The sequence below is a fragment of the Convolutriloba macropyga genome, chromosome 12, assembly GCF_964194025.1.
Source record: "Convolutriloba macropyga chromosome 12, txConMacr16.3, whole genome shotgun sequence".
NCBI lineage: Eukaryota > Metazoa > Xenacoelomorpha > Acoela > Convolutidae > Convolutriloba > Convolutriloba macropyga.
This window is the reverse complement of record NC_134479.1, coordinates 53,743,811-53,815,899: the sequence shown is the minus strand read 5'-3', so window position 1 is coordinate 53,815,899 and position 72,089 is coordinate 53,743,811. Positions and strand designations below refer to the sequence as shown.

General features: G+C 35.7%; 1 protein-coding gene across 1 annotated transcript; it reads left to right on the top strand.

The window, feature by feature from the left end:
• The first annotated feature begins 39,561 nt into the window (after positions 1–39,561).
• LOC142351204 (telomere length regulation protein TEL2 homolog) lies at positions 39,562–71,372 on the top strand. Its single transcript, XM_075403327.1, has 12 exons — positions 39,562–40,058; positions 41,779–41,882; positions 43,012–43,189; positions 45,131–45,290; positions 45,703–45,823; positions 49,383–49,596; positions 53,967–54,303; positions 55,264–55,445; positions 60,640–60,802; positions 64,988–65,146; positions 65,638–65,829; positions 71,049–71,372. The coding sequence occupies exons 1-12, from the start codon at positions 39,607–39,609 to the stop codon at positions 71,196–71,198; spliced, it is 2,412 nt and encodes an 803-aa protein (XP_075259442.1). The 5' UTR covers positions 39,562–39,606; the 3' UTR covers positions 71,199–71,372.
• Positions 71,373–72,089: the final 717 nt, after the last annotated feature.

The window sequence follows — 72,089 nt, the reverse complement described above, 5'->3', positions numbered from 1 at the left end:
AATGTCTTCATGATAAAATAAGCAAATGCCGCCACCTGGTCTAGCCAGACGGGGACAACTACAGTACAGGTACTTTGGAGGACAGCATTGTTGTAATAGAAAGCAATCAGAACTGTTATCAATAATCCAAGTTTCAGTGACTAACATTGCCTGACAGTCCTTCGCAAGAATGGAAGAATGTAATTGACTTGTTTTGTTACGGATTGATCGCGAATTAACTAGAGAGAGAGTGAGAAAGCTTTTAACAGAGACATGGGCAGCTTTCACGATGGTCGTAGATAGTCGATGTATTCTTAAGGATCGCAGCCAGGATCTAGCTTCTTCATTTAGACGGTACCGATCAACAATCACATTTTCTGGCCAGAAATCAGGAGAGTCGACGGCTGATTATTGGAAATCAAAAACGCAGTGATACGATCTAGTTTTGGCTTCGTGACCACTTAGCTCTCGAATATGCAGTAGTGGAGTATTATTTTCATTGCAGAATGCTCTAATCCGTTCAGCATCAACTTCTTTGTTGAGTCGACCAATGTATACATGTCGCCTCGGAGGAGGCTTCGGGGGTGCAAAAGCAGTTCCGCCAGACCTGTTAGTGCCAAAAACAGGTTTCTTCTTTCTCGGAATAACAACTTGAAACTCGGATGGTTCAGGCTGAGTGCCTGGGTCCACATGAGCAGCATTGCTAGCTTGCAAATCTTCAGAATCAGTACGCGATCGCTTGACTCGACTCGACGATTCAGATGAGGTACTTTCCGATCGTTTGTCATCAACCAACTGGGGAGGCCCACCTCCAGTTCTCGTTTTTCTAGAAACGTTTGCAAAATTTCGCGGTTTAATGGTTTTCTTGACAACCGACTTCAAATCTGCCACATCCGCGCATAGTGTGTCCAGTCTCTTCAGCCTTTCCAAGATATTGGCAAGCATATCAGTAACAGACAGAGAAGCATACGATTTGCATTTCCAATGGATGCCGCACGAAATGGGGTCGCCATCAATCTTTACGGTGAGACAGTCATAGTGAACAGATTTGACGCCACAAATGTCACAGTCAAAGTATTTTCTATCGTCTATCACAATAGTGCATAAGTCACAAGATTTGGACATCGCAATCCCAAATAAAACTGCTCAATATGAATTGGGTGAAGGTCAATTGGAAAATAATTGCCTCAATCTAATCGTACACCTATGAATCCGTTTACCACTGTAAACGGTAGCTTATTAACTCTGACAATGACAAATGAGAGCTGTAGACGATATTCCAAGTTTGTTCGTCTTAGATACCAATTTATTATCATAAACCAGATCACGAAAATCCCCTCGTAGACAAGGGCTACCCAAGAATAAAATCTGGTTCGTCGATCAAATTAACTGAAACACTACTTATTAAATAGCAGAGAATGCTATTTAATAAGTTTATCACAACAATTAGGCTAAGACTTGTATTTTTTTGTGAATTTGGTGTTGTGAGAGTGGTGGAACTTGTAAAATTTCTGGAAAAAATTTGGTGTGGCGAATGAGTGAAACTTGTAAAATTTTCTGAAAAATTTTCGATTTTTTTTAAAATTCTGAGTCGTTTTTCTAGTCTAATGAAGGACTGAAAATCGAAAGTGACTAACCTGATGGAATACTGAGGTAAGGGAAGAAAAAGATAGTTTAAATTTGATAAATTTTTGTTCCAATATAAGAAATTTAATAGTTTTGCCGAGTCTGAGACCGCACAAGTGGTATTAATTCTATGGGTTTTATTGCCCATATGTTTGAATTAACAAGCATGTGCGAAGTAATGAAATTGGAAGTTTATTGAATTTCAAGCTTGGAGAGAAGTTTCAAGTAGAGTTTCGAACTGAAAGTAGCGCATGAGAATGAATGGAGGACAAAATATCGTGAAAATTGACTGAAAAGTTGAAGAAATTGGGGTTTAAAATATGTCTAAAAATTGGCTAAAAAATGACTTTTTGGCTTCATTACTGTGTCGGGAAATGCTTGATTTGAGGACCAATTGAGTTTTGGTAAAAATATGGGTTGAAAAACGTTTTGAATGGACCGCTTAAGGCGTATTTCTGAAGTCATTTTGTGCAAAACAGACAAAATTTTGAAAAAAGTTGCAAAAATTGTTGTTTTTTAGTGGTAAAATGTTTTAAAAAATGTTTTTCGCCGCCAATAAGCATTTTTATACATTTTAAAAAATGTTAATATATGGTAGGAGAAATACTGTTAAGGAATAGGGTTTGTATTAAATATTATTCAGTGATAACTTGCACCTACATTTTTTGTATTTTTTGATGAAAAAAGGTCAAAAATGTGCAAAAATTAGTAGTTTTTGAGGTAAGAATGTAGAATAAAATGTTCTATGCTAGTTATAATAGAGTGGGCAACAAAGTTTCATAAGGTGAAAGTTTGCTCGAACAATTAATAATGAGTAATTGGGTGTTGTTGGCAGGTTACTACTTGTTAATTTTTTTCCATTTTTCTTCGTTTTTTTGACAAAAAAGTGAAAAAATTGACATTTCTTGGGCGAAGAAGGTAGAATAAAGTGTTGTTTCTTAGTTGAAACGCAATTTACGATAATTTTATTTAACAGCCTGGTGTAAGCATTAATAGTGGTAAACTGGGTGCTGAATATATGTTTTTTTGTTACTTTTAATGTTTTTCGTTAAAACTATCACTATTTTGCAAAGCAAATGTTATAAAAGAACAGTCGGCTAAAATAACTGACGTCCAATTGTACAGCTTTCAGTGTACAAGGTCATTTTCATTATTTGTTTTGAAGTTGTGGATAAAAAAGAGTGAGAGATTAAGAACAAAAAAAGTCATGATTTTAACAATTTTGCCTGCGATTAACTCTGAAGACTTCTTTGAAGTGTTCATGTATGATTTCACTACATGGTAGACAGAGTTTGGCTCGGCAAACATAAAAGTAGGCTGAGTTTAAGTTCTATATTTAGCATATCTGTGCAATCGACCATGTAGAGCCAAAGTGAGGAAAAATGAACTTAAATGGTTTTATTGGTATTGCATTTTCTTTACGATTCAATTCAAAGCAAGCCGCATTTCCTAAATTCCTCTTAAAGCGTGTTGATACAATTTAGATTGTATTTCTAGTCCACAACGGAAACAAATTTATGACTGAAAAATTTTTCTTTCAAGACAATAGTGACTTTCACCACGAAATTTCGTGATCTAGCAAACGAATTGTTGCTTCAGTGAAAACATACGACAAAACGGCAACATATATTACTCTACGACTCTTCAAAACCGATTCCGAGGAATTTCATTTTAACCAAAGAATAACTCTCTCAGCTGCTGAATTCGATCTTTTCGGCCAGAAAATAAAAACGATTCAAGATCTATCGTCTCGAGGAACTACAAAGAAAGTTAAACGAAGACAACGATCTGGTTGTGAAAGTGATCACGAAGAAATACCTCAGTAGGAAGGTGGAAAGGCAAAAAATCATGACAAAAAATTACAAATAAAGCAATTGAAAGTGAGAAAGAAAATTAATTTGCAAAATGGTGGAGGCAATGGTTGAGCGCACACCGGAATATTTTCGTCAGTTTGCCAAACAATATCGTTACTTTATATGTCAAAGTGAGCCTATATTTGACCATACAGTAAGAAAGAACTTTGCCTACAGCTTGCATATGAATGACGATTTTTGTAAAGTACCTGGATTTCGTTATCATTTTATTGCCTCCAATGGTCAACTTCCTGATTCTTTCAAGTCTACAGCATCCAAAACATTCATTATACCTTGTCTCTTCACCTGTTTCAAACTACTTATTAAAACTAACTTAACAAATCCAATTTTTGGTGGAGAAATATTGAAAAAAATTGACGAAGTGGTGAACTACAACGAGCAACAACAATTGAACTTTGCAAACTCTAAGAGAAAACTACCTATCATTGATTGCGTTTTTACCAATGGTGTTCAAACCCAAACTGACTTTTTGCCTACTTGTACGATTGATAGATTCTATAGTATTTATAATGGTGGTTTGTACGGTGAGCTTTCCAAAATACTTGACATATTAAATAGTAGCTATGGTTGTTTGCATGCTCACAATAGTTTGATTTTGATAAATTTTAATGTGGAATTGAAATCTTCTATTTAATAATTGTCGTTTCTGTTGTTTTTGAAGAAAGATTTGAGCCTAAAAAAGTTAATTAAAAATGTTAGAGCATGTGATTAGCAAAGCGTAGTAAATCATTATCGTTCATGTTCAACAATAAAGGTTATTAGTAACCAAACATCACATGCGCAACATAAGTGCAAAAAAAGTCCACAGAGTTTTGAGTTTTGATTTTGAACTGGCTTAAGTTTGAGTACTTGAGTTACTTCATTGTTAAACTGTATCAGACGAGAATACAATATTTGGTAGTTTTGTATCGGGATTCCAAGGGGGTCAACAAAATAAACTTTGTTTTCGTGAAACAAAATAACCATCCAATGACTTCCTTCATTTTGCGCTAGCGAGGCATTAACTAAAATAAAACCTTCTCTTATTAGCTTTGTGAAATTGTCCGCTGCAAAAACTCCATAGAAAAATATTTCAAATGAATACGTTTGCCTAACAAATAGCGTATTTCATCACTATCCTTCGGTGGGGTAGGTGATAATTGAGTTTTTTGTCACCTTTCGTTCCGAATTAACATGAAACGTTGAGCTTCTTTCGCCCACAAAAAAAAATTCTACGTTGGCCGCCAATGCTCCGTCGAATGTAAGTTAAACCGAAATTGAGCAATTTTGTAAGTTCTGGATGAATGAAATCATGAAGCCTCTTGCGTTGAAGTTAAGTCAAAAGCTAGAATAAAATGATTGGGATAATTTTCCAGAGTTATGCCATGCCCATATTTGTCAAGAAAATCTAGGGCCTCCAGGGTATAGAAGTAAATGCGTTGGTTAACAGATGTTGAGACCGGAGTTCCAACAATAGGTTGACCATTTCTATAAACAACAATTTGGCTCAAATTGAATTTCTGGTAGTAAAAGGGATTAGTGCGATTAGTTCCGAGGTATGCGTGATTTGTTGCCATTGCAATTATCATACGTCGTACAGGTTCTTTCGCGAAAATATTCTCAAGGCTCCAACTTCTTATTCAAGTTGTAGCTAAAAGAGTTCGTGGCAATATTTGTGTATAGCAATACACGGCATGTGTTTTAGTAGTGTTTTCTCAATTGCCGTCAAAACAAGATCCGCGATTGTCATTTTTCTAACGTAGAGATTAGCTTCAATTACTTTAACTTTGTAATGTTTGTTTGACTCAGAATTTACAGCAAAATCATTTGTAGACCTTCTAAATGAAACACCTTCGCACAGTAACACCACTAAGTAGGTGTTTATCGAAAGTTAAAATATCACTCGCCGGCTTTCCAAAAAAATAGTTTTCCTGGGAATTAGCAACAAGAGCTTTTCTGGCGGCTTCGTTGTTCGCGCGAACATCGGTGCCATCAATTTTAGCTGGATCATCCTCGTAATAATATCCCTGACAAACAAGCCATGTGTTTTTTGCAATTTTTGCTGAAGAAAATTCCGTTTCAATGAATGCTTTGTGCACATAGTTTCAGTTTGTGTTGGAATTTTTAACACCGTTAGCAGCTACAGTGCATTCTGTAAATAAAGAATGTAATGCGTTGTTGCTTAAGTATCGCGCGTCTGTATTTGCAGCGTCATTTCCATTCCTTAAATCGCCGTCATTGTTCCGAAAGATTTTGCATTTAATTTCAAGAGGTTTTGTAAATCTATGAAATTGTTCCTATCGCCCAAAACTTCGAACTCAAGCATTGGACCGTCCGGGGCATATGATGGGCCGGCTTTTTGAGTAAGAGCATTGTCAAAAGTAATACGCAGTGCCTGTTTTTCAAACAACTCAAGTGTGGTGTGTGTTGCCTCTGCAGGCAGTAAATTAGTAATCATTTTGAACTTTAGAAAATAAATTTGACCGACTTCTCGTCAAAGGCTTCTTCTCAGGGAATGACTTGTTTTGGCTGTTCGCCGTTGGTTTTCAACTTGCGCATTCTTCCTTTTTTGTTCCGCCCACTTGTTTTCTTACAGTTTTTTGCACAGTCGACTTTACTGCTCGTTTTGGAGACTTTTTCTTTGTAACTACATCTACCAGCTCAGGAGCTGCTTGAACAATTAATTCACGTCCAATCTTTTTGACTACAGTCCAAAGGATTTTTCTTGCAATCAGTAATGCGGCTCTGCCAGTACCTGCTGCTAAAGCCCCAAAACCGCTTCCTCGTTGGCGATAGTGTCCTGAAAATTGTGGTGACACCGATTGCTGTTGATAGTAGGCTTCCATTTAGTCGATTTTTTATAAAATTTTAAGTCAAAATAATTTTTCATGTTCCAGCGAATGGAACTAATTGTCCGGTTTCTGTCCGCAAATGAATTTCAATTAACCGAAAACTTTTTGATAATAACTTTTTGTTTTCCAAATTGCTGAAAACAATTCTGTGTGTTGGCTCTATTTCGCAGGGGCTACCGTTTTTCAGGCTTTGTTTTGAACCAATGACTCGAATAAGAGGAGCTTGATACTAAATTATGTTAACGTAAATAAAAATCAGTTGCTTCCCTGCAGACAAATCAAAAGCATAATCACCAGCAAAAATTTTTTCTTCGTCATCTGCCATTGTCAGATTTTCAAAAGTTTCCAACATCTTGTATCCAATATGATAACCAGACCCATCATGAATACCGTTGAAACCTAGTACACTCGGAATTTTGTTATCAGGAAAAGTAGTTTCTTCGTTTTTACCAAAAAGATGAACAAAACCCCACTGATTTTGTTAAGTTGATAGTCAAAATGAGGCAATCCGGTAGCTGTTTTCAAAGATCTCAAAAATTGGTCGCGGTTTTCATAGGAACAAATTCCAATGATAGCTCGTTCTCCGTATGGTCTGGAGACAACATCAAATGGAATTTTTTTCTCATAAAACCTAAGGCCTTCAGAAGAAAATGTCTTCAAATAACTTTTGTTCACTTGATTTTTTTTTGCCAGGAAGATAATTTCACTTAGTGCAACTCGCCAATCCCCCTCCAAATTAATTTCTTCATTGAAATAATTTTTGAAAGATGACAAGGTCTTTGAAGGAAAAATATTCATAGAGGCTGATGAAACTAAGTGAACGGTGAATTCATTATTCTTTTGTTATTTCACTAGTATTGTCTCTAACTTTGACCAACTCCAATTCATAAAATTTTCCTTTGACTGGCTCTTGGGATGCGTCAACAAAATAGGGGGATATGTTGTAGGTATATCGTAAATTTCAAACTTCTGTGGTAAATGTTTGCTTTTATCCTTTTCTAAAAGGAAGATCCGCTTTTGATATTCGCACGAAGTCCGCAACGTAAACTTTTGGTCGACGAAGTAGTTTTGCTGACGTATCAAAAATTACTGATGTCAAGTAAGGAACGTCTTTCTTTGCCACTTTATTGCGCGCCAATTTCTTTACCCTGTTGACTCTTAGAGTTATTGGTTTGTTCAAAGCTCTGCAATTGATTAATATACGAATATGTCAACTTGTTCTCTAAATTTTTGTATATCAAATTCTTGAGCGATCGTATATTTCTTTCCGCAAATGCTGATTTTTTCTTGCTGAAAGTTTTATAAAGTTCAATTTCATTTTTCTGACAAAGGGTGCTGAAGGAGCCCTTTAATTCTACCAGCATCTACCCACACTTTTTTTATGGTTGCTTCTTCTTTATCATTTTCTTAAACGCATCTGCTGATGTTGTGGCGTACTTTGGTTTTAAGGGTTCGACTCGTAGATAACGTAAGAGACAGTCCACCGCAACCAACAAATATTTTACATCTTCGTTCTCTTTTGCTATTTTATCCACATAATCCAAGTCTAGCGACTAAAGGTCGTTTATGTCTTAAGCAATAACTTTCAGTGTTGGAAACTTTTTTCGTTAATTTTATGCTTTGTTTGGGCATTTTTGCCCTCTAGAAACAGTTTCACTTTACTTGGTTTCAAATTCGTGCTTTTTTGTAATTTTTTTACGCTTCCGTATGCTGCGGGACCATTCTCATATTTTAACTCAAGCAATTTTTTCTCATTCGTCGAAAGACTCCCAGTCCTTCTCCTCTTGCTCAGTTCTGTCTTCCTTTGAGGTTTCGAAACCACTTCCGGCGTCTGAGGATTGCTCTGTATGTAGCTGGCTGGTTTCTTTGTGCTTGACTTCTTTTTCTTTCACCAAGTCTGTTTTATTTTTAAAGCCTCTAGAACCTTGAAATGATCTGAATTATTTAATTTTTTAGTTGGTTGCTGTAAATCATAGAGAAAGATGGGAGTATTTATTACTGTCCCTGTTCCGTCAACAATGAAATTTTCATTTTCGTCTATAACAACGTTTTTTGATTCTTTAATGAGGTTAACTATTTTTTCCGTCCTGGTAAATTTCAGTGGCGCTAGCGTGATGAGATTTTGAAGAATTTTGTCCGCATGTAATTTTGACAACCCAGTAGGATCAGTTGCTTCCCTTGTATCCAAAATTTCTTGGTTCTCTTTGTCAGTGTTTTCATTTGGTCGCATACGGTTCAAAAACGAAAATTGAGCACCTGCGTGCTGAACTCTGGGATCATTTAGAATTTGTGAGGAATATGGTTGCTCCTTCATAAACTGATTTTTGGGAATCAAAATAACTTTTCAGCAGTCGACATTGCTTAACTCAAATGGATGAAACAAAATTTAATAATAAATTGAATCAGTTCGAAACCGATTTTTGTTAGCAAAAGTGCTCGTCGTTTATCCGTTGATGATTTTTTCTTCAGAACGCCTTCAAATATGTGTCTGTAAATTTCTAAGCCTCTTAATTTCACTCGGACATGGCCCAGTAAAACATTGTGAAGACATTCGCATAAAACCAGGATAACATGACTATCACAACTACTCAAATATTTCCTTAACTCTTTTGGCTGCAAATGCACCATTTGCTTCAGTTTAGATATTTTTTTCTCTTTCATTGTTTAGAGGAGTTGTTTTTGATTTATCAGATGGAAGATAAAAACTGTAGGACCTAGCTCAGTAATATTTGAACAGAATCGTAAACAATCAAAAGTTTTTGAATCAAGATCAATAACCAAATAACCAAACGGTTCTTTCGTTGCCAATTAATAGCAGTGTTTTAAAAAATTATCAAGGTTCAACTATTTGCCTAAAAATTCATTTTGTTGAATGTCGCGAGCTGATTTGAACGAAATGATGTGTGTTGTGTTCAAGTCTATTGTACGAGACCACTTGCTCTGTTGATAAAGGTTGTGCTTCATATAAATAACATTAATACTTTTGTGACGCCCTGCGGTGGCCAATTTAACAAATTCTTTGTCAATGTTTGTTTCTTCGCACGAGTCGTTTATTATCAGAAGACAGTTTGCAAGGCTATTCAAAAATTCTAAATTGGCGTATTTTTTAAACGTAACACCAAGTGTTTTCTCCATTTTGATGTATATCTGTTGCATTTCTCTGTATAAAAATATAATGTTGTTCAATTTTGGGTAAAATGTGTTTCCACTCAGCATTTTGAAAATTCACTGTTTTGCCACAAACTGAAGGCCCTAAAACGGCCATGAAGACCCTATCTTGCGTAGAAATAATCTTATTCATAGTCTTGGATTTGATAAAATGTATCCTCAGTTTGACAATATTGATATCCAAACTGAAGTTTCTTCTTAATTTGGTTTTAAAATGGTTAATTTAACAATAAAAAGTGATATCAGCAGTAAAATAACAAACATTTGAACGAAAAATACAACTTCTGACCGTGGCAACGTTGTTTGATTGCACAATTTCCATGAAGATTTGCTGCTACTTTTATTTTCAAAAAATCTTTCTTCTACAACAGCATCAACTTGATCAACTGCTACTCCCTCAATATCGAGACAAAAAACTTCTTTTTTAAATTGAATTGAGAAAAAAAATCACTTTACATAAATCAATTCATAGCAATTGAACTCAGTTAGAAAGTCTTTCATATGAACCATAAAGCACTCCGAGAGTCTCTTAGTTTTGTCATCATGAACAATTCTGTCTACTCTTTCTTCCTTCACCAAGTGTTGAATCTCCTTTGGCAGTGAAGGATCGTTCATGTGAATTTCTTCACCAACCGGGTGTTTCGACATCAGTAAGAGTCTCGGAGGACAGACTCTGGGTTGAGTTTTTGACATTCTGCTTTCTGCACTGATGAAAAAGTTCAACATAGTATACTAAATGAGTGAATGAGCGAATTTCGTCCTCAGTCAGCAACAATTAAACTTTTCTCTGGTTTCCGATTTTATGGTTTCGTCTTTGGAAATTGAAAGACTAAGATTCCCGACCCCCGTAATCAAGGCGCAAATTGTTGAACTAGGTGACAAGGGTGCTTCCATTTTCGTCAATTCCTCCCTCATTTGTTAACCAGTTGAATTGGATTATGGCCTTTTCTTTTGCACAATGTTTGTTGGAAATGTTTTTGCCCTTTGAATGATTTTGACAGTTTTGTGTAAAATAGTTCAGATATCGAAGGACACGCGAGTGAATTCAGATCAATGATAGAGCCCTCAATCAAATCTGACAAAAATTTTACTTTTTCCTCTCCCCTAGCGTAGAATATTGCACCCGGATTCCTCAAGCGAACGCTTTGAATTATTTGTGTACGATAAATATAAGTATAGTTTCCTGTGTCCCACTCAATGCCGTGCAAATTTCTAGTCAACCCACTGAAAGATTGCTTTTGTTGAGTTTTTAACTCACTATGACTTGTTGGAAGTAAAAATGACACGCAGTCAAGATAATCCTCGGTGCAAACACCAAGTTCTTTAACAATAAATTTTTCTTTTCTGTGACGAAACCATTCGACGTCTATTACAACTGTTTTGCTGCTCAGCATTCCAATAAATGAAAAATAGACGGATGAAAAACCTTTATATAGAAGCAAAATAATATTCCCGTCAAATGACCGCTGTAACAATTGGTGCTTTTCCACGGAAGCATATAAGAGTAATCAGGTCCGTGGTTATATATTTCGTATATGAAACCACCGGGTCGTGTAAAATAGCATGCAAACGTAAAACTTTTGAGATTTTCAATTATTTATCTACTTACGAATTATCTATGCCAATAATACCACCGTCGGGCCTCAATTTTAGCGCTATATCAAAATCAAACCCTTCAATTTTGCTAAAATATTCAGTTGTAGCCAGAAAATAATTTAACCTTACACTGTTGTTTGGGTATATTGATGAAATCGATAAATAATTTTCGTGGAATTTGTTCAAACAGTTTCTGAATACAATTGGCTTTTCAAGACACATACCTTCTTTTCGCTAGCCTGGCTGCTCGTTAAAATGTTTGGAAATATAAGAAATTGAATTACTGGTCCTTGCGTCGAAGAACGATTTACTAACAACAGACAAAATGGGATTTGATTTATTAAACATATACTTAACCTTGATCATACAAAAGCAAATTCCTTTGAAACCGTTGCAAGATAAGGAGGCAATAAAAGAATGTTCCTAGCATATGCTGGTCTTAGTTTGTATGTATCCTCATAAATACTTTATACAATACACTAGTAACCACACCCACACACAGAAAATGTACACATATAAAGTTCAAAACACGTTATATTTTTTATTACCAGTGATAAGAAAGTATTAAATACGTTCGAGTGGTATGCAGGCACAAAAGGTAGCATAAAAGCAGTGAGGTCAAGTTTGGTTCCAAAGCTTTATAAACCCGCGAGTGTAACAAAACACTATTGCGAGAACACATGTTAAAACCCAGACATTAACAAACCCTAAAGCCTTAAATGTCTTTTGATCTATATAGCATTCTTCATATCAACGCTGTTCGGTATTTGAACAACATACTGCACTCCTTAATTGTTTTAGATAAGAAAGTAATAAAATTGGGTGTGTACATGCAACATAGTTAACACGAAAAGATTAGAAACGTTAAACCGAATAGTATACTGAGCTTTAACTAAAATACAAGGATTTTAGTCTAATGAACTTGTGTGCAAAAGCTACTTGAGTAATCGTTTACAACAAAAACGGAAGGAATTGATTGAACATGCCTTAGTTTAAAATTATACCTGAGCTCTTAATTTCCTAATTGTTGCTTCAATTCTCGTTTGCTCAATTCCAAATTTTATTTAGCAGAACTTTTCCTGAAATTTGACAAGAGATTTTCTTTTGTTCAATTCAATTCCCGAAATTTTACCACAACAAAGAAATTGTTTCTAATGTTTCTTCTAGCCATCATTCTAAAGGCGGAATCGACTCCTGTCAGCCGAACAATCGCTTATGAGACTTACAGAAAGCAGATTGTTATCACTGTACAGCAGGATTATCAGTTAGATGAGTGGGTTACAGTAAATCACATGGCTGTGCCTATTGTGATTTTTGATTTTATTCAGTCATTTCGATTTGAGAAAGGTCTTATGAAAGAAGCTCAATACTTGCTGGATTTCGTAACGTCTTATGTCAGAGAGTTTGTATTTGACCCAGACACATTGGACGATGGAGTACGAAAATTTTTTACGATTATGACGTGAAAGAAATTCCGATGTATGAAAATCAAAAAGGCTACTGGAGAGATCTTGAACTAGTTGAAAGCATTTGGAAAATGAAACCAGATATTGAGAGCCCAGAAATTTTTAGCGAACCACCAACACCTGCCATGGTTCATGATACAATTGCCTGTACACCTGAAAACAAATCAGATGATGTTTTGAGCAGTAGAAGCCTTGCGACTCGAGCAAGTGTTTTTCACCAAAGAAACGAAGAATCGATCTCAATTATGAAAACTAAATCAAACTTATTCCTTCGTTGATATTGTTTGTTGTGTGTGACATTCTTTTGTGAAGCTGACTTTTTAAATTTTGACTATTTTATAATTGAATTCTCTGATCATTCAGCCTATTTCAAGCGTCCAACTCTAGCAAAAAAGAACTTCATATGATTCGTGGTAAAAGTCAGTACGCTTTAAGAGGAATTTAAGAAATGCATCTTGCTTTGAAGTGAATCGTAAAGAAAATGCAATACCAATAAAACCATTTAAGAGCACTTTTCCTCACTTTGGTTCTACATGGTCGATTGCACAGATATGCTAAAAATAGAACTCAAACTCAGCCTACTTTTATGGTTTCAACACCCAAGTTCTGTCTACCATGTAGTGAAATCATACTTGAACACTTCAAAGAAGTCCTCAGAGAAACATAAATGGGTTAATCGCCGGCAAAATTGCTAAAATCATGCCTTTTTTGTTCTTAATCTTTCACACTGTTTTATCCCATATCAACACAAATAAATAAATGACCTTGTACACTGAATACTGTACAATTGGATGTCAGCTATTTTACCCTAGTGTTCTTTTATAACATTTGCTTTGCAAAAAAAAAGATAGTTTTAACTAAAAACATTAAAAGTAACAAAAAAACATATATTCAGCACCCAGTTAACCACTATTATTGGTTTCGCCAAGCTGCTAAATAAAAAAAAATTATCGTAAATTGCGTTTCAACTGAGAAACGACACTTTGTTCTACATTTTCTGCCCAAGAAATATCAATTTTTTCACTTTTTTGCCAATTACTCACTTTTAATTGATGGAGCAAAATTTCACCTTATAAAACTTTGTTGTCCACTCCATCATAACTTGCGTAGAACATTTTATTCTACATTCTTACCTCAAAAACTTCTAATTTTTGCATATTTTTGGCCTTTTTATCAAAAAATACAAAAAATGTAGGTACAAGTTATCACTGAAAAATATTTAATATAAACTCGATTGCTTAACAGTATTTCTCCTACCATATTTTAACATTTTTTAAGTTGTATGAAAATGCTTATTGGCGGCGAAAAACATTTTTTATTCTTTTTACCACTAAAAAAAGAACAATTTTTGCACTTTTATTAAAAAATTTTGTCTGTTTTCGGCGCAAAATGACTTCAAAAATACGCCTTAAGCGCTCCATTCAAATAATTTTCAACACACAAGTTTACCAAATTTCAATTGGTCCTCAAATCAAGCATTTCCCGACACAGTAATGAAGCCAAAAAATCCCCTTTTAACAAATTTTTAGACAAAATTTAAACCCCAAAATCTTCAATTTTTCAGTCAATTTTCACGATATTTTGTCCCCCATTCATTCTCATGCCCTACTTTCAGTTCAAAACTCTACTTGAAACTTCTCTCCAAGCTTGAAATTCAACAAACTACCAATTTCATTACTTCGCACTTGCTTGTTAATTCAAACATATGCGCAATAAAACCCATGAAATTAATACCAGTTGTGCGGTCTCAGACTCGCAAAACTATTAAATTTCTCATATTGGAACAAAAACTTATCAAATTTAAACTATTTTTTTCTTCCTTTAACTCAGTATTTCGTCAGGTTAGTCACTTCCGATTTTCAGTCCTTCATTAGTCTCATTAGACTAGAAAAAGGGTTCAGAATTTTAAAAAAAATCGAAAATTTTTCTACAAGTTTCACTCATTGACCACACCAAATTTACTCTAAAAATTTTATAAGTTCTACCACTCTCACAACACCAAATTCACAAACAAATACAAGTCTCTGCCAACCACGAGAAACAAAATTTTCGCAAAATTTTACAAGTATTCGACAAGAGCACCTAAAAAAGGCCATGCCGGTATTGTAACGGGGGGGGGGGGCGTGTCCCCCCGTTAGCAAGCCGGCATTTTCACTACTACTCATACTGTTCTTATAGATTCATTTGAATTCGACAAAGCGCGAAATTGTTAAAACAGAATCGCTGAGCAGAGTTCAATCGAATGCTCCTTTCAAATATTTGACATTTCATTAATTGTCTGAAATTATTTTCCTATTTTTACTTGACTTCGAGTATGCCCAAATGTAAAAGTTCTATTAATAGCCGCGAAGCGATAGCTGACGCTATTTTTGGCCTTCTCTTGGTTTTTATTACGACTCGAAGAGGAGTATTGGTTTTTCTTAAGGTTTTTTTTACCGCAAGTACTATTTGTTCAGGCGGAGTGAAAGTGAGCAAAATTGCCGTGTGATCTAACTTCTTCTGAGCGAGAGAAGTTTTTTGATCATGCGCTGCGTTCAGTGAATGAATTTTTGACTTTGAAGAGTTTTTGAGAGATTGGGGCATATAGATGACAGTTTTTAGCCGTGTTTGCGTCCATTTGGCTCATTTTTTTATTTCTAGCTTGGGTTTGTGTAAAAGTAATTTTTGATCGATGCCGCATGGAAATGCAACCGTCTGAAATCGATACCACATTTTTTCTGAGAGCTTAATAATGTGTTTCAAGTGCAAATTGGCCCCTATTCTTCAATTTTTGGTGAATTTTTGGCTTTTTTTCATTAATTTCTTTTTTTTTGGCTCTTTGATCGCACTTTTTTAGCTAATTTTTTTTTCATTGTTTTACTGTTTCGCAATTGAGCTGTTTGCACTTTTTTCCGAGACAGGAAGATGGCTATATAAAGTTCTTAAACCGCGATTGCTCAATAATAAAAAACCAATTAACATCTATATGTTCTACCTCATTTTTTTCATATTGTTTTTTAATTAGATTTTCCAATTTAGTTTTTTGATTTTTCTTAGAAATTGAGAATTAGTTTTTTTAAATCTTCTTGTCAATGTATGTAGATTACACAATCATGCTTGTTTTTTTCCCAAATTCTCTTAAGATCTATAGTTTTATTTGCCCTGCCTTTATTAAATTGAACGGTATCGATTTGAACTAAAAGTTTTATCAGTTCCATTTTAAGTTTTTTTTGTTTGTGACTGTGTTTATTTAATATTTTATGTTATTGAGGTTTTGCTAGCTTCACTTTTACAAATTTTGAACAACACTCTCTTCCATCGAATTTTCTAGGAGCTTGAGTTTGGCAACTTTTACTACGTTTGATTTTGGTATTGGATTTTTGATTTTGGTAACTTTTTATTTTGGTAACTCCGAATTCTTGCATTTGAATATTGCTCTGTCCCTTAGTGTTTTTTATGATTAATTTCGATTTGATTAAATTTTTTGTCATTGTTCAGTTTTGTAGCGTTCATTATGATTCAAAGCGACAACTAATGTTTACTTTTAGAGCGACAACGTTGATTTAGTGGCCAATTGATTACTGTTTTTTTATTGTAAAACTGTTTGATTGAGACAAATTACTGAAATTGCTATTTTTTTAATATTTTTTTTGCCGTTTCATGCAGTTTTCAAATTCTTCCAAAATTAATTTTTGGAGCCTAACATGAGTTGATTTTTGCCACTCGCGCACTTCGATGTTTTCATATCGTTGAATGCTTCTTTATAACGCGAGGTATTTTTGTTTTATTGAAACGTACACCCCATTATGGCAAGTTTTGTCCAATTTTCTTTTTTGTTTTTTAAAATTAGCTATAAGAAAGTCTTTTTGCGCAGTCTCAGGGATCGTGGTTTTCTTTGACTTATAGTTGAAAAATTTTTTGGCGTTCAGTATCTAATGTTCTGCAAATTTTTTGTGTGTGCAATTTTGCAACTTTGAAAGTATTCTTGACATTTTTTTTTTGCAAAATATTTTATTGCTTCCAATCTTTGATCGCTGTTTCTAAAAGTTGAGCTCTACGGGAGAATAGCTATGTAATTTCATGCTAAATAAGGAAATTTAGTTGTTTTTCTCTTTCTTTTTTCTACAATTTGATTTTTTAACTGTCAAACTATCGGGAACTAGTCTTTCTGTTTTTTCATGTGTTCTAGTTTTTCTTTTTTTCTACAATCTAGCATGCATCTGTCTTTTTATTCCCTGAGTCTTATAGTTTAAATCAGCTTTGCTTTTTATCAGTTGATGGTAAGTTATTTAACTTTTTCTTAGATTTTTATTTTGCAATGATTCTCATTTGACATAATGCTGCACTGAGAATTTGCTTGAATGCCGTTTAACCATTTTGACGAATAATTACTTTCTACGAAATTTTTCGGGGTCTCAGTTTAAAGGAATTTTGAAGATTTTTTGCCTTGGAATTATATTTGTTTTGTTGAATAGTTTGAAGGTTTTTCCACTGTTTTGGCTGATTTTGCCCTAATGCAATTTTTGGTTCATTTTATTCATTTATTGATTTTATTGGTATTTAATTCAAAGCCCAATGTTTTTAGGCTCTGCTTATTACACAGGATATAAGTTTTTTTGCCACAAAATTTTCTTTTTCTATGCAATTTGACAAAAAAATGAGTAATTTTACACAATTTCATTCTCTATCACAATTTCTGTCTTTACACAATTTCTGTCTTTTTGTTGAATAGTTTGAAGGTTTTTCCACTGTTTTGGCTGATTTTGTCCTAATGCGATTTTTGGTTCGTTGTATTCATTTATTGATTTAATTGGTATTTTTTGCCTTGGATTTTTTGCCTCGGAATTATATTTGTTTTGTTGAATAGTTTGAAGGTTTTTCCACTGTTTTGGCTGATTTTGTCCTAATGCGATTTTTGGTTCATTGTATTCATTTATTGATTTTATTGATATTTAATTGAAAGCCCAATGTTTTTAGGCTCTGCTTCTTTCACAGGATATAAGTTTTTTTGCCACAAAATTTTGTTTTTCTATGCAATTTGACAAAAAATGATTAATTTTACACAAGTTCGTTCTCTATCTTCATTAAATGATTTTTGTAAACTCATTAAAGCTTTGCTGATGTTTTGGTGTTGGATGATTTGTTTTCATTGCATGAAACAACGGTTTCAGTTTGTATTTGTGCGTGTGTTGTATGGAAAGTAAATTGAATTTTCCTAATTTTTCATTTAAAATTTCTGACAGTTTTTCTCCAAGGCTATTGTTTTTTCTCCATTGATATTCTCTGCAAAGAGATATAAACTATTCGAAAAGGGAGTTCTTTTGGGGGATACGACTTCGAGTCGTTTGACGGAATTCTTCTGGCTGTGTTTTTCCATTTCGTCAAGATTTTTGTTACACTTCAAATCTGCTTTTTGTTCATTCGTTCATGCAATTTCTACTGAATTGCGTGCGTGACGTATTCTTTTTTAGTCGAGCGAATTTTGGTCATCCGCGTGATTAAGTTTTTGATCACGCGTTACTTCCTCACTCTGACGTCTACTTTTCTTTACTTTAATTCAAAGAGATAAGGTCAAGTGAGTGTGAGTGTCACACGTATGTAAAAAAAGGGGTGTACTAAAAACCTTGGGTTTCAAGGTCAACCTTGGGTTTTACATCACTCTAATTGAAGACTACCTACGAGCAGCTGATAGAATCAGAAAAAAAATTTACAGATCCTTAGTCAAAGCTTAACATCTCAGCCCTTAATGAAAAGAATAATTTTTGGTATGTCTTTTTTGTTTTCTTATTGAGACTGTAAGTCTACGAAGCTATCGCGGCTATTTTCTGGCAATCTGCCAGATATGTTTCATTATTAGAAAACTATGTTAATTATATTTTAATTATAATTTCTAATAGCTAAAAATATAAAATGTTAGTCCCAAAGGACGCAGTAATTGAAGTTGAACAGAAAGATTTCAATGTTCAAAGTTAAAGAATAAAATAAAAATAGAAATGGTAGCCATTGTCCAAGTTTCAAACAATTGGTACTTTTTTGGGATTGTTTCCTCTGTCGAAGCTTTCGTAATTTTTTAGCAACTTTCAATTTCTTGGACGTAGTCCGAGTATTGTTTTTGAAACCGTTGTCTGGATGCCTGCCGGTTTTTTGGATGTGAATGCAATAAAAGGAATGAAAACAGATTAATTTAATTTTGGAGTTGTCTCGAAGTTTTAGTTTTTGTTTTATTTGATACATGATTTGTTTTATTTGATACATGATTATATTAGATAGGCATTCATCAAAATATTTTGCGTTTTTCATCATTTGTTAAGTCACTGGCCTCTTCTTTAGCTGGTGTTAGCTTCATGCTCAAATACTATTCTGCATTTTATCCACTTTATTCTGTTTTCAATGCTGAAAATTGTTGCCTACTTAATTAAAATGGAATACATTATTAACGCAAAGTTTTCTTTTTTTCATTGTTTTCATTGCAAGTTTTCTGCTTACTCTGTTTTCGTTGTTACTTGCTCTTGAATGAAGTTTGAAGTAGTTATTGTAACGTGTGCGTCCTTTTCGCTTGAACGTTTTTGTGGTTCTACAATTGTGAGCTAATAAGATTCAAGACGTTGTAGGTCAATGGTTAAGATGGCAGACTGTTATCCTGGAGGTTCGGGTAGAAGCCGCTGTGCGTTCGACGTTTTTTTTGCACCCAAAACCATTTCTAAGCTACACCGCTCTAATTATAATGCCTTCGCCTGGCGTTCGAGACCCGGGCCGAGGAATTTGGCCAAAATTATGTAAGATCAGCGGCAACTAGCGTTGACAAATCGGAAAATTCACCGCAATTTTCTTACATAATTTTGCGTTGAATGCGTTGAATTTAAAGACAAAAATTCAACGCATTCAGCGCAAAATTAGGTAAGAAATGGCGGTGAATTTTCCAACTTGTCAACGCTAGTTGCCGCTGATCTTACATATTTAGCGTTGAATTTAGCGTAGATCTTACATATTTAGCGTTGAATTTAGCGTAGATCTTACACATTTTTGCGTTGAATTTAGCGTTGATCTTACCAAAATTCAACGCGTAGAACTGTGGGTATGGGACTCGAACCACTGACCTCCTGTTTACTTGTCGCCTCTTCTACCATTGCGCCACCGTACCTTGGTTTCCTTATGAGCCACAATCCTTATAAAGCAAAGATCTTACATATTTTGCGTTGAGTTTAGCGTAGATCTTACATATTTTGCGTTGATTTTAGCGTAGACCTTACATATTTTGCATTGAATTTAGGGTAGAACTTGCATATATTTCGTTGAATATAGCCTAGATCTTACATATTTTTCGTTGAACTTAGCCGAGAGCTTACATAATTTCAACGTATTCAACGCATTTATCATGTGAGAAGTACTGGGAAAAATTTAAAATTTTTTTTAAGTTTTGAAAAAAATTTGAATTCCAAAAATGGTCTGAAATGGTTTTTGCGCCGTAAGAGAGCAATTGGTTAATTTTTGCTGACTTCATTTTTCTCAATTGTGCAGTATAGGGGTCAAAACAGTAAAAAAAAATTAATTTTTTGAAAAAAAACTTGAAAAATTTGAAATCTTCAAATGGTCTGAATTGGATTTTGCACTATAAAAGAGCACTAAAAAAGATTTTTTCTGGCTTCTTGTTACTCACCTTTGGAGTATAGTGTTCGAAATAGTGAAAAAATTAATTTTTTCAGAAAAAAAACTTAAATAAGTTTTGAAATCTGAAAATGGTCTGAAACGGATTTTGCACTACAAAAGAGCACTAAAAAATGATTTTTCTCGCCTGTGCAGTATAGGGTCGAAACAGTTAAAAAATTGACTTTTTGAAAAAGAAAACTTGAAAAATTTGAAATCGTAAAATGGTCTCAATTGGCTTTTGCCCTATAAAAGAGCGCTAAAAATGATTTTTTTCTGACTTCACGTTTCTCACCTTTGCAGCACAGGGGTCGAAAGAGTGAAAAAAATTGATTTTTCGAAAAAAAAACTTGGAAAAGCTTTGAAATCGTAAAATGGTCTCAAATGGATTTTGCACTATAAAAGATTACTAAAAAGTGGTTCAACCTTAAATTTGCAAGATCTACGCCAAAATTCTACGCAAAATATGTAAGATTGGTGTTGAAAGCGTTGAATTTATGTAAGATCTACGCTAAATTCAATGCTAAATATGTAAGATCTACGCAACAATTCAGCGCTAAATATTTAAGATCTACGCCAAAATTCAACGCAAAATTATGTAAGATTGGCGTTGAATGCGTTGAATTTATGTAAGATCTACGCTAAATTCAACGCTAAATATGTAAGATCGACGCTAAAATTCAACGCTAAATATGTAAGATCTACGCCAAAATTCAACGCAAAATTATGTAAGATTGGCGTTGAATGCGTTGAATTTATGTAAGATCTACGCTAATTTGAACGCTAAATATGTAAGATCTACGCTAAAATTCAACGCTAAATATGTAAGATCTACGCCAAAATTCAACGCAAAATTATGTAAGATTGGCGTTGAATGCGTTGAATTTATGTAAGATCTACGCTAAATTCAACGCTAAATATGTAAGATCTACGCTAAAATTCAACGCTAAATATGTAAGATCTACGCCAAAATTCAACGCCAAATTATGTAAGATTGGCGTTGAATGCGTTGAATTTATATAAGATCTACGCTCAAGCGTAGATCTTTCATAAATTCAACGCATTCAACGCCAATCTTACATAATTTTGCGTTTTTTAGCGTTGACACCTCGGCCCGGGGAGCAATTCATCCGACGTTAGTCGGTTTATGTTGTCTAATATTCTGCTTTAATCAATCATATGTTTTGGACGAATTTGAAATTTATTAGAGCAGCTCGAAACTTAAGATTTTTGGTTTTGTATTACCTTTAATAAGAATTCAACAAATGACTTTTCCTTCATTTCTCGTCCGAAGAATTTTTGTTTCAATCATCAAAAAGGTGAGGGAAAGGTTTAACTTTTTCTCCATGACGGATGTTATTTATTTTGGGTAATCATCGCAGGAAATAATCTTTAGACTATTGTAAGTTTTTGGTTTTCGATTTTGTTTTGGAAACCGTTCGTGTTCTATTAGAAGTATAGCAGCCGCCCGTGCGCAATATGTATTATCTTTTGTAGTTGAGCGTGGTACTTGTTTAAAATACAAGGATTGAAGTTTAATTAATAAGTAGATAAAAGCAGAAGAGAATTGTTTCAAATAAATGAAGATCTAATTGAATGATTAACTCTGAAGGTAGGTTTATTATTCAATGAGTGAGTTTTATCCTCAGTTTTGCCCGTACCCAATATCGGTTCTATCACCGTGGTAAATTAACCAATTAAATACTGATATGTCACAATTGTTAGTATTGCTCGAAGCCCGAGCTTTGTCTATTTCAATATGTCGACACCTATCAAGATTGTGTCAGTCATTAATCAAGTAATAAATTAAAATTTAAACTAAATCTTTGACCTTGAAACCCAAGGTTTTTAGTACACCCCTTTTTTTACATACGTGTGACACTCACACTGCCCCCCTCTCAATAAGAATAGAGTGTGCCACTCACATAAAATCAAACAAATTTTACAGCTCTCGATACATCAGCGTTTTAAAATACAAAAAGTTTGTACTTTTCATATAAAAAGTTTAGGTATCATTTTTCGTCATTCATGAGTTTCTCTGCCTCGTCCAGCCCGAAATTGTTGTACGCTTCTCGCGCCCCATCGTTCATCAGTATTTGTTATGCTCGATTAATGGTCTTGAAAAACTCCTCATCTCCACCAGCATCAGGGTTAGTCAACAAGCTCATTTTGTGGTAGTGTTTTTTGATCTGATCTTTTGAAGCAGGACTCTATACCAACAAAATCTCGTACAATGTCGCAGGCCGATTCAGTTCATTTTTATTTCGAATCTCGAATAAACACTTCTCTGTGGCCTTCGTTATGGCTCTCTCGTTCTTCAAAGAATGCTTTTGTCTATCAATTATAGTGTCTTTCCTTCGGCACTCACTCGCCAAGTACTGGTTATAGTTTTCCAACTGCTGAAGCTCTGACCTCAATTGGTCATTCTCTTTCTCCATTTTCTCCAGGGCTTCGCTCTTTTTATCAGTATTGACTTTTAGATCGGCCAACTCCTGCTTAAGTAAGTCGATTGACTGCTCTTGTTCGGCATTTCTAGCTGCCGCCGCCTTTACGTTATCTCTTAGCGCCCCACACTCGGCGCTCAGTTTTCCCAATGCTTCTCTTGTTGCCTCTTTGGCTTTGTCGCAATGTCTGTCTAGTTTTTGTCGAAGCTCGACAAGATCTTTTTGGAGTAAAGAGTTTGTACTCTTCAATTTCTCTAACTGCGCGCACTGGCTCTGCAGTTCCACTTCAGTCTGCAGAGCTTGGGACCGAATATTGGCGGGTGCCAGAAGTTCTAGTGTAGACACCTTCCGAGTCCGTGACACACAAGATTCCACTCGGTACACTCCTAGGGAAATCTCCGAAATAACTTTCCACAACTCTGGCATATAGTACACATATTCACCAATTTGTGGGGACTCACTGCCTGCTATGTTTAATAAAAACCATTTTTGCTTCTAAAATTTCTCAATATTTTCTGTCTTGATCTCAAGGCTTCTCCCTTATTTTTAATTGTCTTGACCTCAAGACAACTCTTTTTCATTTTTTTTTGGTCTTGAACTCAAGACAACTAATTTTAATTTTTTTTTGGTCTTGAACTCAAGACAAGTCATTTTCATTTTTTTCCCGTCCTGAACTCAAGACAAGTCATTTTCATTCTTTTTTTTGGTCTTGAACTCAAGACAACCCATTTTCATTTTTTTTTACACAACCGACTCTTTCAAGGACTCTTTCTCTTCAATCATTTTCTTTTGTTCTCGACGCTCATTAATTAATTTGAGTAGTTGATTATACATACGTGTTCCCATTACAGGGTCGAGATTCCGCAACAGTTGTTGCCAGGAGGCTCCATTAATGACTAATCCTAAATAGATAAACAATTTAGGAAAATTTTTCACAACTTGGAATATGAGGTAGATTGTTAAGACTGACACAGCAATATCCTTAGCTTTTAACCAAACGTATAAGCTTTCAATTTTTAAGTTACAAAAAATTGTTATTTCATTTGTTGGAAAAAATTGTTTTTGGAACTGAGCGTTCCAATGAATAAAATTTTCATGACTGTATTTTCCATCCGAATCTCGGAATGCTTCCCGACTGATAATTCCTTTACTATTATGGCGAATTGTTCGAGCAATTTGACTCTGTTTTTTGTCTGATATGGAGAAAGGCTGCGATGCAGGTTTTCATCACTTACGTTTAAGTTATTATTCATCGACCACTGATATATCTCACGATTGAATTTCTTCAGCGTTTCTCCATATTGTTGAAAACTGCCGTCTTCTAATTTCACAACATATGGGTACAGCGGGTTGCATGCAGCGATTGTATAATTATGATACAAAATTTTTGTAATAGGGTCCATATATCTAATAGAAGAAAAGTTCTGACCCTCTACTAACACAGGAACTTCTTCTGTACAAAAAGGAAGTTTAGTTATTGTTGCTACCATCTTTGCACATTTATGAACATATAACACAGATCCTGCTCTTTCGACGTGAGTTCCTTTCTCGAAGAGCGTTACCGATGGATTAACAATGTTTTTTGATATTTCAATCATAGTTTGAATTTTTAGTCGTTGAATCGCGCATTGGAGTGTTCTAATTTTCACAAAAAAAAATTCTCTCTCCTTGAGAGGTTCGAAATTCAAGGTGTCAACAACGCTTGAAAGAAACATTTCCATGGTTATTTTAAGATTACCAGTTTTCAGTTCTGAACTTTCCTCGGAGTTCAAACAAAAAACACCTGGAACTCCGGTTGTTTTCACCTGCTGTCCACACAAACTAATTGCTTTTTCCTCTAAGATTTCTAATGCAAAATCTTCATATTTGTTTTTGTGTAATATTTTCCGCTGATAAAAGTGGTCTTGTTGTTACCAAAACTTTTTACAGGGTGCTCCTTATTAAAGTGTTTGATCGTTTGACATGTTTGCTCACCTCGATTTTCAAAAAGATAGTTTACTAAATCGTCTTCAAAATATGTGGTTTTGATAAAAACAGTTTTCGAGAAACCTAGGGGATCCTTAAAGCTTAAGAGGTTTCTTTGTATCAGCTTTCCCCAAATTGTTCCGATGTAAAGTTTTGCATTGATCATCACATTTCCAATAAGTTTTACTCCTGTAGGTGAAGCCCACTCTACAGGCTCAGCATACATAGCACCTTCACGATTATTTTTTTTCATGAAGCTCTGGCTATGCTCCTCGGCATACGTAGTTTCACTTGCTCGTTGTAAAATCTTTTCCGTTACTGAATTGTTGACTTTAAAGAATTTATCTCCCAAACCTGGTAAAGCAAAGTTTTTGTTTTGCCAAATGCTCCTACAGGTTCCTTCGTTCAATGGATATATGGATTTTAAGAGTCTTGAGTTTTTGGTAATAAAGACAACATCATCATATACATTGCTCTTTTTAAGTGCATACACAGTATATGCCGCTTCATACATGCAAAATCTTAATTTTATCTCGGGCTGAACCTCAGCATATATCAAACTACCTTCTTCTATTGTTTTCGATACTCGAATTTTGTTATCACAGTTTGTACTGTAATCCAAAGAATATATTTTTGTTGATACGATATTGTCAAAATCATAGCCGTATAATTTAATACAAAGTGAAGGAGAAGCAAAAACGGCTAGCAATGCCAGATACAAACATAGTGATATTCCATCACACGATGCTCCAGACGAACTCGTCTTTCTTTTCGATTCCATTATTTCTTTCTGGATTTTCCTGAAACAAAAACATCATCAGTTTCCTGGCTGCTAAAGTACTCCTCATCTTGCTCAGTAAAGTAATTTTTTAATCTCTCAGGCACCGATTTTAATCGACTGCTAGACCTTGTAGCCATTTTTGGTGCCCTGGCATTACTATTAATCTTTTCTTCAGTACTTTTTTTTTACTACTAGATTCCTGTTGCTTTTTTTCTGGTTTTGGAATTTTTGTTTCTGCTGATTTTTTTTTCAGTGTACTCGGTAGCTTTCGATGAAGTTGCACCTCCACCCTCGGGAACATTTTGTGCCTTCTCTTGCCCTTTAGAGGTTTCTTGCTCTGATGCTTTAGCTTCATTCTCAGGCGTTTCATTTGTAGTGAATCGCTAGCATCCTCAGCTTCGGATTGATTTTCTGTAATTAGATTGCTTTCACTGTCTGTTGATGATTCTATTTCAATTATATCGCCATCGTCTGAGCTGTTCAAATTGCTATTCTTTTGCTCCTTACTGGTTGTTTTTCGTTTCGCCTTAGGCTCAGGGGTGAATGGTTTTTCTCGTGTTTTATATTTTTTCAGTCGGTCATAATGGACCTTGATAGCTTTCCTCGTCTTTTTATCTTCTACCTTGAAATTCAAATCGTTTTTAATTTCAACAATTATGTATGGTCCTCTATAAAAAGAAATAAATTTTCTTGTTTCTCCTTTTTTAACCGTTGGGTTGAAAACTAACACTTCTTCGCCAACTTTATAGCTCGGCCCATACTTACTGCGATCATAATACGACTTCTGGCGGACTTCTACAATCTACCCCAGGGTACCAGCATTCGGTAAACAGTTTCAAAGTTAGGTTCTGTTTGGTGTTTTCGATACAAAATCCCTTCTATGAGAAAAAGATTTTTATACTGAACCCAGTATTTCCATAACTACTTTGAAGCTCCGTTTCTCATTTGCCGTGGTTCGGGTCTTTTTTTGTTTATGACCCATGGATATACTTCTTTGAGTATATTGTCATTTTGCTGCGAATCTCGCAGTTTTACTCTCTGCAGTTTGTGTAACTGCCAACCTCGACTATTATAGTTGGTATCGTCTTGCTCTACGTCTAGCGCAATAGCGTTAACGAAAGCTTTTTGTTCCTCATCTTCTGTGTTTATGCGCGAAAGACAGTCAGCGTGTGGGATTTTCTTTCCTGCTCTATGCTTGATGTCAAAATTAAATTGCCCAAGTTTCTCTATCCATCTTGCGACCATACCGTCTGGTTCTTTAAAACTATAGATCCACACGAGAGCCCTGTGGTCCGTTATAATTAATAAGACCAAGTAAATAGTTTTTAAAATAATGGGTAAAATGAACTATTGCGAATCATTCCCGCTTAGTTGCTGAGTAGTTTCGTTGACTTTTACTCAAAGTTTTGCTAGCATATGCAATAACTCTATCCTCAGTTCCTTGTTTTTGTGTAAGAATTGCTCCGATGCCTGTCAACGATGCATCGGTAGTTAATGTATATTGATCCCTATCGTTTGGATATCCTAAAACTGGGGATTCTAAAAGCTTTTTCTTCAACTCTGCTACCGCACTTGTGCACTCTGTACTCCATTCAAATTTATTTGATTTATTTAGTAACCTGTAAAGAGGTTCTGCTGTTTTTCCGAAACCCGGAATGAATTTTCGATAATAGCCCACAAGGCCCAGAAAAGCCCTGACGTCTTTTAGGGATGATGGTTCTTTCATTTTTTCTACAGCTCTTACTTTCTCTGGGTCGACCTCGACACCACTCTCAGATATAATATGTCCTAAAAAGCTGACGCGCTTTTGGAAGAAATTGCATTTTGATCCTTTAATCGTTAATCCATTCTCCGATAAACGTTGGAAAACCAGCTCTAACCGTTTAAGATGTTCTTCAAAATTTCTTCCGAAGACGATAACGTCGTCTAGATAAACTAAAGCTACTTCGTAAGAGAGACCAGCAAAAATTAATTCCATTAGGTTTTGAAAAGCTTCTGGTGCAGAAGCTAGTCCCATAGGGAGCCTCTTCCACTTATATAAGCCCAAAAGTGTAATGAAAGCTGTTACATTTTGACTCTCTTCTTCCAGCGCCATTTGAAAGTATCCCAACAGAAGATCAATGTTTGAGAAGTACATGTTTCCCTCCAGTGAATCAATAACCTCATTAATTCGCGGTAAAGGCCAGCATGTTTTCTCTATTTGTTTGTTTAGACCACGGTAGTCTACAACTAAACGGTAGGTTCGGTCTTTTTTCGGTACCAGTAATAATGGTGCTGCCCAATCAGAGTGTGCTGGTTCGACTAAGTCATCTCGTTCCAAGTCTTCGACAATTTTCTTCATGGCTTTTTCTTTTCTCAAAACTCATGCTGCCGTATGTACGTCTGAATGGCACAGCATCATTTTTTAATTTTTTTTAATGATAAATTCGGTCGCAAAATCCCATATCATTTGAGTTTCGCGAAAATATCATTTCATATTTTGTGCAAAGTGACCTCAGTTTTGACATTTCCTCACAAGACAAGCTCATTGAACTTGAGTTCACGTGTTTGTCAATATCAAATTCGTCCCTATGCTTTTTATTATTGTCGGGGTTATTTTGTTGTACTCTTGGAATTTTTTCAATGTTTTCCGCACATGCGACGAGGTAATTCTTGATCCTCAGCTGCAATTAAAAACAGATTCCTATTACTTCGTTGGGATGGGGCCATTTGTAATGTTTTCCCAATCGCCCCGCAAAAAAGTTCGTTCTTTCTGAGATTTAAAATACAATCAAAATTGTACAAGATTTCCATGCCTAATAAACAAGGCGTTATCTCAATTCTGGTCACTAGAAATTTGACTGTTATTTCACATGTAAATTTCTGAAGTTGAACTTGAATATCTGTTGACCCCATTATAGGCATTTTCCCGTTATTGGCAGCTATTATATTTTTATTGCACATTCTGATCTGGCTCGGTTCCCCCAATTGCTTGTGTGTGTCGCTTATAATATTAACACTACTTCCACTATCAATTAAGGCCATTATCAATTTGTCTTTTATCATTATTTTTGCGAACAACGCCTCCACTGGGCTGTTTCCGCCACCCAAGGTTTTTACGTAGCCGGCTGAAAATGAAGCCCTGCCATTTCCAGCTAATTCTCGTTTAAATACGGACAATTTCGTTTGAAGTGATTTGGGCTCCCGCATTCGAAACAATTTTTGCATTCCCTAGATGCATGGTTTCGCTGACCGCAACGGCGACATTTTTCTTTCTCGAAACTCACCGCTGCCTTCGACTGCTCGGCACGACTCTCGTGCGATCGATCTCGGCTTCTGTTTTCACCTCCCGGTGTTAGCGAACGCGCTCTATTTTCGTAATTGTTTCGTCTATGCTCAGCGCTGCTTCTAGTATAGCTATTAGTATTTCTATTTCTATCTTCGTTTTCTCTTGAACTTCGCTGACTACCGCGCAGAAACTCTTTTGGCCGCGCTCCTTGCGATGAAAACTTTTGATTCTCTCGCCTATTAGGTTGACTAGTCTGCAGTGTTTGCACTAAATCGTTAATCGAATTAACCAGTTGTGTGTTTTCATTCGACTGGATAGCAGAAACCCGCGGCCCATTATCCTCCTCCTCAATTCTCGTGACTGCTTCAATGTTTAGTGCTCTTTCTAAAGCTTTGTCTAAAGTCATATCCGCGTCACCCAAGTTCTTTCTCAGGTCGAGTCGCACCTGACTATTTTCTATGCCTTCGAGCAATCCTCTCAAAATGAGATGTTCTCTTATCTCATTAGACTCCTGAGGGTATGCTTTCAAGGCTAAAGTTTGCAAATCACCGAGAAAATCTGTTAATTTTTCACCAGGCCGCTGGACTCTCCTAGCTAGCCTCCCCCGGAACACTACTGGTTTCTCATTATAATGTTGTTTGAAAGCCTTTACGGTCTCGTCATAACTTTTTCTAGTGTCCTCCGAAAGTGTACGATAGAAATCAATAGCCGACTTTTGTAACCTTAACGCGAAATAATGCGGCCGTTCATCAATTTCGGTCTCGGCGCCGTTTACTGTTTCTTTTCTTTGCCACTTTTGAAGTTGTGACAAGAGCTCAAAGTGTGTAATGTAACTTTCAAAATCATTTGATCCAGTAAACGGTTCCGGTAATAGCGTTTTTGAGAAGTGCCGCGCCATCCTTAATTTATTTAAAAGCTGTTGTTATTCAAAATATTTCACTAATTCTGTTCGAAAATCGAACTATTTTTCCGACACTCTGGTTAACAGCTTTTAAATATGATTGAAACTCTAATTCCCTCGTCAATAAATGCAAAAAAAACTCGAGGTTTAATGCTTGAGTTTAAGTCAAATTAAGTCAAATTAAAATACTGATGTTTCTGAACGCTATTTTATTATCAAAAAAACATGTACGCCCTGATTTATGCTATTCAAATTTTTAGGGAGTACTCACTTTATAGTTCCAAGATGGCAGTTGTTGTTGTCGAATCCCGACAGCAGTCCACAATTCCTCTTCCGGGTCGTGATGTTAAGACGTCGAACTCAAATTGGTTTTCAAACAAAAAATAGATTTCTTTTGGAAATTAGTACAACGCTCAATGTTATTGGGTGGTGGTTTTCTATTTACTTTTAATCTCTTTTGCCACTATAGCAGCCGCCCGTGCGCAATATGTATTATCTTTCGTAGTTGAGCGTGGTACTTGTTTAAAATACAAGGATTGAAGTTTAATTAATAAGTAGATAACAGCATAAGAGAAATGTTTCAAATAAATGAAGATCTAATTGAGTGATTAACTCTGAAGGTAGGTTTATTATTCAATGAGTGAGTTTTATCCTCAGTTTTGCCCGTACCCAATATCGGTTCTATCGCCGTGGTAAATTAGCCAAGTAAATACTGATATGTCACAATTGTATTGCTCGAAGCCCGAGCTTTGTCTATTTCAATATGTCGACACCTATCAAGATTGTGTCAGTCATTAATCAAGTAATAAATTAAAATTTAAACTAAATTTTTGACCTTGAAACCCAAGGTTTTTAGTACACCCCTTTTTTTACATACGTGTGACACTCGCATAATTCTAGAAAAAAATTAGATTGAGCGGTGTTCGTCTGAAGAGTGGAGTGGTTATGTTATGATTGGAATGAAATGCTTATTTTTTTGGAAAATCTGAGCTGATCTGTTGCCAACCTTCGCTCAGTTTAGAGGTCGAAAGCTGGCAACTTGGAATACAAAATTTTAGAGAATTCGTTTTGAATTCTAAATTCTGCAGCTTTAAACAAGAACGTTTTTTTTTTGTGCGGATGGCTTTGCTTGGCTACACCTACCCCAAATTGAACAAACAAAATGAACAAGAAAAATATACTATATATTTTTAAATCTTTGCGAAATTTGAAAGAGACCCTTGAATAGAATATGAGGCTCAGTTTACTTGGAAGCATACTAGTTATAAAGTTAGAACAATCACAATCCTTTTTATAAAAATAACAAAAATTGCAATTTGTAGTGTAGACTTTAATTGTCCCGATCCACGTTAGTTAGCCTCACTTTCGTTCTTCTATTCAAATTTTTAAACTCGTTTAGTGGTTTGAGGTTAAAGCTATTTTTTAAATATATACATCAATTATTTTTGAACAATATAAGAGTTTTTAATTGCTCTCGAACAAAATTTGAAGCAGTTATTGTAAACGTATTCGTCTTTTTACGACTCGCAGAGGAATTTTGAGATTCTACAGTTTTTTTTAGCTGACGCTATGTCATGTCTTGATATAAGCGAACAACTTTTGGGATCTTTTCTGTAACTGTTTTGACTTTTGGGCTGCTCTCCTAATCAATTGCGACGAGGAAAGTTTTACACCGCCCATTTCGTTTTAGCGTTTCAACGCCTGTCCAGATATTTTTTTGCAGGTCGCATTTGTAACTGTATATCCGCTGTATTCTTACCGTAGCATAACAATCCGTTTGATTAGTTGCTAATCTTAGTTTTATTAGCGAATCGGATTCGATTGCTACAGAACATACAATAGGGGATCTCTATGTGTATGCCAAATCAACGCGATAGAAAAACAAATCGAAGACAAATATATATGTCTAAAACCTGTTTAATCAAAAATATACTTAAAGTTATATGCTTAATCTTAAGTTGGTTTTGCCTTTTGTACTCTGTTGTACTCTGAGTTGAAATACCAGAAGCTGGGATTCGTAACAGTTGATTTGCAGCTCGAATAATTTCTAGATACAAAACACAATAACAAATAATATACTGCTCAAGAATAACTTTGAATACAAGACACAGTAACAATTTACTGCTCAGGAATTTTTAAAATACAAGACACAGTAATACGTTATTCACTGCTCAAGCCAGTTTAATTTGCAATGTTTTGCGGATGTACATGAAGAAAGCCGTTTCCTGTTGAGTCTGTGTTTGTTGCTAGTGTTATTTTCCCCCTTTTCCTCTCCACGTCACGTGACTATGACTGTACTAGTAACTATAACTGAAACGGACCATTACAATGACTAATGAACAACTAATACAAGAAATTTCCCTACCTCAATCTTAGTGCTGATGGATTTTACTATGCATGTTCTGAAAGCTCAATTTCAACATCGCCGGCCTTGTTTTCCTTTGTGAAAACATCTTCGTCAATTGGTAGTGCTAGAGCGAGCTTCACAACAGGCCTCCTGTAGACTCCGGCTTTTGTTTGAACCTTTACCGATCGAATCTCTGTCAGAACCCTCAATGCTTTCTGTTACTCGACCAAGTTTGTAATACCCTCGTTTGTCACTATCTTCGACCAACCAAACAAAATCACTTTGGTGCAGGTTTCTGATTGATTCGCATTTCGATTTTTATTTCGACAACAGATTTTATTTTGATCGTTCAAAGTTGGCAGATACTCCTTTTGGAATCTGTCCCAGGTGAGATTCTTCGCATGGTAAATATGGTAGATAAAAGTTTTTGTTGCCCAGCAAAAAGTGATTTGGTGTAATAGCTTCCAAATCTTTTACGTCAGAACTGACTGGTGTCAATTGTTTTGCATTCAATGTTTGCTCAACAAGACACATTGTACTTGAAAGAACATCCTCAGTAATTGATCTGTTTCCCAACACTGCATACATTGCTTTCTTGCAATTTCTGACCAGAAGTTCGCACGCTCCTCCGAAGAAAGGTGCTGTAGGTGGATTGTTGAAATAATTGTTCCTCAATTCTTTGTCGGTTCCATGCGGCAACATGCTCTTTGAACTCTCGGTCTGCTACTACGAAGTTTTTCCGGTTGTCGTTGATCATTTTTTATCGATTCGCCGCTTCGAGTTATGAACAGCATAATTGCGTTCAGACAACTGTCGGTGTCCAACTTTGGGACTTTACGCATGGCTCGTACTGGTAGACAGGTTAACATCACTTTTTATTTCTGCGCACAATTTTTACTGTTAAAGGGTCAAAGTAGTCTACTCCAACATTTGCAAAAGCCGTTGAAGCATCCAGCCTTTCTGCTGGTAGCTGTGCCGTCAGAGGAGCCGTTGTCTGTGCTTTGCCTCTTCGGCACGTGATACTTTTGTTCTTTATTTAATTCAACGTAGAGCATTTTTCACGCCAATAATCTAGAACTGTTGCTGAACTATGTTTCTGACATGGTCAATTCCTTCATTCTGATTGTTCTTGTGCTCGTTTTGCAAGAATAATTCGACAATGTGATTTTTCGAATGGAACCAATGTTTCCAGATATTGGATTCTTTGCATTGAATTCCAGTTTACTTTTGACTATTGTGCCTTTGGCACAAATATGTCCCCTTTTTTCAAAAATAGGTGAAAGATGCAAAATCTTACTGCTTTTGGATTTTGCATTTCAACTTTCCGAGATTTCATCTCATAAGAAAACTGTTCTTGCTGTAGTATTTTGAAGATATTCACCTTCGCAATTTTCTTTTCCTAGACGCCAATGATCTTTGTAGCCCGTTTCGTTTTGCTCAATGCTCGCTGTACATAAGCCATTGTTTTTACCAGTCGGTTGAAATTGCTAAAAGTTTCACATTGAGGAACTGGTTTCTTTTCTTCAGTTGTGGATTTGAAGGCTGTTTGTAAGCGCGTTCGTCTGAAGCGAGTGTTAAATCCACTTGCTCATGCCATTTATTATCTAGTTGCATCCAACAGCCAACCCAGTGATGGTTCTTGTCCCAATGTCGCCTGAATTGTTGATAACACACATGATTCCGCTGTGAAACGTCTGTTTAACGCAATATCCCTGCAACTCGGTTCGCTACAAACACTTTTTGTTTGCGGTAAGAGCTGTGTATCCAATGCAGAACCGTAGTGGAGTCTGTCAAAAAGCTACATTTTTGAATTTTTGATTCGTGTTCTTTAATTATCTGTTCTTTCAGTGTCACTGACATGACTGCCTCTTGTAGTTCCAAACGTCTCGAAAGGTGTCGCATCTGTAGTGTCGAAAGGGGTTCATTTTCCGACTAAAGATTCTAAGTCTGCGGAGTATTCCTTGGGCAGCGAAGGTAAATTTGCCACTGCACCAATTGTGTCTTCCGATGCGTCAGCGAAGACATGAAGCACCACTTTACTTTTGGCTGTACCCACATATGTTCTACCAATGCTGGTTTCTGCAACTTCTGGAAGCTGATCTTCACGTTTCAGAAACTTCTCCTTTTGTTAGTTTAATTTGAGTTGTCCCAAGTTTCTCTTAAGGAGTCGACTCATGTGAACACTGAATAGGGCGAACAGTCCGAGAGGATCAAACAATGAAGAAACTAGCAACAAAATCGTCCTCTGGGTGATTGGTGTTTCAAGTTCTTTGTAAGTACTTCTGCAAACTTGCAGACTATCTTCAGTAACAGTCCATTGAAGTCCAAGCACGGAAGAACCCACTTTACTAGGTTTTACTTCTACTTGCTTTGTGTTGCTGATTGATCTAAAGCCCTCGGGCGTTTCTTCGGTCACTCTACTGAGGTCGGTGATCCACTTCTTCGGTTTGAATCCCTGTTTTGACAAAAGGTTGTAAATGCTTGAATACGTTGATTGCTTCTTCAAGAGTGCTGACTGACTTGATGAAATCGAACATGTTGAACTTGTTTTGAATTGATTTTCTTGCAATTAGAGATTCATCCTCGTTGTCGATCGCCACTCGCTTCAGAGCGTAGTTTGCGCATGTTGGTGAACTCTTTGCACCAAAAACAGAACGTTTATACTCGTAAGTTCAGTTACGCAGGTTCGTTCATCGTTGGTCGCCAAGCAGACAGCCTTTATCTTGGTCAGGAACTCGCACTTGCAGGTAGATTGATTAAATATCTGCGGTTAAGGCTATTGGTCCTTCTCCATATATGAATTTTGTTCCCATCAATCCGTGTAGTAGATCGGGTCCGGCTAACAAGTTGTCATTTAGGCATACATCTTTGTATTTTGCTCTAGCATTGCAAACACGGCGAACAGGGCTTGTTTGGGTTTACTATTGGATGGTGTGGCAATTACCATTATTTGCCGAAAGTGCCTTTGATTTCCTATTTTACCGAGGACCTTCATGAATCGCTTTTCAACATCTGTATCAATTGACTGTTGATACAATTCTTGCACATTTGGTTCTGGTTGGAATCTTAGTTCAAGTGAGTAGAGCTGACCCAGCGCTGAACTGTAGTTGTTTGGAGGTTTGGGTTCTAGTCCACTCCAGATCAGTCCCGCTTCGTACCGCTCGCCTGTAAATTTTGTCGTGCTCTCTAGGAACTATAAGCTTGTTGCTCTTTGTTTGATTGTTTTACAACATTTACTTTGGAAGCGTAGGTTTCTTGATCCCACGGCTGAATAATTTCTGTCATTTTTGCGTCTTCTGTGCTGGCGAAATGACAAACATTTTGTCCGCTCTTGCCTTTTATGTGCCCACTGTCTACCCATCCTAATTCCTCCAGGACAGCGACAGGTTCAGTTCGTGTTCTTATCTTGTTGTCTAATGCCCTTTATAATTCATAGGCATCTTGACCTAGATTGATGGCAACTTTCATCACATTGAAACTTCTGTTTGAAAATACACTCAAGTGACTAAAACTGTTTCAGTTTGTTGTAGTATTTTTTTTTCGTTTTGCAAAATCGATGGGTGTACAAACGTCTCGAGCGTATGCACCTTTGAATGTATTCGTTTTTTAAGGAACCTTTTTGGTCTTTAGATCCCTTGTTCTTTTTATGCCGGCTATATTTTGCGTTATCTCGGTGCCTTGGGCTTGAAATATCTCTTGAACACTTTGATCGATGAATGATATCGTTGATCCACTATCGAGGAAAGCATGTGCTCGGTTGGTTGCCTCCACTCTGGATTGAGACGAAGCTGTGTGGAAAAAGCGTATAACTTCGCTACTTTGTTGCTGTGCTTATGTTGACAGCGTGACTGCCCTTGTCAATTTGGTTTTCTGAGTGTAACAATCGGTTGTGCCTTTTGGTACATCCATTTATACCGCAGGCGTTTTCGATTGCATGTCCGTTTCCCAGACATCAATAACTTAAGCGTTGCTTCCTGACTGCTACATATCGATCGTTAATATTCATGTTTTTGAATAATGGTCAGTTTCAAATACAATAGGTGCCATCAGCTAGCGGACATTGATCGCTTTGCCTTGGCTTTGTTTCTTTTACATTGGAACTCGAACTGAAATTAGAGGTCTTGGCAAATCGTTTTTCTCCTTTGTGGCTGCGTCTGTCTTTGTGTTCTTCTTTAATGCTGAACTCCCTTCATCCGTGAATGCCATTCTTTCTATGCACCTTTCAAGAGGAATCAGATCAGGTCTGTCTTCTGGCAGTCATCTACATAAAAACCACAATTTCTCTTGCAGTTTGGAGGCAACTTGTCTATTGCGAGATAGTGTTGCAAGTTGCTGTCGTTATTGTGTTGCTTAAGAACGTTAACGAAAATGCTTATCAATATTGAGCATTTAAGGCATTTGACTCGTGAGTTTTTAAAGGCTGTTGTTTACGTAACGTCTCAAGCTGGGCGTCAACAATCAGATGTGGATCTTCCGTTCTATTAGTGATCAAGCTTCAGTGTAGAAAGACTCCGAATAACCCACACCCGATGTTACTGTCTTCGTTTTGCCTCTTAAAAGCGTTTTCAAGTGGCTAATTTTCTCTGTCAGGATTATTACTTCGGTGCACAGAAGCAACGAACATAATTGACCACTCTAGCCTTTCAAGTTGATTACCGTCGAAAGAACTTAGGTTAGGTTTGGGTAGTTGACTGCTGTCATTGGATTTGTGATTACTTGATGATCGTGGCTTGCTTGACCAATTGCCATTAAATGTTACTTGTGAGTATGTGTTTTCTTGTTCATTTTTAGAACGTTCTTTGTTATGGTTTTATGCCTTTTCAGGTTTATCTGATCGGAATTCTGTTTCTGATCTCCTTCAATTTGAATGAGGATCGACTGCGTATATTTGGAGCAGCATCATCGGTTGAGTCTAAGTCCTTTATTTCAAGGGCTTCTTTTTGGTACTCATGGTTTAGTTCACCGTTTTCGTCGAAAAGTTGCATCACTATCTCAAGCTCTTTTCTTTGCATCTTAAATTTCCTTTGTTCAATCGAAGCTTGAGCAAACAATCCTTCTCCCACGCTTTAAGTTTCTCAACTTTCCTTGACGTCGGCTTGAAGTTTTTGAACCGTTGTCTTCGTTTTCATTACCTTTTTCCGCTGAGAGAATGATTTTGTTCTACTGGATCTGAATTATCTGCAGGCGGTTTTGCTTCATTGAACTGTATAACTGAAATACTTTTGCTGATTTGACATAGCTTTTTGTCCGTGGATATACGGTAACCACTGTGCGTTCAAAAATTGAAAGTATCCTTCTCTCTTTACTTTGCTTTCTCTAGAATTTTCTGGATTCCGTTTCTTGAATCTCACTTTCTTGTCTACAAGTTTTTGAACGCTGTCGTCAAATTACAGTATCTGCTGATAAAGAGTCTTGAGTTTGCTTGGTCGATCTGGGTTCTTGATGAGCTCAAAAAGCTCTTCGTGTTTCTCTTTCTGTGGTTTCAGAGGTTGTTAGTTTGTCTTTCCAAAGTGTCCAGACTCTGTGACTGAGTCAATTTACCTTTGATTCGAGGCTGCAGTTTGAATATGTACTGCCCCTTGCTTTATTCGCTTCTGTAAAGGCTCGCTATTCAACGGCTCATGCACTTTGCTCGATTGGCTTCGCGTTGCTGATTTACGATGTTGGGTTTTGCTTTGTTCGTCGATGCCTTTGGCGCTTCGACGATTAGTTTGGGCAGCAGTTTCTTCACTGTCAGGGTCGCCAGACCTAATGTAACGGCTGCTCTCCTAATCGAGTGCGACGAGGAAATTTGCACCGCCTAGTTCGTTTCAGAGGTTCAAAATCTGTCCGGATGTTTTGTTTTTGCAGTTCGCTTTTGTAACTGTGTATCCGCTATATTCTTACCGTTGCATTACAATTAGTTTGACTGTTTGCTCATCATAGTTTTTCATTATCGAATTGGACTAGATTGCTACAGATCACACAATGCGGGATATCCATGTGTATACCAGTTCAATTCAATAGAAAAACAAATCGAAGACAAAGATATATGTCTAAGTCCTGTTTATGCAAAAATATTTGACCTCAAGCTTAAGTTGGTTTTGCCTTTTATACTCACGAGACGAAATACCAGAAGCTGGGGTTCATAAGATTTGAATGGCAGCTCGAATAATTTGTAGGTACAAAACACAGTAAAAAATAATATACTGCTCAAAAATTACATTCAATACAAGACACAGTAACAATTTACTGCTCAGAAATATTTACAACGCAAGACCAACACGTTATTTACTGCACAATTCAATTTAGTTTCGCAATGTTTTGCTTTTAAATATGAAGAAAACTTTCCTAAGGCTAAAGCTGTTGAGTCTGTTTTTGTTGCTAGTGCGCCCCATGTTTGCCTACATCACGTGACTTTGACTGTACTAGTAACTATAACTAAAACTGGGACTGTTACCATGAGAAATGAACAACTAATACAAAAGTTTTCCCTACTTCAGTTTTTTGTTGATGCTTTTTACTACGCATGTTGGGAAAGCAGTTTCAACGTTTTCCGTTTGTGCCCTACAGTACGTCCTGCTCCCCAGTTAAATAGCACGTGTCATTGCGTGGTAAATCATTGCAAAATTATGGCTTGTGCGTCTGGGGGGTGCAAATAATATGCACCTATTAAGCTGGGGGGGGCACAAACGGAAAAGATCCTACTTTTGTTTTCGAACATTGGACTTTAACAGTAGCTTAGGTACCAATACATGGCAATTAGGAACTGCTGGTAATACTCTTCGTGAAAAGTTCATTATGAGTAAAGGTCGCCGTGTCTACAGTTTCATTAGCCTGTTATTTTTGTCGTTATTTTTTTCTCCGAGTGGTTTCCGGTATTCTACTGGCTGTCTTTAATTCAAAATTTTTTCTTGAACAATTTGACTGTCTGATTGACTTTGATATTTAATTGATTTAATTTTTGCTCTCAATTACAAATGTCAGCAGCTCAACTCAAGAGGCGGCAGTTCACTAGTAAAAGTCACATGAGAACTTCGCCAAAATTGATGTCATTTTCACTTTAAATTTTATTAGTGGCTATTATGTTACAGAATAACCTCTAATGTCGTTATTAGAAGCCCCTTGGTGATTTCAGTCCCCCAACTGAAGCAGGGTGCAATAGAATAGTGCTCCCACTATTCATTCGAGAGCAATTCTTCCGACGTTAGTTGGTTATGTTTCAAAGTTTTCCATCTCTTCCTCATTTGGTAGACAATTAATGTAAAAGAAACCAATTTGTCAAATTAAAATTACTTCCAATACTTAAAACAAACGTTTTCGAACTTTACGTTCATCGTCAGGTTAAAACTGTTTTACAAATTGTTAAAAGATAAAATGAATATGTATTTACATTTGTCTGAGATGACAATTAAAACAATTAAGTAAAATTTGTAGACAATTTGTAGACAATTAAGTAAAAATGTGGATGAGTCTGGTCGGAGCATTACCGAGCCTCCTTGTTTGCTTACTTTGTTATAATCGTATAAGTCACTCTTTCATATTGTTTGAATCGTGTTTCTTCTTTTGCAGCATTATGTTATGTTGTTTTACCTTTGTCCGGATAACCTACACAGATTGCTATCATTTATTGAATGACTGCCTTTTAAATTGGAGCCTTTTATACTGAAAATACTTCCGAAGTAATCCGTCATTACAATAACTCTTTTTGTCTACAAATGTTTTTGAACTTCAGATATATTTGTGGCCGCCGTAAAAATGCACCTGCGAATCGAAGATCTGAAAACTCTGATAAGTGAAGGCCAAGTAAATTCAAGTTCGAAGAAACAAGTGCTGGATAATTTTGTCTGCCCGGACGAGGAACCGCACTGTCTTTCAGCAAATGAAGAGCTCTTCAACTTAACAACAGAAGTATTTTGGTCGAAACCTCTTCACGATTCGATTTTTGAATTTTGTTCTACTTTGAAATCGGAGGCGAAATGGTTCAAGCTCGAATCTTTGAACAAGTTTTTCGCCATCTTTGGCCCCCTACTGAACAATGATGACAAGATTGCTGATCTTGTTGCTGAGTTTTGCTTTTTTGAAGATGAAAATCAGAAACGAAGTTTAAGTTTGTGCGCCGAACAGTTTTTGCGAGTTCCGGATATGGTGGCTAATATTGTTGGTAGAAATATTGATGGAATGTTTAACACAGACGACTATTTATCAAGGTGAGCTCGGAGGTTTTTGTTACGGTATGTTAACAATTGAATTTGGACATTTTAATGAGTAAAATTGTTGCAAATATTTTAACTGATAGATTTAAATGCGCATTTGAAAGTATTTGAAAAAATTAAAAACCCAAATGTAGAGATTAACAGCACCTGCATCCGGGGTGTAAAAATTTTACACACACTGCGTTTGCTGATCGAATAAGCAATTTCCAATTTGGTTTTAGGCCAAGACGTTCTGTTGTACTACAATTACTATACAGTTTGTCTCATATTTACTCACACTTGAACTCGAGAGATTCTGTTAATTTATTTATTTTGTTTGATTTCTCCAAAGCGTTTGACAAAATAAAACATAGTATCCTGATGAAAAAGTTACTTCAAATTCCCATCTCCAAGGCTTTATTCGAACTGATACAAGACTATTTATTAGGAAGAACACAGAAAGTGCGAATAGGTGACCAGCTATCAAATGAGCGAACTGTAACATCTGGAGTACCACAGGGATCGGTATTGGGACCATTATTCTTCCTGATATACATAAACGATCTCCCCAATGCTGTTTTCTCATCGTTAGCCTTACTATTTGCTGATGATTTAAAACTTCTTTACAATGGGAGACCTGAACAAGAATCCTTAGAAAAACTGCAAACGGATTTACAAGCCCTTCACAACTGGAGTGTGCAAAACCATCTACTATTTAACTTGAAAAAATGTTCCATTAGCGAATTTCAGTACGGTAGAAATAAGAACACCCTAGAAGATTTTTGTTTTATTATGAATGGAAGAAATTTAAACCACAAAAGCCTTGTTCGTGACGTTGGCCTGTTCATGGATGAATCACTAAACTGGAACGAGCATGTGAAAGTAAGAGTTGGAATGGCCAGAAAATCGTTCTTTCGGTTGAGAAGAAGTACGTCCCCGATCATTTGCACCAAGAGTAAAGTCGACCTATACCGATCAATAATATCAATGTCGATGCTATCTGCATCCGAATGCTGGGAACTAAGAAAAACGAATTTCGAAATAATTGAAAAATTCAATAAAAGGTTCTGAAGTGGATTTGCGGAAATTTTGACAAGGATGCTTTGATCAAATCAAACTTATTACCACCACTCTACATTAAAGTGCTTAAAGACCTTCTACTTTTCAGTAACATCTTGGAAGGAAGGTACAATGTCGACTTTTCGAAAGAATTCAACATCACCAACAGCGGTAGAAGGAGACGTGTTGTGCTTCCAGACACTAGATTTGAAATACAGAGGCAAAATTTTTGGTATAGGACTGGATTCAGAATAAACGTCGTGCAAAGAGCTCTTGATTTCTTTAACCCGGAGAATCTGAAGAACAAACTTATTGAATACATGTGGAGTTATTTTAATAGACATTGGACTGAAAACAATCCCTGTACTTGGATTTTTATTTGTTTATGTACAAACTGTCGTGCCAATCCTAGATTGTAAACGCGGGGTGTGATTCCCCAGTGGCATATCCACGAATTCATAATAATAATAATAATAATTAGTATTTGACCCCACCCCTCCAATCTTAATGAACGTAAAATTTTTACACCCCGGATGCAGGTGCTGTTTTGATTCTTTTAAATTTGCAACTCTGGGGGGGGGGGGGGGGGTGTGGGTTACAAACCACCCAATTTATACCAAAAATAGCAGCTGCTCAGGCTTGGTTAAAACGATTATAAACTGAGTCTGTGATTTAGGTTGATTGAAGGGGCGCTTCTCTTCCTCAAAACGGTTTCTTCAAACCAACAGCGGCAGCCTCGATTCTGTATTTTGAGTGTTCTTATTGCTAAATGCTTCAAAGGTTTTTATTTGAAGGTTTCTTTCTCTTAACTTTAATTAATTTCTAATACAAGTTTTGCTGAATTTTTATTATTAGCTTCCAACGGCAAAAAATAAGCTGCTGAACTATATTGAGGACTGTTAAAAATCAGCTAGATCTTGTGGCTGTTAATTATATTGAATTAAATTTTTCGGTTTAAGCTTTTCTCATCTTCGGTTTTTGCTTAAGTGCGTAGATGAAAGAAGCTATTTTAGCGAAAATTGGGACAATAGATCAAAAATGGAATTATTCAAATTTCGTATTAATCAATCAAGTTTTACGACGCGTATACTTCGACGTTTAACATCTCCCGTCGTGCTATTATGTTCTCTTGTGACAGATTCATATCAAGTCCCAAGGCATGGTCGTGGCTTGTGAAGAATAGAGATTAGTGTTCGATATACAGTAGCAATTTTTCTGTTTTCGATCTACTGTCCTTTCGATCTATTGTCCGGTCACCACCGTCAGCAATCCTTGGAAACATGCGTGCAATGTACAATGAGCAAGTATGGTAATTCCAGTGTATGGTGTATATTGTAGATGAGATAAATTTTATTTTTTAAATTATCATTGATTTTGAAATTTTATAGATTTTGATTTTTTTTTTCAAAATGATTTTTTTATTTATCTCCTCACTTACCGCTGGAACTACCATATACACTTTACTTGAGCAGAAGAATGGTGATGTTATACAGCTCTTTGTCTAGTTCAGATTTCTGACAGGGATTTATACTAGCTTCATTCCTATTTATTGTTGTCATTGACCATCAGCCTGAAATTGTTAATTTTTTTCGACCACTCGTTTTTTTAAACGAGTGCGCTCTAAATAAATACTGCGCTCTATTTGCGTAGAATTGAGTAAAATGAAGATTCGAGATTATATTCAGTTTGGCTGTGAGTTTTAGAGTTTCATTGTAATGAAAATGGCACAACTTGAAATAGTTAATCTGATTGGCTGCCTTTTACAATTTGAAAAAGTGTCAGCGAGACGTTTTTTTTGTACGTGATACACCTATCATTTTTTTGATCAAGGCGTCTAATATCATTATTAGTTCCTATATTTATGTTTACAAAAACAGATAAATGTAAACAGAAAGAAACCTTCATTCAGGATCGAGAAATTTAGCAACCGTAATCTCACCTCTTATGATCTACGGCTGTCAACTCAGTGAAGACGATTATGCTTCCAAACGAAGTCTCTGGAATCTAGCCAAAGAGTGTTCTGAAGATTATCTGGACACTTACGTAATTGCAATTCTCAAAAATTGTCCTAGTGGAAAGTTGGTCAGGTTGGTATACTGCATTATATAAGTTTCCTTGGCTTTATCGAATTTACTGGGATGTAATTTAAAAAGTGGTTGCTTCTGAAATTTATAAAAACAAATTGAGAAGTTAATACAATATAATAAACCCGGCAGCAATATATAAATAATTTGTAATACCCGTCTTTTTTGCGAGTTTTCGAACGGGGGATTTTTGACCGCTTTTCAAGTGCATTTTGTCTGTTAATTTGCTCTCATTCAAAGTTTAAACGGCTTTACTCAATTGGCGGAAGTTTACTACTATTAAAATTTAATAGAAAGTGCGCCCTTATTGATCTCATTTTAAAATTAAAATCTTGCGGTAAAATTAGCTCAAATAAATACATTTGAAACCCCTTATGTAAGATTCTATACTTTTTTCTTCACCCCTATTCGTTTAGGCATGGACAAATGATTATATTGCTAATTTAGTAATTGTTATTTTATAGAAAGATTAATATCGGGGTGAAATCATAGAGGGGTTAACTGATACAGGGGTGAATAAATCGGGGGTTAAATGAATAGAGTTGAAAAAGCGGGACACCCTTATGTAACCCCCTCCCCACACTAGCTAAAGCAGTTTTTAATTGACCCCCTGTCCGCCCGTCGTTTACGAAAAGTGCGTACGACAATATGTCTTATTGTGGCCAGTGAGCGCACACCACAATGAGATAAGGGAGTGGCGAGATCTTAACTCCTATTCAAACAGATGACATTCAATGTTTGATACCGGCAGCAAGTTTTATACATACGCTTAATGCCCATCTAATTCAACTAAAATATGTTACTTTTTCTGCAATTTCATATTGTGTTGCCTTTGTCTATGAAATAGATTAATAATATTAAATAAAGTCCCCTATTGTTAAATAGTTATACCTGTTTTTTTGTTTTCTGCAAAAAATTTATGAATTCGGTTTCTAATTCAATTTGGTCTAATCTTTTTCATTTGCTACTTTTCATTTTTTTCAAGTGATTCATTTTTGGGTTGGGTTGTGTTGTATCAAACAGGTTTTAATTATGTTAGAACTGGTTTGTGCTGAGTGATAATCAAACATTTAATCTTCAGCGAAATCTGTCGAATATGTGGAAACTGTGAATAAAAAGTCATAATGGCTGGGTAGATCAAACTCAAGATCTGGAAAGATCAGCTGAGCAATTTTTCAAAGGCCAAAAAAGGAGAAGGAGGACGAGGAGGGGTGCCGGAGATAATTAAAAACGAAAAGAAATCCAAAGTTTTGTCGGCGCAACATTGTTGTTCTGGTAATCGACGACGGAAATTGAAGCTCGCGATTAGAGATAAACCAATAGAAACTTAAGCTTGTTGAAAGAAAGTTCTAAAATTAGTTTATCTAAAATTGCGAGCTTCAATGTCGGTCTTCGAATAACTGAACAATAAAATTGTGACAACTATTTCGTTTCATTTTTGATTTGTCTGCGTCACCTCTCGTCGTCCTGTTTCTGTTTTGTCTTTGAAAAATTGCTCTGTTGATCTTTCGAGATCTTGAGTTTGTTCTGCCTTTACTTTTAATTGCTCTCGAACGATGGTTGAAGAATTATTGTAATCCTGTGTGTCTTATTTATGCAAGATTTGTTTTTGTATGACAGTTTTTGCTCGTTTGTTCTAGAACATTCTTTGCTTTCAAGTGACTTTTTGACGTTTGACTGCTGAAGTTTTGCGTGATCTCATTTGGTCTCATTTCGAAATAAAGTTTATTGCTAAATTAAATGCGATTGTGACTGATTGAGTATCAACGACGTCATAGCTTATCTAATAGGGATCGCGGGTTCAAACCCCAGTAAGGACGAATTTTTGCACCCATAAAAATTTTGAAACCACACCCCCCTAAATTAAATCCCCCGCCTGTCATTCGAGATCAATTGATGCGGCGTTAGTCAGTTTATATTTTCACCCTGTGATCTCTTTTTCAGTTGCCTCCTGGGAGATTTGGCTGTCCAATCCGAGCCCTGTCGTCTCATCTTCTTCGAAGCTCTTCTGCGTGACAAACACTTCTCAGAAGATGAATTTATCTGTAATATGATCGGCTATTTTCTGGGTCCAGAGACAAGTCGATTAGAATTGTTCAACCAGGGTTGTTGAGTTCACTTTGAAAAAATTTAAATTCAGAAATTAGGTCTTTCCTATTATGCCACCCACCCCACCTAGTGGTCACATAACCTTCCCCCCCCCCCCCCCCCCCACTTATGCTAATTATACCACAATGGTCGATTATAGTGGCAAATATCCCAAAAAATTACCTGGTATTAGATTTGACCGCCTGCAAGACTACACATAACGGCTAAGGAAAACATAAACAAGTATTTAAATTCGTAACGTTAAATGTTAGATTATTGATTTTGATTGCAGAGATTAACGCGCCAGCTTTCTTTGATAATGGTTTTTACCGTCGAGACTTTCCGTTACATTTTTTATACCTCTGAAAGATTTAAAAATTCTCAATTAAGAATTATGACTTAAAACAACCCTGATTTTAAATGAACAGTTTGTGGTCGAAGTGTGCCGTATATGGAGTGACACTTTTTTCGTGCTCTACGCGTCTTGCAATCAACTTCTCTACATTAACAAAATATTAGCCCTATCAGTTCTTCTTCATCCAAATATCGGTACGTTGTCCTTATTATGCAGTTAATTATTATTTGGTAACGAGGAAAAAGTTACTACCATTGGTATATTTTTGTTGCCAAAACTTTAATCATTTTTTACTTCGAATCTTGATAGAGGTCTATAACAAACAAACTCATAAATACTGATATTTGATTCTTATTGCCCCTATGCAAATGTGTTGTGTTGGAATATTAATTGTGGCCTCTTCAGTAGGCTGAAAACCAGACAAAGCATAATTGTTCCCACCCCACTCTGTGGGGGGGGGGGACTATATGCGCAACTGGTTTTTTAATCAATTTTGGCCGATCGATATATTTGTGAAGGAGATAAGTGCTGTCATTGGAAACATAGAGCGTAGAATTGTAAGTTGAAAAAAAATTCTCTAATTTCGTTTTCTTCGCGAATTTGTCCAAGAAAATTAATTTTTGCATTTTACCGAAATTTTGTTCCTTATTATCTTAAAGGTCGACCAGGTAGATATATTTACAAAATTACGTTTTTATTAGCCGAAATTTTTTGTTGCTAATGAAACCGCGATCCAATAGCAAGGCCGTTATCATTCTTATTGTGGTCTTTACAATAGAAAGGATTTGTATTATATTAAATTGGGCAGCCGTCTTGTGAGTATATTCGCATTTTTTCAACTTTTGACGTCAACAATAATTTGTAATCCCGTCTTTTTTTGCGAGTTTTCGAGCGGAGGATTTTTGACCGCTTTTCAAGTGAATTTTGTCTGTCAATCTGCCCTCATTCAAAGTTTAAACGGCTTTACTCAATTTGCGGAAGTTTACTAGTATTAAAATTTAATAGAAAGTGCGCCCTTATTGATCTCATTTTAAAATTAAAATCTTGCGGTAAAATTAGCTCAAATAAATACATTTGAAACCCCTTATGTAAGATTCTACTTTTTTCTTCACCCCTATTCGTTTAGGCATGGACAAATGATTATATTGCTAATTTAGTAATCGTTATTTTATAGAAAGATTAAAATTGGGGTGAAATCATAGAGGGGTTATTGCGCTCCTATTTTTTTACAATTCAAAGAATTTGAATTGTATTGGGGCGCTGTCTTTTTTTAAAGATCTGTTCAGACATTTTCATGATTTCTGAAGTCAAATTGGAGGACTGATTTTGGTCACGCCGAAACAGGAAGTGGAGCGAAAAAGCGAGTGGTTTTGCGGCGTGAATTTTTTTGCTCTAACTTTGACGTAGAGTGAGCAAACGGTGTTTGAACAAAAAATCGCTTTCTCGCTAGTTGTTTTTTGTTCACATCCGGCAATTTCACTTTGATTTTTACGTTTTTTTTTCGATTTTTTAGATCGAATTTTTTCCCAATGGTTTTCCCAATCCATTCATAGTTCGCTCTAGGCCTAGTTTGTTGTTTGAACCAAATGTCCATACATCGCTACTGGTTTTTTGTTCACACGCGGCATTTTGACATTGTTTTCCTTTTTTTATCTGTTTTTTAGAAATGGTTTTCACAATTAACTCAGTCCGTTCTAGGTCTAGTTTTTTGTTTACTCAATGAAAATTTTTTGAATTGTACGTCAGGACTTGTCTTGCTATGTTTTTTACTTCGAATGAAAATTTTTTGCTTTACCTTAACTCACAGCTTGTTCAACATTTTGCGTGAGAACTTTTTAACTTCTCTAGGCTAATTTCCTTTTCTTTCATTCTGCTAAGAGTGTTTTTACACAGCAGTTCTCAGCAAAGCAATTCAAAATGAACAGAGTCAGTATCAAAAAACGAAATCAGAAATAGAAACGGGATAAACCCATAAAGCCCAATTTTAGATGCCCCGTACTCAAACCTTGTTCTTAGTTGCAATCTTCAATGCTTATTGGTATTGATACTAGCCACTGTGTGGTCTCACCCCGAATCAGAAGTATGTTCAACTCCAAAATGACAACAAAATAGTTCGTACTTTAAAATTGTTTGTACAAAAATCATTTTTTCACTAGTTTTTCTTTCAATCCCAATCTTGGTTATGGGAATCAAGGGCGACTGTTCTCCGGCAATCTGCCGGGTATGTTTTGATGTCTGATAACTTAGTTTCATTTTAAAAAGTCTAAAGGACTGTTTTGAAAAGGCGTTTGTGAATCTATAGATGTTTTGAACATTTTTTTGTTTTTATGCTCTTAACATAAGGGTCTTGACTTCTTCCCGTATTTATTTTTGAGGTCTGAATGCTAATGGTGTTTTTCTTTGTCTAGATATTTGTTTTGTTTCTTTTCGCCTTTGGCCTCATGATTAGCTCATCAAAGGCTGACGTTACAGTAAAATATTGTAAGTCGGGCTGTGTGTTTTTTCTTTGAAATTTAATTGGAGACATGTGCTTATCTTTTGTAGTCAGTTGTCTTACTCGATTTTAGTCACCAATATTGGATCCCGCGTGAAGAGATTAACGAGCAGCTGCCTCATTGAATTCTGACCCTCAGCTCTTGAAATTGTTTTTTTTTGCCGCATGCTGTGTGGGTTTCGCCAATCGATTGATAAGGTTTTTGACTTTGTAAAATCTGATTGGTTCTTTTCCTTGATGAAATTTTTGAAATTTGGATAGAATTCGATTTCAAAACTTCATTTTTGTTGTTCGTCAAAATTAGGTATTTGCTTGACCAAAACGTTTCTTGCTGCTCAAGAAAATGTACAGTCTGATATTTTTCAGATAAATGTGAAGTGTGGTGCGCAGTTAAATTTTTGTTCATTGAAAGAAAAATAATCAGACTGGTAATGAACTCATTGTTATATACGTGTTCTAATTTGAGAATAAATCAAGTTTTAGATTACAAAGCATGATCTACCGTTTTAATTTTTTTCTATTTCTGCTTGGCTTCAGAGATATTTAAGCCAAGTGATGGAGGGAGCGCAAAATTATATGCATTGCCGAGCATCTTCGTGTTAACTATTGAAATTTTGGTTTGTTTACGAAGTCTTAGAAAAAGCCTTCTCGGTAAATTCAATCTCCCATCCAAAACTGTAACAATCAGTTATGCCGATGAAAACTATTGGATAAAAAATGGATGTTAGAGAAATTTTCCTCATACTTTAAGTGAATGTTGAGTGCTAAACTGTTGAGAATGTTTAATGTGTTTATTTTTAATGAAGATTGTGTAAAAATTGGCAACTTTTTTCATGTTGCTATTTTCTTTCTTAAGTATATAACTTTGAAAGTTTTATATTTAACTTTTGAAATTATATAACCAAAAATTATCAATTATATACATTACTTATAAACAAAATTTAACATAAAATTATAAAAACATACAATTTTTAAATTATTTCCAAATAGGAATTCCAGTTTAATTGTTGTGTAAGAGTTAATGTTTGAGCTGGCTGGATTGTAGCCGATTTTATATCGAACGTACTTAGTACTAACTTTTGATTTGTAATCTGCTTGTAATTTAACCATGGTTATAATAATCCATTTATTTTTGTGGCATCAATTTTGAAATTGTTCAAGAGTTGTTTTAAACTTCAGCAGCTAATTTTCGGCATTTTGCATGGTAGATGATATCAAAAACTATTATTGAAAATGAGATTGTTCTTTTTTTATTTCAGCTGAGATCGGCTCCGAGTTGAACCACATTATAATGCAAGGTATAACAGTGTACCTTAAAAATTCTCTCAGCAAAGTCCGGACACTAGGACAACATGTGGGACAGCTTGTTTGTAATGCAGTTAATAAAGATGCGAAGATGAAACTGGATCTACCGAAGAGCAATGCAATCAAACAAATCGATAAGCAGATTGGCGAATTAATGGAGGTGTACAAGTGAGTTACTTTGCAAAAAATAGGTTTAATGTTAATGCTAATCATTATCTTTTTATAGTCAATGATTGGCCGAATTTTTGTAAGCTGAAATTTCTTAACCCATAAGTTGTAACGTTAAAGATGATGATCATGTAAAAACCCGTTGCTCGCAGATGCAGAAAGGTCGCCGCACCACAAGCAAGTTGTGGATAGGCAGTCACACACTACTACTACTAATATATCTATTATTATTAATAGCCGCCCTCATCTTCTCAGCCGGCTATTATTGCGCTCGTATTTTTTTTTTACTTCGTCAAACTTTTTTTCGCTTTACCATTTTGCCTCTTTTTCGACATTTTGCGTGAAATCTTTTTGACTTCTCTAGGCTAGTTTCTCTCTTCTCTCATTCTGCTAAAAGTGAATTTGAACATCAGTTGCTAAGCAAAGCAATTCAAAATGAACAGAGTCGGTATAAAAAATTGAAGTCAGAAATAGAAACGGGATAAAACCATAAAGCCCAATTTTAGATGCCCGCTATTTGAACGTCGTTCCTATAAGTCTTAGTTACCACCTCTAATGCTTATTGGTGTTGATAGTAGCCCCTGTAGCCTCTCTCTAAGAAACAGAAGTATGTTCAACTACGAAATGCCATCAAAATAAATCGGACTTAAAAAAATATTTTCGTACAAAAATCTTTTTTTTTTTTCAATATATTCTATTCGTTCAATCCCAATCATGCTTATTGGAATCAACGGCGGCTATTTTCCGGCAATCTGCCGGGTATGTTTATGATACAAATGCAACTAGGGTATCAGTTAAAAACGGCAATCAGGCCTGCATCTCGCCAAAATTATCTGCGAATTGCAGCTCTGTGTAACAGCTACATGATGTAAAAACCGGATGTGGAATTCTTTCGAAATAGCGTGTAACGGAACAAAATATGTGCAACCAAATGAATTGAAACTTAAATAAATAACCATAGCCAAGCGTTATCATAGGGCAAGGTTGAATTTTAAACAATTTGCGTACCATGTAATTTTATTGACGTTTAGTCTCTCTCGAGCAAAATTTTAGTAATGTAATTTCTCGCGTTCAAAAATTAAGCAGCTAGCTTTGCAGCACAGTTCGTGCCTGTATTGCACGTGGTTTCTTCGATTTTACCAGTTTTCTTGTTTTTGAAAAATTGCAATTGGAATTGAGATTGATTATTCGGGGGATATGCACCCAGTTTTTTTTATTACCTCTGGGAATTCCAAAGTCGTTACTGGAACGATCGTAGAGATATGCATTGGTTAAGGATGAGCAACCGTGGCAAACTTGTGAGAAAAATGTCAAACATCACTCCCCATCCCACATACACGCAGACACACGCACTAAAGACCACTTAAGATTCGTAGTTTAGAACTTGTTAAACAAGGAAAAAAATTTCACAAAAAATTTCTCAAAAAATTTCACAAAAAATTTCCAGCTGATTGCCATACAATGTTTAACATGCTATCCTTTAATGATGCAGGCGATGTTGTTTCCCGCCAATACTGAAAGAGACCAAATAGTTTCTCCTCTGCAAACAAGGGGTTTCTGTTATTTTTTATGCTTCTCAGGGTTTTAAGGTGAAATTCAATTAGCAATCGTTGACAGATTACAGTGGCATATTTGAAGGATAACAATTAATGTAATGGGAATGAATCGTTTTAATTTTTCAGCTCTAAGCTGGGGAGACCTGTATTGCTGTGTTCTTGATTTTTACGACTCGAAGAGGATCATTGATTTTCTATCTGTCTTTTTTTTTTAGGAAGTAGTTTGTTCTTAGTTTTTTACAGTTCAAAGAATTTGATTGTCTTGGTGCTCTGTCTTTTTAAGATCTGTTCACACATTTTCCTAATTTTTGAAGCCAATTTGATTTGATGATTGTGGTTTGATGATTGTGTAACGGAACAAAATATGTGCAACCAAATGAATTGAAACTTAAATAAATAACCATAGCCAAGCGTTATCATAGGGCAAGGTTGAATTTTAAACAATTTGCGTACCATGTAATTTTATTGACGTTTAGTCTCTCTCGAGCAAAATTTTAGTAATGTAATTTCTCGCGTTCAAAAATTAAGCAGCTAGCTTTGCAGCACAGTTCGTGCCTGTATTGCACGTGGTTTCTTCGATTTTACCAGGTTTCTTGTTTTTGAAAAATTGCAATTGGAATTGAGATTGATTATTCGGGGGATATGCACCCAGTTTTTTTTATTACCTCTGGGAATTCCAAAGTCGTTACTGGAACGATCGTAGAGATATGCATTGGTTAAGGATGAGCAACCGTGGCAAACTTGTGAGAAAAATGTCAAACATCACTCCCCATCCCACATACACGCAGACACACGCACTAAAGACCACTTAAGATTCGTAGTTTAGAACTTGTTAAACAAGGAAAAAAATTTCACAAAAAATTTCTCAAAAAATTTCACAAAAAATTTCCAGCTGATTGCCATACAATGTTTAACATGCTATCCTTTAATGATGCAGGCGATGTTGTTTCCCGCCAATACTGAAAGAGACCAAATAGTTTCTCCTCTGCAAACAAGGGGTTTCTGTTATTTTTCATGCTTCTCAGGGTTTTAAGGTGAAATTCAATTAGCAATCGTTGACAGATTACAGTGGCATATTTGAAGGATAACAATTAATGTAATGGGAATGAATCGTATTAATTTTTCAGCTCTAAGCTGGGGAGACCTATATTGCTGTGTTCTTGATTTTTACGACTCGAGGAGGATCATTGATTTTCTATCTGTCTTTTTTTTTGTAGGAAGTAGTTTTGTTCTTAGTTTTTTACAGTTCAAAGAATTTGATTGTCTTGGTGCTCTGTCTTTTTAAGATCTGTTCACACATTTTCCTAATTTTTGAAGCCAATTCGATTTGATGATTGTGGTTACGCCTAAACAGGAAGTTCAGCGAAAAGTGGTTTTGCGACGTGAATTTTCTGCTTCAATTTTGAAGTTGAGTCAGAAAACTGTGTTTGAACAACAAATTAATTTCTCGCTATTGGGTTTTTGTTCATGTGGCATTTTGACTTCAATTCATTAATTTTTCTGCTGCTTTGAAAATTTTTGAACTGATTGTTTTCTAAATGGGTTTGACTGTTTCAAAATTTCCCCCAATTATAGCCAATGTAAATTCTTTGAAGTGAGAAAAGGGTGTTTGAACAAAAATTCGCTTTCCCGCTAGTGGTTTTTTTGTTCACATGCGGCATTTTGACATTAATTTTCTTTTTTTTATCTGATTTTTTCCCAATTCACTCATAGTCCGTTCTAGGTCCAGTTTTTTGTTTATTCAATGAAAATTCTTCGAATTGTACGTCAGGACTTGTCTTGCTATGTTTTTTTGTTTCGTCTGATGCTCTTTTTCGTTTTACATTTGTTCACACAGCCGGAAAAATAAAATTTTCTGAATGACTTCTTGCTCTCACTAACGAGTGATGTCATTTTTCGCTCTCTCTAGTAAAGTTTTTCAGTCAGTCACGTGATTAGATTTTGATCATACTTGACTTACCTCTTTCAATAAAATGGCTTTTGCACATTAAAATTTAAGTTTAATTTGAATTGAGTTATGGTTAAAGGAACGCGCTTGTGTAATAAAGGTCCCTAATGAAAAAGATTCAATGGAATGAATTATAACAAGCTTTAGTAATTTCTCAACAAATGTTTTTCATAACTTTTTGGGGCCAGCCAATAACTTTTATATATCAACAACTTATATATGTATCTGTTTCAGTCTAAATGCGTCACGCAAGTCTATTTGGAAGCTATTCGATGCAACCTGCCGGCTATATTATTGAGAATCGGTATATTGAATTAAGATCCTTCTAATATATTTAAACTGTGAGTAGCTAGCAGACTCGGCTACGATTTAAAGGTACTAAGATTTTTCAATTTATATTCTGCACTGAGAAAAAAAAGGTTTAAACAGTTATATCGCCAAATGTTTTTAGTCTGCTTGCATCGGGTTGACATCTCCCAGCTCCTTGTGTGAGAAAGTTTTTGTGATCAGATACACAGTCTGTAGAAATATCTTGCTGCAATCTTTTTAAAAAGAAATAAGCCTTAACAAGGCACCGTATGTTGCGCTTGATTGCTTTTTTTACGCCGTTGACTTTTTTGTTTTGCCTGATCTAAATCTTCTCTCTCTCTCTCTCTCTCTCACGCACATACATACACACATTCACCAATGTCAACAGCCGAACTCTTTAGTGGTATATAAAAGCCCCCCCCCCCTAGTGACTTTAGTTAACCCCCGTCCCCCGGACTAAAGCAGGCTGCAATATATTTTTGCTCACACTAGTCGTTCGAGACCAATCCTTCCGGCGTTAGTCGAATATGTTTTGAAGACTGCAATTGATGTTTCAGAAAGCAAGATAACTATACTTATGATCCGCAATCAAAACAGCCGTTATTGGAACCTGTTCCACTTTCGCAGAAACTTGACGTTTATCGATGGCCTTCACGATACCTTAACCTTAATACCGATTTGCAATTGGACAGCGATGATGAATTGTTCATGCCTTATGACATGTTGAACGACACTCCAGAAGTCAAGTTTAAAAAGTCGTTGTATTTACAAGACATAATTACTGGATTGTCTGGAAATAGTGGGTCTGGAAATGCGACTGATGCTAGTAAGACCGCAGATCTGTTCGAGCAGACGATTGCAGACGCTGAACAGATCATTATGTGTGCTGATGAGGTTTGAAATTTATCTACGAAACGTTCGGTTGAGATGTTAATCTATGCTTGTAAATTTCATAATGATTCTCGACTAAGAATTTAGATGTTGCAAAAATTTAGATGTCTGCAAAAATTTAGTTGTTGTCAATGATTTAAGGAAGTTGCTTGATCAATTAATGGATGCAAAAACAAAAAGGAATAATATTTGAGAATTACTTACAGATTTTTAGAAAATATTTAAAACTTTTGAAAACTATTACTTGATATTTTTTGTAAATTGATCTTCGTTTAGAGAGAGATGAAGAAGTGATAACGGACCTGTTCCTCTTGCAGACCTGTTCCTCTTTCATATTGTGAATCAATTAAAAAGTTAGCAAAAATAGATTTTATCAAATAATTAAACTATCTAATTATATGGCACCAAACCGCATCTCAAACCGCATATATGCCCAAAAAGATTTAAAAGTTGTTTAATATTTGCTTATAAAATAATTTGTGCTTAAATTTGGGTTTTACACGATATATTTTGTTTGCGGTAGAAGAGCTGAGGTTTTTTAACATGTATTTTTTATCTAAATATGGAAATTAATAACAATAGAATATCGCAAAAAATTCAGATTTAGAATTATATGGTATCTAGTGACATCTCACTAAAGAACTTCCTCTCTGGAATAATTTTGTATGCTTGAAATTGAGCTTTTAAACTTCATTTTTTAGTGTAGAAGAAGCTAATTTGTCAAATTAAAATCATTCTGATATTTCAAAACAAACGTTTTCGAATCTTATTTAATCGAAAAATTTTCCATATATACAATATTTAGCCTATCTACAACATCATAGTTACATCTGTTATCAATTTTTTTTTTAATTTCTTTAAAATCGTTTCTATTCCGGATTTTTCGATTTTGGCAATGTTTTCGTATTTCTAGGGTAATTCCGAATTTGCCCTAACCCTAAGCATCCCTCTTCATTTTTTTAGGTTGCTATAGAGGAGCTGTGCCTGGACGTAGCCAAAGTCCTGTTGTATGTTGAAGACACCTACTCCACGAGTGATTTTGAGACCTTTCGTGTCAAAGGGCTGACTGCCCTTCTAAGGAGACAACCAGTCAAAGTCTCCAGCTACTTAATTGACATGTTTTACGAACCCAATCTCTCCATAAGGTAAATTTGTTTTCTGTGAATTTTTTGTTCACGTGTTGGTTTTTTGATTTGTTCTGAAGCGTAGTGCTTCGAATGCCTTGGATTATCTAGCGTGAAGTTAATCAAATAATAAAACGAGTTGACATCGCAACATATTCAAATAATCAAATAAATATTCATAAATAGGTTGTATTCTGTCGGTGGTCCGTTATGTTCAAGATCAAGTGACTGTCACACAGATGCCCATATGAACCCTCCTTGCCCAAATGCGGTACTTTTTACACCCCTAAAAATCAAATTTTGGCAAATAGGTTTTTGATTTCTCTCGAATTAATTTGAAGCAATTATTGTAAACGTGTCTTTTTATGATTGACAGTTTTGATCTAGAACATTCTTTCGATTTCACTACGCGAGTTACTTTTTCACGCTTGACTTCTTGATTTTAATGAAAATTTTACATTGCAGAGTCAAGCATTTTCGTGCAAAATGTTAACTATTACCACAAAACGGGAACTTGGGGGCTTTTGTGGTCGGCTGCTTAAGTTAGCATCAAATTGTTTTCTCGCGTGTTTTTAGTAAATAATGAAGCTACCAGCTTTCCAGGGCCACTTTTCTACCTGGTACTTTTTGCACTCGAAAGCGCTACTTTTCGCACCTGTGAAAACCCTATTTTGACTAATGGGTTTTAATCAACACCTGTTGCGATAACAGCAGTTAAATAAACTGCCCGTGTAATAAATTTTAATACCCGATCGACACTGGAAAAACACTTCAGCATTAGACTACGAGTTTATCACACTCTTTTATTGCAACTGTTACTAAGTAAACAGTGGCGATAAAAGAGTGGTGATTAACTCGTAGTCTAATGCTGCAAACAGTTTGATAAACTTATAGTCTAAAAAAACAAACATGATCGCAACAGGTGTTGATTTAAAAAAAATTACCACACGGTTGTTATCGCCCTCGAAGTTATCAAAACACCTCGGAGTTTGATAACTTCTCGGTGGCGATAACAACCGTGTGGTAAAATTCATTTGACCCTTCAATTAGACTACACTTCTTTGACTTAACTTGCCCCCGTGTCATTCGATTGCAATTGGTCCGAAGGCAGTCGGTTTTTGAGTTGAAAATGAAGAATAATGACGGGACGGTGCTTTGATCGAAAAATTATAAACTTAACAAATCTGACTACTTTGACTTGAAGGGAAAGAAATTTGCAGCCTGTTTTCTTCTACGAGAAGGTCATACTGATTTTTTCTGAGGAATTTTTTATGCCAACTTATAAAACTGTTGTCGAAGCGAGCCTAAATGAGTGAATCAAATGACAGTATACTGTGCGATATCAGAAAAATAATATGAGTTCAGATCGATTTTGCCATCGTCTAAGGGATCTATCCTGTCCCCCCCCCCCCCCCCACCCAGTGTTTTTTATGACCTCAGTAACAAATTATGGGTTGTTATATAGCACGTTACTATGTAAGAAAATAGCACGTGCGCCTGGGGGTCATAAAAAATTTGTGCTCACTAAGCTGGGGGGGGGGGGGGGGCAAAAGAGAATAGATCCCGTCTAAGCTGTTCAAATTTCATATGTACTGGTTGCTGAACTGGGTTGCAAGTATGGGTCACATGGGGTTAACGCCCGTGAATACATTTCTTAGTGAGTTACGACGATTTGACGCAAATCTTTGAGCGCAATTAGGGTGCCAACTTTATAATACCAGGATGGATTTCACACTTAATTTAACGTGGAACAAACATTTAACACAAATCGATTCAACCATAAAAATATGAAAAACTGGCTATAGCTCTAATGGAATTAATATGAGTGCCATCCTCATATATATCTATATAATTATTAAACCTTCATTTGAAGCTGTAAAGTTTTTGGGATCAAGTTACTTCCTTCAAGTCGAATTCCAGAAGTTCGTATTCTGTCAGGAGGTTTTTGTAGTTCTAAGAATGACTTATGGCTGCTACTCTTTGTTTCTTTGTTTTCAATTAATTGGAAATTACTGTTGAACGGTTTACAACGGACACTTGATATAGATGGATTGAAATTCTGAAAAAGATGGTGAATCCCAATAATAAATCGGTCTCGTTGGTCCTGGTTGTCAACATCCTTTACTTCCTCATTCGGAACTGAAAACGATTTTTCTCATGCTGATTCTGAACTGTATTTATGGGAGAAGTTTTAAATACAGGAAGTTTTTTGGGCTAGAAATCTGGATCAAGAGTACACTAGGCATTATAAGTCATTATTGGCATGCTTTTTTGTGTGGTGTTTGGTAGGATGTTAATTTGTTGGAAGTTTTTTGTTGATATTTGAAAGTTGGGATCTTTGTGCCCCCAATACGTTTTGCGCCCCTCAGTTACAGAGCAAGTGTCATTACATAGTAAATCATTATGTAAAAATATGGCACGTTTGTCTGGGGGTTGCAAATATTATGCGCCCACTAAGCTGGGGGGGGGGGTTCCTTACTTTAATTCAACGAGATAAGGTCAGGCGAATGTGTGTCACTATAATTGAAGGTTATTTGAGATCAGCTGAAAGGAGCATCAATAAGATATACAGATTCTCAATCAAAATTGAACATCTCTGCATTTTATGATTAGATGAAATTTCTTTCTGGTCTGTTTCTCTAATTTCTTTGAGACTGCAGGTCTACGAATCTATTGCAGCTGTTTTTCGACAAACTGCCTGCTATTTTCTTTATTGCTCTCAAACAAAATTTGTAGCAATTATATTACTTCTGTGGTCTTTTTTGATGCGTTTTTGATTCAACCATTTGACTTTCTGCCCTCAAAAACAGGATAAACAGGTAGTAGCTAGCGGGCCTTAGGTTTTCTAGATTTTTTTTTTTAGCTCACTAGTCTTTAAGTATGCGATTCAAAGAAATTGTTTTGGAGACATACTTATGGTGTGAAGGGGGGTTCTTAAAGGATGAAGAACCCGCCCCCCACAGACACACTGTTGCCCCCTCTATTGCCCCACCGCCCATCAACCCCCCCCCCCCCCCCGGTGCACCCCCCTTGGTTAGCTACTGACAAAGCCAACCGCTTGCTGGTCGTTATAGAGCTATTCGCCAATTAACGAGGATGTATTAAGATAAAAGAATATTGGGATCTTTTTATTTGCCCCGCCGCCTACTACGCTATGCACCCCTCAGTTACAGAGCACGTGACTTTACACGGTAAAAATTTATGTAATAATGTGGCACGTGCGTCTGGGGCTGCAACTAATATGCACTCATTAAGGTGTGTGTGTGTGTGTGTGTGGGGGGGGGGGGGGGGGGTTGGGTCTATACGGAAAATATCCGGATTTTCGCTGAGCAAAGGTAAATCATTCGACCCTTATTTGTGAAAATTTGTGCATAGACGCGGATTGTGATGAGCTGCAAAACCCATCTCTAGCTTTACACCAATTTTTAATAACTTTAATAACTCGAAAGTTACTAATAGCTTAGCTCCTATAAGACAACCCTAAAGTTCGACAAGACCAAATTAGTGGAACAACAAGCTGAATAACTGCAGAACAAAAAGAAACATGCAATATTGAAGTCGAAAAAGAACACGGACAATAATGCAATGCTAGGAAAGTTGGAAGTCTTTGAGAAAACAATGGGGGTGGGGTTGGGCACATACGGAAAAGATCCGGATTTTCGCTTACCCAAAGTAAATTATTCGACACTTGTTTGTGCCAATTTGTGCATTGAAACGGATTGTGATCAGCTGAGAAACCCATCTCTAGCTTTAGACTAATTTTGAATACCTTTAATAACTCATTTTTGAAAGTTACTAATAGCTTTGCTCCTATAAGACAACCCTAAAGTTCGACAAGACCAAATTAGTGGAACAACAAGCTGAATTACTTCATAACAAAAGGAAACATGCAACATTGGAAGTTGAAAAAGAGCACGGACAATAGTGCTACTCTAGGAAAGTTTAAGTCTTTGAGAAAACAATCCGAATTGGAGTAGCGTAAAGCCAAAAATTTTTTTATTTTAACAAATTCAGATATTTTATTGGTAACAAAAGGCGGGTTCACAAATTGTTAAATGAAATGAGTGTTAGGATCCTCAATAATTCATAAGTGCCAATACTGGAAATATTTGCAAAAGGCCTTAATCAGCCAACAGCCCTAGATAACGCAATGGCGTTCAAAAAGTTTTTGGCCAATAATTGCTGCGACATAAGCCTGCACCTGGCAGTTAAGATTCCGCCTATTCATCAAACAACAAAGATGGAGATTGAGAAAATAATAAGTGAGCTGGATAATAAATCTCCCACTCATGAAAAGTTTGCGAGTAACTTTTTAGTGAAATTTTTGTCACCAGAAACTATCGATTTTCTTAACTTTTCTAATCAATTATTCATTTGAAGATGGTACATTTCCCGCACAATTAGCAGGAGCAAAAGTTTCTCCACTTCAGAAGTCTGGATCAAATTGAAATTGTTGAAATTAACTACAGGCCCATTTCACTAATCTTATGGAACAAAGTTAATGACAATAAAAAAAAACAATTAATTTGTTAAAGCTGGGTGCTTTTGTCGACTCGAAGTTATCTTTTGCTAGCCACATCAAAGAAATATGTAAAAGATTGAGTAAGCTTTGCTGTATAGTTGTAAAATTAAAACATTTTTTGCCAAGGGGACAATTAATGCAATATTATAATTCAAATGCCAATCCTATTATTCAAAATGGAATTTTAGTGTATGGTTGCTGTAGTTATTCTTCACTTCTTCCCATATATCTTTTTCAGAAGAAAATTTTAAAATTCATTCATTTTAGAAAAAGAGTTGCCACTTGTGAAGACATTCTTGGTAAAAACTCTTATTTTATCAGTTTAGGATATGCATATCTACGAGTTATTAATATTCGTCCTGAAATTAAAAAGTCGCCGAGCAATAGTCAACGCGAGAGTTTTTGCAATGAACTCTTTTGCTCCTTACATCACAAAAAAGAAACAAGGCAAAAAGCAGCTAATTTAATGAAAATTAGCTGCTTTTTTCAGCAAAGCCCTTCTGCAATAGAAAAATAGAACGTTTTTCAATCAAGTTTCGCTTTATTAAGAAAAAAGGACTGTCCCCTGCATCGCAATGTTTATATTACTCATAATCCCATTTTATGCTTATTTGGAGAAATTAATTCTTTCTTTCTTTCTTTAACAACAGGATCATTCGATGTCATCATCGGCTAACTATATTTTTGTTTCAGGCATCGGCTGGACATTCTACAAGCTGTTCGAATGGCAGTTGCCCAGATCTCGTCTCTGCCGGATGATGACTCGAGTTCTGATTTGGGAATCCACTCAGATGGGAAATCACCTCCGAATGACAGCCAGAAAGTTCCATTGTGGAAGTGGCAATTGGATCAGAATGTACCTTTTAATTTCATTAATATTTTGGGATCAAAATGTAGATATGAAATGAAAAGATGAAATGAGAGAAGATATGAGATGACATTGTATCAAGAGATGAAAAGAAAGATTGCTTCGATGATTATCATAAAGAATATGTTATTATAGCTGCGAAGCTGTAAGCTGAGCGTAGCGATATTGCGGTGCTCTTGGTTTTTATTACGACTCGAAGAGGAGTATTGGTTTTCTCGGTTTTTTTACAGGAAGTAGATTTGTTCACGCGGCATTTTGACCTAAAAGCGAAAGTGAGAAAAGCTGTCTTGGTGAACAGATTTTCGCTAAGCGAGAGAAGTTTTTTGATCATGCGCTGCGTTTAGTGAATGACTTTTTGACTTTGAAAAGTAGTTTTTGACTGAATTGCACATATAGATGACCGTTTTTAGCCGTTTTTTCGTCTAAGTGGCCCAATTTTTTTGCTTTTAATTTGGTTTCTTGTAGAAATAAATTTTATTCGATACTATATTGAAATGTCAACCTCGGAAATTGATACCACAGTGTTTTGCAGAGCCTGAAAATGCGTTTCAAGTTGAAAATTGACGCATAATTCTTGATTTTTTAGTTAATTTTTGGCTTTTTTAATATTAATTTCTTCATTTTTGGATCTTTTAACCGTCTTTTTGTCAAAAATCAGTTAATATGGCATCTTCTCTTTGATAATTCCTATACTCAACGCCTCTTACTACCTCGATGTAATTTTGTTTCATAAAATTGTACATATGCTAATCCGATTTTGGTAGTTTTTTTTTCCGATTTTCGTCAGTTTTTCGTTTGTATTTTGGTTGTAATTGCTAGAAACAGTTTTTTTTGTGCAACATGAGGCACTTTAATTTCGTTTCAATAAAAATTCAATCATTTTTTGGCGTTAAGTTCTTGAAAATCAGTTAAAATTATTTTAATAAATGCAGTCTTAAAAGTTTTTGACCATTTTTTTGCAAAATGTTTCAATGTTTCGTAGTTATGAATTGTGCTTTTTCCTATCTTTTGTTCTCCTCAGGAGGATAGATCTTTGTATCGGATGACTAGTTATCTTTTCTATGTCTTGAATGCTGAACAATGAAATGTTTTCGTTTTTCTTTAATTTTTTAAATTGGTTTTTGATTTTCAAAAATCAAGAATGTTTTTTTTTGTTACGGTGTTCCTACCATTGTGCCCATATTCTGCGCATTCTAGTTAGTATCATTCTGGCTTTTTCCTGGCACCTACATTTTATTTCGGTATACTGATTTGTTCAGTTGTAAAAAATGAATATCAGCTTTTTCTTAGATTTTCGTCATTTCTTTGGTTTGCAATTGATTTCATTCAACATATGGAATAACTGAGAGTTTGATAGCAAGCTTTTTCTAAAATTTCCACTTATGACTAAATACTACAGCTTTCTTCCAGACTTGGTATTAATTAAAACAATTTTTTGTCTTTGAATATTCTGCTGCTTATGTATTTTCTATGATCAATTTTATTTTTGATTTAGTAAGAAATCAGGTTGTCTAGCTTATGTACAAGAAGGAACAGGTGTGTGTTGTTTTTTGTATTAATCGCAGTGATTAGAAGTGTCTTTTTAGGTGTTTTCTGATTCTTAATTTTGAGCTTTCTTTTTTGAAAAGATTAAACTTAGTTTCTAAGATTATTATCTGCCGTTTGCTTTCGCGATCTTTTTCAGATTAGAATCTTGAATGATTTGAGGGCTCTTGATAACCTTGTCAGTTTTTTCAGACTATCAGGTTTTTGACCACCTCAATTATTTTTAGATTTTTTAACGTTACCAAACGTTTTCAATAATATATAATTTTGCTGCCTTTTGTTTCTCTTGTTGGCAGTGGTTTTAATTTCACCAATTTTTAGAGCAGACCTGGGGAGGGAGTGAGTTAATGGTTTAATACAAAAAGTAGTGGCTTCCGTTGCAATTACGGTTTTGTTAATAAAGTTCTGACGCTTCCAGTCGCTTCCGGCTAGGTTTTTTGTTTCGTCGTCTGACGCTCTTTTTTCGTTTTACATTTGTTCACACAGCAAAGCTGAAAAAGTCAAATTTTTTGAATGACTTCATCCTCTCACTAACGGCATTTGCGCGCGTGACGTAATTTCTCACTCGTTTTAACAAAAGTTTTTAGGTTATTTGCGTGATTAGATTTTGATCATACGTGACTTACCTCACTCAATAAAATGACTTTTGCACAAGTTTATTTTGAATTAGTTTGAGGTCAAAGGAACTCATATGTGCAGTAAGGGTCCCTAATAAAAAGCTTCTGCGGAATGAATTTCAACAAGCTTAATTAATTTATAGCTGAATGTTTTTTACCTAAATTTTTGAGCGGCGTCGATTCTCTTTTTCAATTTAGATCTGTAGCTGTTTCTATCTCTATTATATGACACGCAGGTCTATTCTTTCGCAGCTATTCCGGCAATCTGCCAGCTATGTTTAAAACCTACAGATAATCAACAATTTGAAGCCAAATTGAAGGTGAACAACTTTTTACTGAAGTCTATGGTTGACTTTGAATTATTATATTGCGTGGTCTTTTCAATTGCTTTCAAGCAAACTTTGCAGCAATTATATTGGTCCTGTGGTTTTTTGCGTGATGTTTCTCTCGACCAATTTTTGGTCTGACAACCCGTTTGACTTGTCCTGAATCGGGATAAAAAGGAAGCGCCGGGGGGGGGGGGGGTTAAGTGGTCGAGCAGCTCTCTTAAAGCCTCAAGCCTAACTAGTCTCGAATTATGCAAATCCGGTCCTTTAAGAGCAATTCGCCCGATGTTATGTTTAATAGCCGCACCGCGATAGCTGGGGCTATTATTGGTATTCTCTTGGTATTTTACAATTCAGAGATTTTGAATTGTATTGGGGCGGTGTCTTTTTTACAATTCAAAGAATTTGAATTGCATTGGGGCGCTGTCTTCTTTTTAAAATCTGTTCACACATTTTCATGATTTTTGAAGTCAAATTGGAGTTGTGATTTTGGTCACGCTGAAACATGAAGTGGAGCGAAAAAGCGAGTAGTTTATGCGACGTGTAATTTTTCCCTCTATTTTCAAAGTAGAGAGAAAACAGTGTTTGAACAAAAATTCGCTTTCTCGCTGGTGGTTTTTGGTTCAGATGCGGCAATTTCACTTCGATATTTACCGTTTTTTTGAGTGTTTGGATCGGATTCTTTTTCTAAATGGTTTTCCTAATCAATTCATAGATCATTCCAGGCCTAGTTTTTTTAACCAATTTTTCATTTGTCGTTAGTGGTTTCTTGTTCACGTGCGGCATTTTGACATTGATTTTTTTTTTAATTTTTTGATCTGTTGTTTTTGAAATTGGTTTTCTCAATTCAATCATAAGCCAGTCTAGGTCTAATTTTTTTGTTTAATCAATGAAAATTCTTTGAATTGTACGTGAGGACTTGTCCTGCTATGTTTTCTGTCAAGATTTTTGTTACGACCATATGACGTCACGGTCCCTTAAAAGCTGCTTTTTGTTCATTCGTTCATGCAATTTCAACTGAATTGCGAGCGTGACGTCATTTTTCACTATTAGTGGAGCTAGTTTTGTGTTCATTCGCATGATTAAGTTTTGGTCACACTTGATTTATCTCACTCTCAAAAATGACTCATTTTTCACTCTTAGTGGAGCTAGTTTTTTTGTTCATTCGCATGATTAAGTTTTGGTCACACTTGACTTATCTCACTCTCAAAAAACTTGCACGTGAGCGTATCACTCTAATTGAAAGTTATTCGAGGGCAGTTAATAGAAGCAGCAATTTTTTTGACAGTTTCTTAATCAAAATTTAAAATCTCCTTCCTTAATGAAAAGAGTAAGTTTCTTTTTGGTCTGTCTTTTAACTTTCTTTTTTGAGACTGCAGATCTTCGACTGTATTCTCAAATCTACGGCTGCAGATCTACGATTGCATCTTTTTGAGAGATCTATTGCGGCTATTTTCTGGCTATCTGTCAGCTATGTCAAATTTTGGTTTTTAATTTTTTAGCTGGTCTGAAAGTTTTAGAGAACGCATTCATTAGTGTCAGGCCTCGTCTGAACTCTGGTCCGGTACACCAATCGCGTCTTTCATTCGAAATCAGTTCTAACTTTTAGCTCGTTTGTTTTAGCAAGGGTCTTTTCTTTCACATTTGGCATTACGACGGCCATGGATTCTATTTATCTTGTTTAGATTCTGGCAAAGACAAAGTGGTACCGCAGATCGAGGAAACCAGTGAAGAAACCAGTGGAAAATAAGTTCTCAGCAGTATGTGGCCACTTTTTCTTCCCATTTCTATCCAAATTCGATAAGCCAATCGCAACATTAAGACTGCTGAAGGAAGATAGCCAGGTTGGTAGACGTTAATTGAAGTGCTCACGTGCAAGTTTTAAGATATCTGTAGCGCATGATTGTAGAAATAGTAGATTTTCCTACGTAAAGTGTCAGATTTTAAAACTTCCAAATTCTGGCGTGACTTCATTAGAGGCACGTTACATTACATGGTCAAATTTCAGCCGAAAAAGTCAAATTCCATTATATTTTGTGTTTTGTGGAAACAAAACCAGTTTGAGCATGTAATTAGCTCAAAACTTTATTGAGTTTTATTAGTAATTACTTGAGAGCAAATTCAAAGACTTTGTATCTTTTACTTGATAGTGGTTTATTATACAATGTTACGTGCTCTGTGGCTGGGGCTAACGTACTGGGGAGGGCGCGACAAACAGAAGATCCAGACTTAATTCTCAGAACTAAAGTTCCAGTAATCGAAAAATTTCTGTGACATGTCTAAACTAATGGGTCGTTCCCAATATGGGTCTAGTAATTCTCTTGACACATTTCAGGTATTCTCGAACCTTCTGTTCACTTTGGGAACAGTCCTCCACTGTTCTAAGCACAGTCCGCTTGTTGTGAAGATGGTCAATCAGCTGATTGGAGAAGTGTGTGTCAAGTATTTGAAACACAAGGATCCTTCTGTCAGACAATCTGTCTGGTTCTGCACCCTAGTTTCTATGGTTACCCTGCCCTCTGTTGAGGTTAGTACCAAAAACACCCCAGGATGTCCACCATAGACCTGCGATTTAATATAAAACCTAGGATTTAATGTAAATTCTAATAAAGTTCAATACGCAGATGACAGTCGTTTTTTTTCATCCAAAAAATGTTCGAGAGCATCGAAATTCTTGAAAACGATGTCAAAAATTTGGTTAATTGTTAATAGCCGCCCTCATCTTCTCAGCTGGCTATTATAGCGCTCCTTTTTTTTACAATTCAAAAAATTTGAATTGTATTGGTGCGCTGTTTTTTTACGACTCGAAGAGGAGTATTGGAGAAGTCCTTTTTTTTAATCAATTTTATTGGAGTGATTTTTGAAGCGGGAAATGAAACGCGTGAAAAAATTTGGAGTGATTTTGGTGCTGAACAAAAGTGAAGAGCGGAGCGAAAAGAGAGTGGTTTTTGTTCATACCGCTGAATTTGAGAGAGCGAGAAATTGATGTGTGAAAAAATTTTCTCTAAGCGAGCGAAATTTTTTTGTTCACGTGCGGCTTTTAAAAGCAGTTTTTTGCAAATTTTGATAGTTATGAGGTTTGATTATGATATTGTATTAGTTTTGGGCTTGTTTTGATAGGAATTGAAGGTTTCAAGTAGTTAATTTGAGTTTAATGCTAATTTGGAGGTTTTTGATCAGTTTTGCTGATTTTTAGACGAAATTTAATAATTTTTTCCCTGTTTTTTTTGTTTTACTGCTTTAAGTGGGATTTGAATAGAAGCTTCTTACTTAGGGATTGTTCAGATACCAATTGATTAAAGTTTTGTTGGTATAAATCATTTTTTCTTAGGAGGTTTTTGATCAGTTTTGCTGATTTTTAGACGAAATTTAATAATTTTTTCCCTGTTTTTTTTTGTTTTACTGCTTTAAGTGGGATTTGAATAGAAGCTTCTTACTTAGGGATTGTTCAGATACCAATTGATTAAAGTTTTGTTGGTATAAATCATTTTTTCTTAGGAAAAATCACAGAAAAATTGAGAAATTTTAATTAGTTTTTCTCAATTTTTTGCAGTTTTTCTTTTTCTAAAACTTAAGACAAGTTTCTTTGCCTATTACGACTTGCCTATTGTTTTGCGAGCATTTGGATACCCTATTGGCAGAAAGTATTTTTTCTTTGGGTTTATATGCTTTTGTAATACTAAAAAATATATATTAATTTTTTCCAGGTTTTTAGTGCAAATTGTTTGTAAGAGCTTTTTTTTCATTATTTGGCTTAGTCTTTTTAAAGACTTCTCATAAGTGGTTTTAGCAATTACTAGTTGTTTTGATGAAGTAATTATGGCAGAAATAGTTATTTCGGGATCTCAATTTATGACAAAATTTAATATGACAAAATTTGATCGGATTTTTAATCATATTTTAACAATTTGATTTTCTTGGTGGAGGCAAATTAGTGGAGGCATAAATTAGTGGAGGCACGGTTTGTGTGATGAGTAGTTAGATGGAGTGTAAATGGAATTCTACTTCGAGTCGTTTCCGGAATAGCGGTGCAGCTGCTCGGATGGCCTTAATTTAAAGTTAAAAGGTCATTTTTAGGAGTTTTCGGCTCAAAATGGTGCAGTTTTTCATGTTTTTTTGTGATTTTTTTTGAGTTTTTTGTTTGATTAGTCTTAGGTTGAAGTTTTTAAAAGTTGACGAAGGCCTTTTGCGAGACAAAATTGCTTGTTATGACTATTTTTTGAGCTATATGTTTTGGTACTACAAACACAAACACACAAAATGATACTAATTTTTGCAATTTTTTTCAGGTTTTTTGAAAATTTTTGTCATTTTTTGAGTTTTTTAGCCCTAGGTGTCAAGAAACCTCCTCTAGGGTTTGAGAAAGGGTTTGATGATAGATTACTGCTTAGTTTCTAGTGGTAATGGAATGGTTTTCAAATTTTTGCCATCATGAATTTAAGCATTTTTTTTATTAACTTGCAATTTTTTTCATGTTTTTGACATTAATTGTCATTATTCAAGTTGTTGGAGTCCCCAGGGCCAGAAAATCTCATTAGGGGCTGGATAATAAGTTACTGAAAATTTTTTAGATGCCATGGGATAGGTTTCAACTTTGAATATCACAAATTTTAGCAATTTTTTTTTGACAAAATTCGCATTTTTTCAGGATTCAAAAATTTGTCATTTTTTCAGTTTTTTCAACTTAAGGGACCAGGCAATCTCCTTTGAGGTTTGTTAATAGGGCACTGCATAGTTTCTAGTAACAATGGAATGGTTTTTAACGTTTAAATGTCTCGAATTTTGCATTTTTTGGTAAAATCGGCAATTTTTTTAAGGCTTCCTTAAGTTTTTGTCAGTTTTTGATATTCGTCCATTCTCAAATGCGAGAAAACCTATTCCACGTGCTGAAAAAAAGTTACTGCATGGTTTTTAGTTTCAATGGATTTGTTTTCAGCAGTTTAATCTTTTGACTTTAAGAAGTTTTTTTGATAGAATTTGCAAAAGTTGTATTTTTTTGATAGAATTTGCAAAACATTTGTATTTTTTTATTTTTTCCTGCCTCAGTAGCCAGGTAACCTCATCCAGGGTGTAATACTATGTTGTTAAAAATTTGCTAAGGGGGCAATTGAATGGTTTAGAACATTTTTATAGAACGAATTTCTATTTTGTGAAAATTATTGCTCTAAAAATTATCGATCTATGAGCCAATGAGTTTTTTAAATTTTGGAATTGGGTTACTGGATAACCTCTATAGACAGAATTGATTCTGAAGATATTTATATCACGATATTCAGCAAAATTCCCTTATAATTCGTGATTGATTTCTTTTTTTAAATTTTTTGGTCGTTTTCGAAATAATCGATCTTCAAGGGCCAATGAATATTTTTCAGTTCCTGCAGATATAATACTGGACCGATTTCAGAAACAAAAACTGGTTTTGAAGTAATTTTTAAAGAGAAAAAGTTTTGCCTTAGTTTTAAAAGCTTCAAGAGTTTTAGCAATGAGTTTATTTTTGTTTAGTTTTGATTCTTTTAGTTTCTCAATTTTTGAGATTTTTGTGTTCTGGCTGGCATTGTTCAATTGATCTACTGGTCAGGTAGAGTACCTCTGAGTTTTTCATTCAATTCTTTGAATTGTATTTCAGGACTTGTCCTGCTATGTTTTTTTACTTCGTCGAACTTTTTTTCGCTTTACCCATTTTGCAGCTTTTTCGACATTTTGCGTGAAATCTTTTTGACTTCTCTAGGCTAGTTTTACTCTTTTGTCAGTGTGCTCCAGGTCCTTCTAAACAGCAGCTGCTCAGCAAAGCAATTCAAAATGAAGAGAGTCAGTATAAAAAATCAACGTCAGAAATAGAAACGGGATAAACCCATAAAGCCCATTTTTAGATGCCCGGTACTTGAACTTTGTTCTCATAAGTTTTAGTTACTATCTATAATGCCTATTGGTATTGATACTAGAACCTGTAGCCTCTCTCCGAGAGACAGCAGTATGTTCAATTACGAAATGACATCAAAATAAATCGCACTTAAAAATGTTTTTATACAAAAATCAATTTTTGTTTTATTTTCTTTTTCAATCCCAATAGAGTTATGGGAATCAACGGCAGCTATTTTCCAGCAATCTGGTTAATTGTTTTGATTGCAATTCTCCTAAGCTCAATGCTGACATAACGGAATTCTTTGTATTTGGTTCCACTGAATCTACGGTCGATCAATTACGGTCGATGAACAAAAGATTTTGGAAAAAAACAAGTAAAATATCTCTTGTTACAATTGATAAGAAACTCGACGTTCAGTACGAGGTAAAATATGTTTTGCGTAGCATGGCACAAGGCGTAAGATCTCTTTATACATTAAGAAACTGGGTTTCAGAAAACTTTAACGTTGCACTGTTAGCTTTTCTTATCAGCCACCTGCAATATCCAGCACTTCTTTTGTGCTCATTACCTCAGAATCTTATAACAACTCTTGAAAAACATAATTGGGCTGTAAAAGATTGCTACAATCGTAGAAAGATTGATCTTATCACTATCTTAAACTAATTAATAACATATTACCTGTTCAATTGTTAATACAATATAGGGTTGCACTAAACACTCGACAAATTTTCAAACTTAGCAAGCAAGCATTAGAAAATAATTCTGGCATCCCACTTTCAACGGCAATTTTCTATTTTCACAATCGGACAAGGGAATTAGTTAATAAAATTGTTGCTATGAATTCAGAAATGCCTTTTCTGTTTATTATTCTTTTATTGCATACACTCCCTGCATGATGTTTCAGGAATTAAGGTGTTACTTTTTTAGACAAAATCTACTACAAATCTTGATTCGGTCGAAGGGAGCTATTCTGTTTAGCTGCCCACGCCGCTGCCGCCTCCTCCTCACTCCACCAGCTTAGTGGGCATTTATCTTCTGCGCTCCCTACATATAACTACCGTGCTATATAACAACAAATAATTTGTAGGTGGGGCATAACCAAAACAGTGGGGGGGGGGGGGGGGGGGGCAGAATTGATGCGGCCGAAGTACGGTGCCGTAGTAACGTTGACAAGAACATCTCGGAATATACGGTAGTCTTCTGAGACTTCTAAGATGACACAGAAAACGGCCTTACTAAGTTTTGCAAGTCGGGTAACTGAAATTATTATAAATCTCCACCGTTACCGAATCTTTAGGACAATTAATGATTTATACTACTAGTCTTTTACTATCCTGATGCTTTGTAGCAATTATATTAGTCCTGTGGTTTTCTTTTCTTTTATGCGAGTTTTCGCTTGACCAATTTTTTGTCTGACCCGTTTAACTTTTTGTCCTCAAAAACGGGATAAACAGGTAACACCCAGAGGGTATTAAGTTCTCCTATAGCCTTACGGCTTACTAGGCTCTAAGTATGCTATCGAAACTGTTTTGGAGCCCCCATCTCCTCCCATTCACTCCCGATCCCCACACCCAGTACATTTCTCCACCCGTAACCCAGCGCGCTCGACCCACTGACTAAACGCACTTCCCTCGACATTAGTCGGTTATGTTTAATTGCTCTCAAACGAAGTTTGTAGCAATTATAGTCCTGTCTCGGTCATTTTTTATGCGATTTTTTGCTTGACCGATTTTTGGTCTGACCCATTTGACTTCGTCCTCGAAAACGGGATAAACAGGTAGCTACGCAGGTCGTTTGAGAGCTATTCGCCTGACGCTAGTCGGTTATGTTTTTAGGCAATTCATTTTATTTTGAGGCCCAAAATCTTAATTGCGTTGTTTCAGACCATTTTGGAGGACGAACAACTGACAAACACCCTTATGAAATACAATGTAGCAGCTAATGATGCGTCTAAAAATGACCCTCACCAGGAATGTCGAGATCTGGCTAGTCAGGTGATTTTTCAGTTCAGAAATATTGTTAGTCAGCAATGACACTGCTCCGGGTAGTTTCAATGAAGCTGAAGAGATCAAGTTACCAAGAGACAATGGCAGTCAAGGTGCTAAATGTTGAAATATGTTGAGTATATTTGAAGTTTGACTTTTATTGATATTAATAAAGATTCTCTATTGAATATTGTGAACAAATTGACTCTTATCAATTTTAAATTGTTTTTAATAGCCGCCCTCATCTTCTCAGCCGGCTATTATTGCGCTCGTATTTTTTTTTTACAATTCAAAGAATTTGAATTGTGTTGGGGCGCTGTCTTTTTACGACTCGAAGAGGAGTATTGGAGAAGACCTTTTTTTAATCAATTTTATTGGAGTGATTTTTGAAGCGGGAAATGAAACGCGTGAAAAAATGTGGAGTGATTTTGGTGCTGAACAAAAGTGAAGAGCGGAGCGAAAAGAGGGTGGTTTTTTTTCATACCCCTATTTTTCAGAGAGCGAGAAATTGATGTGAGAAAAAATTTTCTTTAAGCGAGCGAAATTTTTTTGTTCACGTGCGGCATTTTGAAGCAGTTTTTTCCCATTTGTTTTCGTTAAGAGGTTTGGTTATGATTTTGTTTTAATTTTCGGCTGGTTTCGGTAGTGGTTTGAAGGTTTCTGGAAATTCATATGAATTTTATGATAATTCGGCGGTTTTTAATGTATTTTGCTGATTTTCGGGCTAATTTTTGCGTTTTTTGACGATTATTTTGTTTTACTAGCTCAAATGGGTATTGAAGAAACCCCTTCTACTTGAGCAATATTATGATAACAATTGGTTATAGTTTTGTTTGTAAGAATTTTATAAACAAAGAATTTTCAGAAATATGACAAAAAATGGCGAAAATTGGAACTATTTTTCTTAATTTTTTGCAGCTTTTCGTTTTTTTTTCTGTT

What these genes read in the sequence shown, in the direction of transcription:
- LOC142351204 (XM_075403327.1), top strand. Translation starts at nt 39,607, where the DNA reads ATGCACCTGCGAATCGAAGATCTGAAAACTCTGATAAGTGAAGGCCAA. An exon ending in TCTTCTTCATCCAAATATCG is followed by an intron (nt 45,824 to 49,382) that starts GTACGTTGTCCT and finishes TTTTTATTTCAG; the next exon opens with CTGAGATCGGCTCCGAGTTG. An exon ending in TCATTATGTGTGCTGATGAG is followed by an intron (nt 54,304 to 55,263) that starts GTTTGAAATTTA and finishes TCATTTTTTTAG; the next exon opens with GTTGCTATAGAGGAGCTGTG.